Source organism: Triticum urartu, chromosome 3 (assembly GCF_003073215.2).
Source record: "Triticum urartu cultivar G1812 chromosome 3, Tu2.1, whole genome shotgun sequence".
Classification (NCBI taxonomy): Eukaryota; Viridiplantae; Streptophyta; class Magnoliopsida; order Poales; family Poaceae; genus Triticum; species Triticum urartu.
Genome location: NC_053024.1, coordinates 27,381,556 through 27,453,644, shown reverse-complemented (window position 1 = coordinate 27,453,644; position 72,089 = coordinate 27,381,556).

Below are 72,089 nucleotides of genomic sequence, written 5' to 3'. Positions count from 1 at the left end.
ACCTATCATTGGGTCATACGTTCTTTCTAGCCTATTTACAACAATTTAGATTAAAAAATTGAGTATAATTCAACAAATAATAAAACAAAGCATTAATCAAAACTACAAATAATACAAGTACAACAAATAATCTGAATGTAGCAAATAATATGATCGAATAACTTGTTTTGATGTGGAAATAAATGATTTTTGAAGCAATGTTAATCGCTTCTCCCGGCTAGCTGCCAATGATGGTCAATATGATCCTTCTTCAGCTGATGAGGAGAGGCCGTGTCTTTAATATTCTGTTACGCCTCATGAAATGATTGAATGCATTTGGGTTCCTACAAGGCATGACTGGCATGCCATTAGGTTCACAGTCAACGGGCCTGTCATTTCCCTCACATCCTCTATGATCATGTTGTGAAGGGTAACATAATATGTCATGATATTTGCCAAGACATACTTGCTCCAAAAATAAGCCGGGCCCGGGTCAATTGCAAACCTTGAATGAAATACTTCAAATGCCCCCTCAATGTCTTTCCTTTGAGCTTCTTGCACCTTGCATAATTGCTTATGTTTCCTACTCTTATGCTTAGAAAGTGTCAATGGATAGATGTCATCGGATAGATAATATCCCTAGTCATATTGATGGGCAATGACCTTAATGCCGCAAGGTGGAGAAGTATCTGGACCTAGCCTTGCAAATATATAATATATGCAAGATATTGATGTCATTGTGAGATCCAGACGACCCAATGTAGCAATGCAAAGATCCACAGATCTTCGGAGGCAACAACTTCCAAAATTATTGTTGGGTCATTCCAATGCCCGGTAAATTGGTTGTGCCAAGCTACAAGGCAATTCTTCCACTTCTATTGCATGTAGTCAGCATTCCCTAGCACCCCAAGCAAAGCTTTTGCTTCATGCATCTCTAGAAGCCTAGACGAGTCCTCGGCTTGGGTGCTTGCAGATACTGCTCTCCACAAGCCTTCATCATTGGCGAACACTTTCGTGCATTTGGTAATTCTATCTTCGACCATTCAAAGAGTGTCATCCATTGAATCAGCAAGGGAGGAATATGCAAGCATCCACGAGTTTCGCGGTTCCCTTTTAAAAATTGGAAAAACATAGAAGATCGGTGGCATTTGTCTCAACGGCTTCCATGTCATCGGCAATTCGATGGAACGGGCGTCCGGTCACGCGGAAGCATCGCCGGAACACATATGGCGGGAAGGTACAACGCGATGGAAAGTAGTCTCCCATTTGCCGATAATGGGCTCCGACTCTGTCCCGATGAAATTCCACAGAAACAACCTAAGATAATGTAAACTTCCTCTTCTTCCTGGTGGATACTATCCTTTCAGCTACCATCAATATCACCCCGTCTTCTTCCGCATCCGGGTATGACACCCCGGTTCACCTCTGGTCATTTTGGAGCGCACTCCAAAAGTTATGGCAACTCGGGGAGTTTGCTAGACCGGATCCGGGTATGACACCCTGGTTCAAGATGTTGGGCAATGTAATTGTATCCCACATTGTCGAGTTATTTGGCGTGGAGTGGTGTCTTCCGGTTTTCTAATACATGTTTTTGTCAGATCTTTATTGAATAATTTTACAAAGATGGTTGTGTGCATCTTTTCTTGCAGAGGCATATAAAAAATATGTCAACAGTTAATAAAGTCATATAAGCCCAAAGCTATGCATAGACGAAGAAAAAAGAAAAACCCAAAGCGATCAGGTCCACGATCGCCAAACTACAGAAATCACTATATCCGCACCAACAATGACCATAGTTCGCTCATCATAGATGAAATAGATTTACAAACAGATGAATGCTTGTGACTTTTCTTAGGTGATGTACAGTGTGACAGTGTTTTGATGAAGGTAGCAGAGCTGCTCTCAGTGATTAAGAGAGAACATGGTGTCAGTGTTCATTCACGATTTCATATATTCCCATCCTTTGATTCTTTATATTTCTGTAGTTGCTGTAAATAAATACGGAGTACAATAATTGGAGCAAACGTACTGTGCTCACGTAATGTGTGGCTATATAGACCCGACACATACCTACAACTCCATGCTGACAAGCAACGAAAATGAAACATAAGCAATATATGCAACCTACCTAGTTAGACCTCTGTTGAACTATTTGCTTTTTAATAATATTTGGCCGTATGCATCGATCTGATGCAGAGGCCGGGGAGTCCCCCTTTTTGAAAAAAAATACAACCTACCTAGTAAACAACCATTCCCCCTTGACATAGCAACCAACAAACAATGAAACAAACGACCATATCTCAATCCTATAGGAAAAGGAGGCACCGGGGAATGGGGAGAAACTTGATGTTTTTGAGATGCAAACACCGAAATCCAATGGCCCCACAGCAGCATGCACCTCCTCCCCGGTGAACATCTAGAAGCGCGTCGACAAAGAAAATCAAAGCATGATTATGACTAAGAAGAAGTTAAGCAAGGGAACAAATTTCTAAACAAAAATGACGATGGTCGACTCTGGATGGAGTGTAGACCTTGGAAAAAGCTAGCACTGCAATCTCACTCTACTAAGGTTGTGTTTGGTTGAGCTGCAGATTCTGAAAAAGCTGCTGTGGAAAAGTTGTTGCGAAAAAGCTGCTGTGGAAAAGCTGGAAGCTGAAAAGTTGAGGTACCCCCAGCTTTGAAATTAACACTACGGAGAAGCTACAGATTCTCAAAAGCTGCTTTGAACATTTACCCCTTTGGTTAGCTTTTGGCTTTTCAAAGCAGAAGTTGGTAAAAAAAGCTGAACCAAACACAGCCTAAGTGAGCGGAATCTCTACTAACCGGCGAGTAAATTATGTCACTTTGGGCCAAATACATGTGCAATGTAATCAAATATGCTTGGCTTTGTTGGAGCTGCTCCTAGCTCCTTTCTTTATACTAGCTACCTCTCACAACTCACTCACAAAACATCACTACCATCGGTCGTACGACACTTATTAGGTCGGTCATTACCTCCCAAGCAGTATTCTCCATCACGCCCCTCGTCGTGCCTCAGAGCTCTTTCCATAGCCTTAACAAAATTGAGAGAGCTCTCCTTTGGTCCGGCTCGGACAAGACAACGGGAGCCAAATGCAGGTTTGTAGACCAAATGAATATGGTGGCCTCGGGGTGCTTGACACTGACAAGTTTGCACGTGCTTTGAGGCTTCGATGGCTATGGTATGAATGGACTGAGCCCCGCAGATTATGGATTGGCCTTGGAAACCCATGCACGGAGGAGGACCTCGAGTTTTTCTATGCCTCTACTACTATCACTGCAGGGGATGGCGCCAAAACACCTTTTTGGGGCTCCCCGTGGCTTCTTGGTCGCAAACCCAAGGATATTGCGCCACTCTTGTTTGCGGCCTCAAGAAGAAAGAATTGGAAGGTCCGTGAGGCCCTCGCGGAAAATGCTTGGATCTTCAAGATCAATCATGGCACAGACACTGTTGTCTTCGCCGCCCACATTCAGGAGTTCTTCACTCTTTGGATGCTCCTTAATGACGTCCATCTTCATGAGCAAACCGAAGACGTCATCATTTGGAAGCATGCGAACGATGGGACCTACACGACAGCCACCGTGTACAAGGCTCAGTTCCTAGGCATGACTCTCTGCCCCGCATGGTCGAACCGGAAGACCAGAAGGAGTACCAGGTTGTGGCGTCCCAGGCTGTTGACATCACCATCGATGTCAAACTTGGCACCCCTGTACTTCCCATGCTCTCGTCTCTCGAGATACGACCCTGGCATTGCCAACAACTACGCCGACATTGCTGATGCGTCCCTGATTTCTTTGGTCACACGCCCGGCGCAATCGGTGCCTTCAGTTGCCCTCGTCCACGGCGACGACCGGGTGCAGCCAACTGCATGCACAAAGCATCGACCACATGGCGTTCATCTTGTTGTTGAGAGCAAAGGCTCGCTCCTGCCACCATTACGGAAGGAAACTGAACCACATCCATGGCCGCCTCCCATTCAAGTGCAAATTGCAGGGAACAATGATATTCAGGTACTTGGCGTAGCATGCTGGCTAGAGCTTTTTTATGGTACCCTATACTGCTAGGAGAAGGGGAGCAGTATATATCTAATCTCACCGTTGATTTCTTAAGGGTAGTTTAGACCCTAAGTTTTCACATTAAAACTCTGCCTCCCCCACACACCGCGGCCCCAAGCAGCCACGGTTCACCTCAATCCCAATGCGCCGTTCCCACAGACCCAGCCGGCTGTTCAACTCCCCTCGGTCCCTCTTGCCGCTGCCACTGCGTTAGTTGGCTCCGTCCAATCGCCATGCTCCTCTAGTAAACCTTGCAGGCTCGCACATCGGTGACCTTGCGGCAGGCCTCGAACATCTGCTACCTTCTTATGGATTAGAAGTTCAGTTATCCATGATTGGGTATATCCGTATATGTGGTATGATTTCATCGTAGAAACTGAGTGGCCTTAAAAATTTCTTGCAAGTGCTACTGCTAACTGCCGCTCCTTGGAAATAACCGAGCATCACTGCGATTGCCAACAGACTGAACTAATATATACTTTACAACTTAAAACCTGAATTTGTGTTGGACATGGACAACTATACGAAGGTGAATACCAATTACTAAACTATCCGTGAGCACCTGTCGCCTACGTATTGCTGCCTGGGAGCTGTGGCGGGGGATGATGTATTTCTGTATGGCATGGCCTTCTTTAATTTCGACGGCGGCGAGCTCGTCAGCGGCGTCCGGTGTTTTTGCCACCACCGTCATGAGTCAGGCCGCGATGAGCAGTTTAAGCCAGCGCCTCACATACGGCCTGGCGACGAAGAGCAGGACGGGTAGGGGACGTCAGGTGAAACCTGCTCCAAGCCACCGAGCACGGGCTGATCGAGGAAGGGACGGGACATGGGCATGCGGAGATTCATGCGGGCGGCGACAGAACAGATGAGAAAGAGAACGAGTGGGTCGCATCAATCCATCTGACGAGCTGAAAATATCTTCCCAAATTGCCCTCAAATCTTGTATACTGCTCACGTTAAACAAGCAGTGCACGCTGTACTGCTAACCCGATCCAAGCAGTATACATCCCTTTGAGGCGTTGGATCATCAGGAATGAACGGCCAATATTCATTCCAGGGTACCATAAAAGAGCTCGCTGGCTATGTGTGGTGGCCACCTGACTATCAACCAAGGTTATGGAGCGAATTGCAAAAAAGGCTACTTTCCATACTGAGATGTCCCAAGAATTTCATTACTCGTGCTGCTACTTGTTCGGCTAGCAGAAAGACAGGCTTGGAGTCCACCGGTTGTGCCATTTATTTGGAATCTCTGCTATCAACATCTCCTCTATTAGAGTGAATTGCATAAAACCACCACATTTCAACTTAGGTTTGCAGAAAACACTCTTCTACGTTTTTGCTGCAGAAAACACTGATTTTTTTTCTAATCTTTTGCAGAAAGCACCAAACCTTCTGTTCGGGCAATTTAAGCACTATTATGACAGGTGGGACCCTGTTTTGTCCACGTGGCGTCACGGCCGCGAGCTGACGCCGTGTAACGGCGCTATAGTGCCCACCGATGCCCCCGTTAGGTCAATAGACCAGATCGAATCGACACTTCTTCCTCATCTGGAAATTTCCCCACCATCCCGGCGACGGCGCGCTCTCCTCTCTCTCTTTGTCTCATTCATGGCAACGGCGAGCCCGGACGCCGGTGGCGGAGTGGATGGCGGAGGCGGCGACGGTGCAGGAGGGTTTCTTGGCGGCGGAAATCCAAAGCCACCCGAGGAGGTCTGCGGGAGCTCTAACCCTAGCCAGGCCCCGCGGAGCAGACCATCGTCCCCGTCGCTGGAGTACCGTGCCGCCGGCGCTCTGTCCCGTGCTGTGCAGGCTACTCCAACGGGGAGCCACCACTGGGCATCTGCATTCGGCAGTGTGGAGTAAGATATCTCCTCTGCCCCCCACCCCCCTCATTTTCTGTCGCTTCCATAGTTAGGGTTAGGTGTGTAAGTCAAAAATGATTCTTTTGCCTAGTACGAAGTGTTCATCTGCTCTGTAAATTAGATTGTAATGATATTAGTATGCTTTGTTTAGGAGACAATACAGTTACCATTTTTTAGTTCAGTAGAGAGTGCTATTCCCATGCTCTGTTTAGTAGACAAATAGCTATGCGCTTTTTTAGTATCCATGTAGAGTTGATTTTAATTGCTATGCACTGTTTATGTAGAAGACAGTGCTAATTTTAATTGTATGATTTAGTACAAAGTGTACTCATATTTTTAGTGTATTCAAATTGGCATTGATGATATTTGGGTTAGGATGCACTGTTTATTTAGTAGACATTAGGGTCACAGTTTGTTCTTATTTAAATTGGTATGCATTGTATATTTTGAATTGGTCACTTGTATTGTTTGTAGTTAGTACTCTACTGTTTAATTAATAAGTATAAGAATTGTTCCTTTTTGTAGCTTGTCTGATGATGTTTGGGAGGTTAGACTGTATTTTCATGATATGGATAACTTGGAAAGGACTATGTGTGTTTCAGACATCACTTTTTACAATCTGTTAACACTCATAGAGATAGCAGGATATGGAAGTAAAGACTATATGTATTATGTGAGGGATGCTGGGTTGGGAGTAGCTGGTTTGGAGGAGATATGTGATGATGGCAAGGTGGATGAGATGCTGGATCACATTGCCAATAAAGATCAGAACATAGTAAACCTGACAGTAGTTAGGGGTAGTGAGCCCAGACTTGCAGATATAAACAGAGGTTATGTTTGTGATCAGCAAGTGATGACCAACAAGTATAGGGGATCTATCGTAGTCCTTTCGATAAGTAAGAGTGTCGAACCCAACGAGGAGCAGATGGAAATGATAAACGGTTTTCAGCAAGGTATTCTCTGCAAGTACTGAAATAAGTGGTAACAGATAGTTTTGTGATAAGATAATTTGTAACGAGCAACAAGTAATAAAAGTAAATAAAGTGCAGCAAGGTGGCCCAGTCCTTTTTGTAGCAAAGGACAAGCCTGGACAAACTCTTATATAAGGAAAAGCGCTCCCGAGGACACATGGGAATATCGTCAAGCTAGTTTTCATCACGTTCATATGATTTGCGTTCGGTACTTTGCTAATTTGACATGTGGGTGGACCGGTGCTTGGGTGCTGTTCTTACTTGAACAAGCATCCCACTTATGATTAACCTCTATTGCAAGCATCCGCAACTATAACAAAAGTATTAAGGTACACCTAACCATAGCATGAAACATATGGATCCAAATCAGCCCCTTACGAAGCAACGCATAAACTAGGGTTTAAGCTTCTGTCACTCTAGCAACCCATCATCTACTTATTACTTTCCAATGCCTTCCTCTAGGTCCAAATAATGGTGAAGTGTTATGTAGTCGACGTTCACATAACACCACTAGAGGCTAGACAACATACATCTCATCAAAATATCGAACGAATACCAAATTAACATGACTACTAATAGCAAGACTTCTCCCTTGTCCTCGGGAACAAACATAACTACTCACAAAGCATAAACATGTTCATAATCAGAGGGGTATTAATATGCATAAAGGATCTGAACATATGATCTTCCACCAATTAAACCAACTAGCATCAACTACAAGGAGTAATTAACACTACTAGCAACCTACTGGCACCAATCCCGGACTTGGAGACAAGAATTGGATACAAGAGATGAACTAGGGTTTTGAGATGAGATGGTGCTGATGAAGATGTTGATGGAGATTGCCCTCTCCCGATGAGAGGAGCCTTGGTGATGACGATGGCGATGATTTCCCCCTCCGGGAGGGAAGTTCCCCGGCAGAACAGCTCTGCCAGAGCTCTAGATTGGATCCGCCAAGGTTCCGCCTCGTGGCGGCGGAGTTTCATCCCGAAAGGTTGCTTCTTCTTTTTTTCTGGACGAAAGACTTCATATAGGAGAAGATGGTCATCGGAGAGCCACCAGGGGGCCCAAGAGGTAGGGGGTGCACCCTAGGGGGGGGGCTCCCCCACCCTCGTGGGAAGGGTGTGGGCCCCCTGGTATTCATCTTTGGCGAGGATTTTTCATTATTTATTATAAGGTATTCCATGGAGTTTCAGTACTTTTGGAGTTGTGCAGAATAGGTCTCTAATATTTGCTCCTTTTCCAACCCAGAATTCCAGCTGCTGTCATTCTCACTCCTTATGCAAACCTTGTAAAATAAGAGAGAATAGCCATAAGTATTGTGCCATAATGTGAAATAACAGCCCATAATGCAATAAATATCGATATAAAAGCATGATGCAGAATGGACGTATCAACTCCCCCAAGCTTAGACCTCACTTGTCCTCAAGCGAAAGTCGATAACAATAAATATGTCCCCATGTTTAGAGGTAGAGGCATCGATAAAAATAAAATACGGACATGATGGCATCATGATTATTCTCATAACAGCAACATATATAGATATTGTCATATGATTACTTATGTTCAAGTGATGATCTATTCACAATGCAAAAGTATGAATCAGAAACCTTATTGAGAACCAACAAACTATAACCTCAATCATTGAAGCAATTGCAATTTATCATAACATCAGAAAGAGTCTATGTCAGAGCTAAAAAGCAAGTCCACATAGTCAACTATCATCTAGTCCTTCATAATTGCTAACACTCGCGCAATACTTGTGGTTACGGAGTTTTAATCAGACACAGAGAAAGATAGGGGCTTATAGTTTCGCCCCACAACCTTTTACCTATTGTAATGTCAACAATAATAACTCATGCCCCCCTACATCCAATTAGATATATATATATCGGGTTCTTTCCAACATGTTGGGCTTGCCAAAGGATAAAATGAAAAAGGGAGAGGTGAAGATCACCATGACACTTGCATAAGGTAGAAGATAATAATAAAAGATAGGCCCTTCGTAGATGGAAGCAGAGGTTGACATGCGCTTTTATGGTTGGATGCACAAAATGTTAATGCGAAAGAACATCACTTTATATTGCCCCTTGTGATATGAACCTTTATTATGCAGCCCGTCGCTTTTATTACTTCCACATCACAAGATCGTATAAAGCTTATTTCTCCCACACTAATCATATATATTTAGAGCAATTTTTATTGCTTGCACCGATGACAACTTACTTGAAGGATCTTACTCAATCCATAGGTAGATATGGTGGACTCTCATGGCAAAACTGGTTTAAGGGTATTTGGAAGCACAAGTAGTATCTCTACTTGGTGCTGAGAATTTGGCTAGCATGAGGGGGAAAGGCAAGCTCAACATGTTGGATGATCCACAACAACATACTTTATGTCACATATAAGAAAACATAACCCATTACGTTGTTTTCCTTGTCCAACATCAACTCTTTAGCATGTCATATTTTGATGAGTGCTCCCAATCATAAAAGATGTCAATAATAGTATATTTATATGTGAAACCTCTCTTTCCTTATTACATCCTATTAATTGCAACGATGACCAAAGCTATGTCTGCCAACTCCCAACAACTTTTAATCATCACACTCTTTATATGTGAAGTCATTACTATCAATAAGATCAATATGAACTTTTGTTTCTTTTTATTCTTTTTCTCTTTTCTTTTATTCACCCAGGATCATAGCAGGAAAATCAAGCCCTTAACTCAACACTAATCTTTATTATATAGCTCACGAACTCGATTACATAGAAGGATAATAAAGCAAAACTCACAACTAGATCATGCCATAAACTTTATTCTACTAGATCAAAATATTACTAATAGGATCGAACTAAGGAAAATGGTAAAGATAGGAGGTGTGATTGTGATACGATACCGGGGCACCTCCCCCAAGCTTGGCAGTTGCCAAGGGGAGTGCCCATACCTAGGTGATTATGTCTCCTTTGTTGGTGAAGAAGGTGGAGTTGTTGATGACGGATAGTCACACATCGAGCGTAGGGGGTCTTCTAACTTGCGGATAATGCCTTTGAGTGCGATGATATGCTCCTTCAACAAAATATTTTCACGTGTGAGATACTTATTTTGTATACGAGCCAACTCAATCATCTTGAAAGCTTTGATTTCTGTAGGGGTAATAAGATTATGATCCAGTTGAAGGGTGTCTTCTGTTGCTGGAACTTGGTCCTCCATGGCCTTCTTGATCCCTTCATCCTTGTTGATCTCCATAGGTTCTTCTCTCTTCAGCTCTATCTTCATTAGCCAAGCATCGTTGCCCTCATGGTTGGAGGAGGAGGGAGACGACATAGTGCCTGGCCTTGACAACCCTGACAGAAAACATCTCGAAACAAAGACAGGAGATTTTTGCGTGATACGGGAGTCAAAACCCCCGGGAGATTATATAATGAATTTTTACCGACCAAAATCGTGTAAGAAAACGGAGTCAGGGGGTAGGGGGCGCACGAGGAGCTCACGAGGTAGGGGGCGCACCCAGGGGGTAGGGCGCGCCCTCCACCCTGATGGGGCCCTCGTGTCCTTCCCGGACTGCTATTTAATTTTCTATTTTTCTAAATATTCCAAAACGGAGAAATATTGCCTTAAAAATTGTTTTGGAGTCGGTTTACTTACCGTACCACATACATATTCCTTTTCGAAGTCTAAAACGTTCTGGAAAGTGTCCCTTATGTATTCCTCCGGTGTTACGGTTTCAATAATATTGGTTTCAATATTTACGGGATTACCTGAGATATAATTTTTAATTCTTTGACCATTTACCACCTTCGGATTTGTGCCTTCGAAGTTTGTTGATTTTTATGGCACCGGAACGATAGACCTCCTCGATAACGTAGGGGCCTTCCCATTTAGAGAGATGTTTTCCTGCAAAAAATCTTAAACGAGAGTTGTATAGCAATACATAATTACCTACATTAAAATCACGCTTTTGTATCCTTTTGTCATGCCATCTTTTAACCTTTTATTTAAACAACTTGGCATTTTCATAAGCTTGGGTTCTCCATTCATCAAGTGAGCTAATATCAAATAACCTCTTTTCATCGGCAAGTTTAAAATCATAATTTAGTTCTTTAATAGCCCAATAAGCCTTGTGTTCTAGTTCGAGAGGTAAGTGACATGCTTTTCCATAGACCATTTTATACGGAGACATACCCATAGGATTTTTATATGCAGTTCTATAGGCCCATAATGCATCATCAAGTTTCTTGGACCAATTCTTTCTAGACCTATTGACAGTCTTTTGCAAAATTATTTTAAGTTCTCTATTACTCAATTCTACTTGACCACTAGACTGTGGGTGATACGGAGATGCAATTCTATGATTGACGTCATATTTAGCAAGCATTTTACGGAAAGCACCATGAATAAAATGTGAACCACCATCAGTCATTAAATATCTAGGGACTCCAAACCTCAGAAAAATAACTTCTTTAAGCATTTTAATAGAAGTGTTATGATCAGCACTACTAGTTGGAATAGCTTCTACCCACTTAGAAACGTAATCAACAGCAACTAAAATATGTGTATATCCATTAGAGGAAGGAAAAGGTCCCATATAGTCAAAGCCCCAAACATCAAATGGTTCAATAACAAGTGAATAATTCATAGGCATTTCTTGACGTCTACTAATATTACCAATTCTTTGACATTCATCACAAGATAGGACAAACTTACGGGCATCCTTGAAGAGAGTAGGCCAATAAAAACCGGATTGCAATACCTTATGTGCAGTTCTATCTCCCGCGTGCTGTCCTCCATAAGTTTCGGAGTGGCACTTGCGTAGGATCTGTTCGTGTTCATGCTTAGGTACACAATGTCTAATAACACCATCTACTCCTTCTTTATAAAGATGTGGGTCATCCCAAAAGTTTTGTCTCAAATCATAGAATAACTTTTTCTTTTGTTGGTATGTGAAGCTAGGTGGTATGAACTTAGCAACAATGTAATTAGCATAATCAGCATACCAAGGGGTACTACGAGAAGTACTTATGACATTTAATTGTTCATCAGGAAAGCTATCATCAATAGGTAGTGATTCATCAAGAACATTCTCTAACCTAGATAAGTTGTCTACAACGGGGTTCTCAGCTCCTTTTCTACCAACAATATGCATATCAAATTCTTGCAGCAAGAGAACCCATCTAATAAGTCTAGGTTTAGCATATTTCTTCTCCATAAGATATTTAATAGCATCATGATCACTGTGGATAGTTACTTTAGAATCAACAATATATGGTCTGAACTTATCACAAGCAAATACAACTGCTAAAAGTTCTTTTTCAGTAGTAGCATAATTTCTTTGAGCATTGTCTAGAGTCTTACTAGCATAATGGATAACATTTAATTTATTATCAACTCTTTGCCCTAGAATAGCACCTAGAGCATAATCGCTAGCATAACACATAATTTCAAATGGTAAATTCCAATCAGGTGGCTGAACAACAAGTGCAGAGACTAATGCTTTCTTAAGTATTTCAAATGCTTCTACACAATCTTCATCAAAGACAAATGGTATATCTTTTTGTAATAAATTAGTCAGAGGCCGAGAAATTTTTGAGAAGTCCTCAATGAACCTCCTATAAAATCCGGCGTGACCAAGGAAACTTCTTATACCTTTGATGTCCTTGGGACATGGAATCTTTTCAATAGCATCAACCTTGGATTTATCAACTTCAATACCTCTTTCAGAAATTTTATGCCCCAAGACAATACCTTCATTAAGCATAAAGTGGCACTTTTCCAAATTCAAGACAAGATTAGTTTCTTCACATCTCTGCAAAACTCGATCAAGATTGCTCAAGCAATCATCAAAAGAAGATCCATAGACGGAAAAGTCGTCCATGAAAACCTCACAAATCTTTTCACAAAGTCAGAGAATATAGCCATCATGCATCTTTGAAAGGTAGCAGCTGCATTACATAAACCACGAGGCATACGTCTATAAGCAAAAGTACCAAAAGGGCATGTAAAAGTAGTCTTTCATTGATCTTTAGCCGACACAAGTATTTGAGAGAAACCAGAATAACCATCCAGAAAGCAGTAATGTGTATGTTTGCATAATCTTTCTAGCATTTGATCGATAAAAGGTAAGGGGTAATGATCTTTCTTAGTAGCCTTATTTAATTTGCGGAAATCAATTACCATCCTATAACCTGTAATAATTCTTTGTGGAATCAATTCATCTTTATCATTAGGAACAACAGTAATACCTCCCTTCTTAGGGACACAATGAACAGGACTTACCCACTGACTATCAGCAACGGGGTAAATTATACCTGCCTCCAGAAGCTTTAGTATTTCTTTTCTTACCACTTCTCTCATTTTAAGATTCAGACGTCGTTGAGGATCACGAACTGGTTTGGCATCTGCTTCCAAATTTATTTTATTTTGACATAGAGTGGGACTAATGCCCTTAAGATCATCAAGAGTATATCCAATAGCAGCACGGTGCTTCTTCAGAGTTTTCAATAATCTTTTTTCTTCATGCTCTGAAAGGTTATGCATATTTAAGATTATCAGGCAACGGTTTAAGCTCAAACACGGGATCACCCTTAGGTGGAGGGGGATCCCCTAGGATTTCAACAGGCAAATTGTGTTTCAGCATAGTTTCTTGTTTAAAGAATACTTCATCTATTTCCCTTCTTTCATTCATAAACATATCATTCTCATGGTCTATCAAATATTGTTCTAAAGGATCACTAGGAGGTACGGAAATAGAAGCAAGACCAATAATTTCATCCTTACTAGGCAATTCTTCTTCACAGTGTTGTTTACTAAATTTAGAGAAATTAAATTCATGAGTCATATCATCCAAGCTAATAGTAACAACATTCTTTTCGCAGTCTATCCTAGCATTAACTGTATTCAAGAAGGGTCTACCAAATATAATGGGGCAAAAGCTATCTTGTGGGAAACTAAGAACAAGAAAATCAGCAGGATATTTAGTTTTCCCGCACAAGACTTCAACATCTCTAACAATTCCCATTGCTGAAATAGTATCTCTATTAGCAAGTTTAATTGTGACATCAATATCTTCTAAGTCAGCAGGTGCAATTTCATGCTTGATTTCTTTATACAAGTCATAAGGTATAACACTAGCACTAGCACCCATATCACATAAGCCATGATAACAATGTTCTCCTATTTTAATAGAAATAACAGACACACCTACTACAGGTCTATGTTTATCTTTAGCACAAGGTTTAGCAATTCTATCCGTTTCACCGCAGAACTGAATAACATGCCCATCAATATTATCAGACAAGAGCTCTTTAACAATAGCAATATTAGGTTCTACTTTAACTTGCTCAGGAGGTGTATATGTTTTAATATTGCTTTTACGAACCACGGTTGAAGCTTTAGCATGATCCTTTATCCTAACAGGGAAAGGTGGTTTCTCAACATAACAAGTAGGAACAATAGGATCATTATAAGTGACAGTCTTTTCTTCAACTTTAATAGGTGCAGCTACTTTTACTTCTATGGGAGGATGATATTTAAACCGCTTCTCCTTAGGGAAATCAACATAAGTAGCAAAAGATTCACAGAAAGAAGCTACTATCTCAGAATCAAGTCCATATTTAGTGCTAAACTAACGGAAAATATCAGTATCCATAAAAGACTTAACACAATCAAACTTAGGTGTCATACCTGACTCCTTACCATTGTCGAGGTCCCAATCTTCAGAGTTGCGTTTAATTCTATCCAGTAAATCCCATATAAATCCAATAGTCTTCATCATAAAAGAGCCAGCACAAGAAGTATCAAGCATGGTGCGATTGTTACCAGAAAGCCGAGCATAAAATTTTTGAATAACCATTTCTCTTGAGAGATCATGATTGGGGCATGAATATAACACTGACTTAAGCCTCCCCCAAGCTTGAGTGATGCTTTCTCCTTCATGAGGCCAAAAATTATATATATAATTGCGATCACGATGAACAATATGCATAGGATAAAACTTCTGATGAAATTCCAATTTCAATCATTTGTAATCCCAAGACCTCATATCATCACATAGCCTATACCATGTCGATGCATCTCCCCTCAAAGATAAGGGGAAGAACTTGTTCTTAACAACATCTCCGGGTACACCTGCAAGCTTAAATAATCCACAAACTTCATCCACATATATTAGATGTTCATCAGGATGTTTTGTTCCATCTCCTAAAAAAGGATTAGCTAGCAGTTTCTCTATTATACCCGAAGGAACTTCAAAGCAAGTATTTTTATTTTCATTTTCAGTAGGTTGGGGAGCAACTCTTTGCTCTACTGGTCGGGGTGAAGATACCCCGAACAAGCCCCTTAGAGGATTACTTTCCATAGTAACAAGTGACAGTAAATTTCAGCACACTATATAAATTTTTCCTTACCAAATTCCACCTACCAAAGGCGCTTCACTCCCCAGCAACGGCGCCAGAAAAGAGTCTTGATGACCCACAAGTATAGGGGATCTATCGTAGTCCTTTCGATAAGTAAGAGTGTCGAACCCAACGAGGAGCAGAAGGAAATGATAAACGGTTTTCAGCAAGGTATTCTCTGCAAATACTAAAATAAGTGGTAACAGATAATTTTGTGATAAGATAATTTGTAACGAGCAACAAGTAATAAAAGTAAATAAAGTGGAGCAAGGTGGCCCAATCCTTTTTGTAGCAAAGGACAAGCCTGGACAAACTCTTATATAAGGAAAAGCGCTCCCGGGGACACATGGGAATATCGTCAAGCTAGTTTTCATCACGTTCATATGATTCGCGTTCGGTACTTTGATAATATGACATGTGGGTGGACCGGTGCTTGGGTGCTGTTCTTACTTGAACAAGCATCCCACTTATGATTAACCTGTACTGCAAGCATCCGCAACTACAACAAAAGTATTAAGGTAAACCTAACCATAGCATGAAACATATGGATCCAAATCAGCCCCTTACAAAGCAACGCATAAACTAGGGTTTAAGCTTCTGTCACTCTAGCAACCCATCATCTACTTATTACTTTCCAATGCCTTCCTCTAGGCCCAAATAATGGTGAAGTGTTATGTAGTCGACGTTCACATAACACCACTAGAGGCTAGACAACATACATCTCATCAAAATATCGAACGAATACCAAATTCACATGACTACTAATAGCAAGACTTCTCCCTTGTCCTCAAGAACAAACATAACTACTCACAAAGCATAAACATGTTCATAATCAGAGGGGTATTAATATGCATAAAGGATCTGAACATATGATCTTCCACCAATTAAACCAACTAGCATCAACTACAAGGAGTAATTAACACTACTAGCACCAATCCCGGACTTGGAGACAAGAATTGGATACAAGAGATGAACTAGGGTTTTGAGATGAAATGGTGCTGATGAAGATGTTGATGGAGATTGCCCTCTCCCGATGAGAGGAGCCTTGGTGATGACGATGGCGATGATTTCCCCCTCAGGGAGGGAAGTTCCCCAGCAGAATAGCTCTGCTAGAGCTCTAGGTTGGATCCGCCAAGGTTCCGCCTCGTGGCGGTGGAGTTTCGTCCCGAAAGGTTGCTTCTTCTTTTTTTCTGGACGAAAGACTTCATATACACTAGTAGAAAAAGGGTCAAACGTGAAGCACATTAGTGCCGGTTTGTATTTGAGCCGGCACTAATGTATACATTAGTGCCGGTTCCAACGGCTAGCCGGGCCGCTTTCATTAGTACCGGTTCGTGGCGAACCTTTAGCACCGGTTCGTGCCACGAACCGGTACTAATGAGAGTGGTGGCAGGATGTTGTCAGAATGGGGCCCCTCCAGCCCCTTTAGTACCGGTTCTTGGCACAAACCGGTACTAAAGGTCGTCCTACATAAACCCTTCGTCCACCCGAGCTCGCTCTATTCTTCCCCTTTCCCCTCTCCTCTCTGTTCTTCCCCTCTTCCTCTCGAGCTCATCACACATTTTGCCCAAAATTTGTCAAGATTTGAAGGCCCCCATCCATTCAAATGATCACAAAGGTTAGCAACTTTGTCCTTTCATCTCTCATTGCTAGATTAGCTCTTGCAATGCTTTATATAGTGATTAATTTGTGAGTTTAGTAATTTGGCAGGATATATATATATATGTGCTAGTATTTGATTTATATGCAATTTGAGGTCAAAAATAACACTTAGTTTGCATATGTAGTTGTGGTTTACTTAGTGCCTTCTAAATCTCCATCGTAGCCACCGTCGATCGCCCGCACCGTCCCGTCGCCGGCACCACCTTGTGGTGAGCCTCTTGTTCATGAAATTTTATATAAAAATTGATGTTTGTGTGATTTGGATGTATAGTTACTCGTATAATTATCTTACCCGTACGTTGTTTGTTATACATATAGTGCCATGGTTTTGATATCCGTCCCCGTTGGCCCTAGTCCTTGTTATGATTCGGATGTGGTATGTATATTCTATTTTAAAACTAGTTGCATTTCGTGTTTATGACAAATTATGCCCATCAAGTTGACATAGAAATTTTTTCTAGGAGGTATGTGAACCGGAAATTCCAACCGACCCTATTGCCGAGAGGTTAAATTTAGTTGAAAGAGAAAACGAGTACTTGAAAGAAAAATTGAAAAGAATTGAGGGGGAAAAGATGGAATTGGAGTTGCATGTTGCCGATGTCGTCGATGATCACAAGATCAAGATGGAGAAAATGCGCTTGAAGATTAGAAAGATTAGAAAATATGCCATCGATAGTGAGGCTTGGTACCATTATGCTGTTGGATCCATTGTTACATTAGTTGCGATCTTGATCGTATTTGTTGTTGCATTTAAATTCTTTAGCTAGAGAGTTATTTGTTTGTTGCATTTAAGTGTTGTATGAACTTTATGTATGAACTTGTATTAATTTGGTCTATTCGGTGTTGTGTAATGAAGATGAGCCGGCAATGGATGTACAATGACCGATGCTCTCCCCAGTTCGTTGAGGGCGTGCATACTTTTCTGCTTGCGGCTGAGGCAAACAAGCGGGCGGATGGTTTTATGCCTTGTCCATGTGCTCGCTGTAAGAATGGTCACAATTACTCTACGTCAAGAACCATTCACGTCCACCTGTTTAAGTCCGGTTTCATGCCCCATTATAATGTTTGGACCAAGCACGGAGAAAGAGGGGTTATGATGGAAGACAATGAAGAAGAAGAGGACGACGACAACTATCCTGGCCATGGGTTCCCTGAATACGATGATACAACAATGGGGGAAGAAGCTGAGCCGGTAATGCGGGAAGAAGATGAGCCGGCAATGCGGGAAGAAGTTGAAGAAGAGGCATCAGATGAGCCCGTTGATGATCTAGGTCGGGCCATTGCCGATGCAAAGAGAAACTGCGCAAGTGATTTGGAGAAGAAGAAGTTGCAGCGCATGTTAGAGGATCACAAAAAATTGTTATACCCGAATTGCGTAGGTGACAAGAAAAAGCTGGGCACCACACTGGAATTGCTGCAATGGAAGGTAGAGAATGGTGTATTTGACAAGGGATTTGGAAAGTTGCTGGTAATGATAAAGGATATGCTTCCAAAGGACAACGAATTGCCCGAGAGTACGTACGAAGCAAAGAAGGATGTCTGCCCTCTAGGGTTAGAGGTGCAGAAGATACATGCATGCCCTAATGATTGCATCCTCTACCGCGGTGAGTAAGAGGATTTGAATGCTTGCCCGGTATGTGGTGCATTGCGCTATAAGATCAGCCGCGATGACCTTGGTGATGTCGAGGGCCGGCGCCCCAGGAAGAAGATTCCTGCCAAGGTGATGTGGTATGCTCCTATAATACCACGGTTGAAACGTTTGTTCCAAAACAAAGAGCATGCCAAGGCGATGCGATGGCACAGAGAAGACCGTAAGAAAGACGGAAAGTTGAGAGTACCCGCTGACGGGTCGCAGTGGAGAAAAATCGAAAGAAAGTACGGGAAGGAGTTTGCAGATGACGCAAGGAGCGTATGGTTTGGTCTAAGCGCAGATGGCATTAATCCTTTGGGGGAGCAGAGCAGCAACCATAGCACCTGGCCTGTGACTCTATGTTTGTATAACCTTCCTCCTTGGTTGTGCATGAAGCGGAAGTTCATTATGATGCCAGTGCTCATCCAAGGCCCTAAGCAACCCGGCAACGACATTGATGTGTACCTAAGGCCATTAGTTGAAGAACTCTTACAACTGTGGAATGGAACAGGTGTACGTGCGTGGGATGAGCACATGGGGGAAGAATTTAACCTAAAGGCGTTGCTGTTCGTGACCATCAATGATTGGCCTGCTCTCAGTAACCTTTTAGGACAGACAAACAAGGGATACCGCGCATGCACGCACTGTTTGGACGATACCGACAGTATATATTTGGCTAATAAGAATGTGTACCTGGGACATCATTGATTTCTTCCGACCAGGCATCCCGTAAGAAAGAAAGGCAAGCATTTCAAAGGTGAGGCGGATCACCGGACGAAGCCTCGCCACCGTACTGGTGCTGATGTACATGATATGGTCAAGGATTTGAAGGTGGTCTTTGGAAAGGGTCCTGGTGGACAACCTGTTCCGAATGACGCTGACGGACGCGCACCCATGTGGAAGAAGAAATCTATATTTTGGGACCTGCCCTATTGGAAAGACCTCGAGGTCCGCTCCGCAATCGACGTGATGCACGTGACGAAGAATCTTTGTGTGACCCTGCTTGGCTTCTTGGGCGTGTATGGGAAGACAAAAGATACACCTGAGGCACGGGAGGACCAGCAACGTATGCACGGAAAAGACGGCATACATCAGGGTCATGCAAGCTACGCTCTTACCAAAGAAGAGAAGGAAATCTTCTTTGAATGCCTGCTCAGTATTAAGGTACCGTCTGGCTTCTCGTCGAATATAAAGGGAATAATAAACATGGTAGAGAAAAAGTTCCAGAACCTAAAGTCTCATGACTGCCACGTGATTATGACGCAACTGCTTCCGGTTGCATTGAGGGGGCTTCTACCGGAAAACATTCGATTAGCCATTGTGAAGCTATGTGCATTTCTCAATGCAATCTCTCAAAAGGTAATCGATCCAGAAATCATACCAAGGTTACAGAATGATTTGGTGCAATGTCTTGTCAGTTTCGAGTTGGTGTTCCCACCATCCTTCTTCAACATCATGACGCACGTCCTAGTTCACCTATGCGAAGAGATTAACGTTTTGGGTCCTGTATTTCTACACAATATGTTCCCCTTTGAGAGGTTCATGGGAGTCTTAAAGAAATATGTTCATAACCGTGATAGGACAGAAGGAAGCATCTCCAAGGGCCGTCAAAATGAGGAGGTCATTGAGTTTTGTATTGACTTTATTCCTGACCTTAAGCCGATTGGTGTTCCTGAATTGCGGCATAAGGGCAGACTGGATGGAAAAGGCACACTAGGAGGGGAACAAATAATATGTATGGACGGACATTCTCTCACTGAAGCACACTACACAGTTCTACAGAATTCTGCCTTGGTGGCTTCGTATATGGATGAACACAAGAATTTGCTACGCTCCAAACACCCAGAGCGGTCTGATGACTGGATTACACGTGAACAAACCAGGAGTTTCGCCAGCTGGTTGCAAGTACGTACCATGCATGACACCTCTATTGAAGATGACCTGTACTTGCTGTCCTAGTTACCATCTTCGAATATAATGACTTTCAAAGGGTACGAGATAAATGGTAATACATTTTACACGATCGCCCAAGATAAGAAGAGCACCAACCAAAATAGTGGTATCCGCTTTGATGCAGAAACCAAGACGGGAAAGGAAACATATTATGGTTATATACAGGACATACGGGAACTTGACTATCGACGTGGTTTGAAGGTCCCTTTGTTTCGGTGCAAATGGGTCAATATGACACAAGGCGGGGTAACGGAAGACCCGCAGTACGGAATGACAACAGTGGATCTCAACAATCTTGCATATGCAGACGAACCATTCGTCCTAGACAATGATGTGGCACAGGTTTTCTATGTGAAGGACATGTCTACCAAGCCAAAAAAAGAAAAGATAACGAAGCGAATGCATCGTACGATGAGCCAAAGCGGCACATAGTTCTTTCTGGGAAGAGAAACATCGTGGGAGTGGATGACAAGACAAACAAGTCAGAAGATTATGAAAAGTTTGATGAAATTGCTCCATTCATAGTGAATATTGACCTGAGCATCCCGTTAAATGATGAAGATTTTCCATGGCTACGACGCAAAGGGACACACGCGAAGAAAAAGTTTCACACCCAAAGATCTGGGATGTGATCGGCTTAACTATCATCACTTTCTTCTATGTTTCACACCCAGGAGGGAATCTCTGTAATAGTTAGGGTAGCTAGTTATGTGTTTTGGCATTTGAAACGCGAAGAAATTTTATTTGCAAGCAAATTCTTTCATGCATTTACTGATTTTTTCAGCTAAATGACCCTGAAATTGAAAAGCATTTCAAATGAACTCAGAAAAGGATGAAAGTTGGCATGGCATCATAATTTCACCCACATAGCATGTGCAAAAAAGTAGAGAGGGTTACCGCAAAAACTGGATGCACTTCGTGTACAAAATGGACAATCTGTTTCGAAGTATCAGGGTTTCGGACGAAAACTCATCCGTTACAAAGGCATTTCATTTTTTTAAATAACTTAAGCATTACCAAATTGAATATAATGATAAAACACACTAATATTAATATAAGAAAAAAGAATCACTGAAAAATGTATTTTTAAAGTTAAGTTATTAACAAACTAGTGATTCACACAAATTTCAAATAATTCAAAATTTAAACTATTCAAATTTAAAAACTACCGGCACTAACTGAAAGTTTCTAAAAACTATCAAAAATATTCACAAAGAAACTCTAAATACAGCAAAAAAAACAACTAAAAATAAATAAAACAAAATAAATAAAGCAGAAAAGAAAAAACTAAATGAAAAAAGCCCACCTACCGGGCCACAGCGGCCTGCATACGACTAGAAACCCAACCTGTTGTTGGGCCAGGATGCAGGCCCGCAAGCCCAATAGGCCCCACAGGGCAGAGTAGCAGAGGTAGGCCCAGAAGGCCTGCTTTAGAGAGGAGCTCGAGACAGCAGTGGCGGCAGGGCTTATAAGCAGGTGTGAGCGCCCTTCAGCTAGCGAGGTGGGACTAAACTTCTGCGCCCCTCGCCTGTCAGCGCACCCCCTTTAGTACCGGTCGTGGCAACAACCGGTACTAAAGGGGGGGGTCTTTAGTACCGGTTGGAGCCACCACCCAGTACTAAAGGCCTGCCCTTCCCGCTGCTTGGCCTGGCCAAAACAGGCCTTTAGTACCGGTTGGTGGCTCCAACCGGTACTAAAGGTGCCTTCTATATATACAGCACTTCAAAAAATTTCATTCTCCCCCCTCTGTTTCTTCCCGATCGATCGATCGACTCCGTCGCCGCCCCCGTCCTACGCCGCCCCCGTCGTGCGCCGTTGCCGTCGCCGCCCCCATCCTCGTCGCCGCCCTCATCCCCGTCGCCGCCCCTGTCCCCGTCGCCGCCCCCGTCGCCGTCGCCGCCCCGGGCCCGTCCCCGTCGCGCCGTCCCCGCGTCGCCGCCCCGGCCCGTCGCCGCCCCGGCCCGTCGCCTCGCCATCGCCGTCGCCCCGCTGTGAGCTCTCCCCCTCTAACCCCTCTCCCTCGCCCCCGGTGGCCACCATGGGCGCCGATCAATACACACACACAAGCATGCATGATGAACACATGAACACACACACACGCACATTTCCTTAAGTTAATTAGTATATACATATTTTAATTTGTATGTTTAATTAGTTTAGATTTTTCAGATTATTATTTTTTCACTAGTATATATGTATGAATGCATGTTAGATGGATATAATTAGTGTTTAATTAGTATGGAATTTTTTTTATATAATGTTGTTTTTCTTTTTTTAATGGATGTATAGAAGTTGTTTTTTCTGTTTTTAGTGTTAGATGCTTAATTAGTATGAAATAGCATATAGAATTTTGACATATGCAATGATGATAGCATAATTAGTGTTACATTTGCATATAGTATTTGTTGTCGACGATGCCCGGCCCGCATCCTCGACGTCGACCCGTTCGCGACGACGTCCTGCTTCAGAGGACCCATGTCCGGGACCGGGCTCCGCCGGGCTGGCACTGGGAGGTGCTACCTTCAGGGGCGCGACGCTTGGTGAGGAACCCGGCCCCGGGTCCCGTCGTCGACCCTCATCTCCTTTGGTGGCATTCGCGTGGGCCACTTTCAGTGCGGAGGGAGCCGGCCCCGCCGGAGGTGGTACGTCGCCGTGTCAGGGAGGAGGACGAGCACGTCCATCGCTACATGGCTGCTATGGACGTCAGGTTCTCCAATACCTGGCAGGTTCTTTGGGGAGATCACCCGAGCTATGATCCAGTGATGGTTCCTTCACTTTGCTTGTCCACCGCTTAGATTACTCTCTAGTATTCGATCTTTATTTGCTAGCTAGCTAGCTAGTGATGTATTCGATATATAATATTCGATATGATTTATTCGAGATTATATATATTATTTGAGACGATGTATTCGAGATTATATCTATTATTCGAGACGACGTATTCGAGATTAAATCTATTATTCGAGACGATGTATTCAAGATTATATCTATTATTCGAGATGATGTATTCGAGATTATATCTATTATTCGAGACGTTGTATTCGAGATTATATCTATTATTCGAGATTATACTAAATTGTTTTATATTTCTTTTGGCATAGTTAAATAAAAGCTATGGCGGACAATACCGACAGAGAGAGAGAACAGACCATGTTCGATATCATACGCGGGCCAGATGATGATCAGAATGAAGAAGATTTTGACGGCTCCGAATTTCTAAACAACACCGGAGAGGGTGATATGATATTCGATCGCGACGACCGAGAAGATGAAGTCATGAACTACGACGAAGAACATGTTGATCCTGAAACAACAAACACCGGCGAGGTATATATATTTATATAAGCAGGAATCTGGTGATCATCGCATGCTTTAAATGAGTTGAAGATATATTAACGAATCGATCTTTCTTCTTTCAGCCATCCGGATCGAGCAAATCTTCAGGCACAAGGACGAAACGAGGCCCGAACAAAGAGTTGAAGGAGGGCGTAAAGTACAATATCGAGGCATTCAAACCTAATGGCGAACCATTAGCGCCTAAGAAGATTGCGGACAAGTTCGTTCGTCAGTGCGGAGTTCTTGTGAAGGACCAACTCCCGATCTCCCTTCAAGAATGGAGAAAGCCAGCAAAGCCACGTCCAGATGTTACTTTTGTCGACGAGAATCAAAAAAAACTGCTTTGGGATACTCTCATGGAACATTTCACCCTACCAGATAATATCACAGAAGCAGATGTGCGGAAAGTCAAGGACGCTGCTTTTAGGAAGATGGCGGTTGCATTCAAGAACCACAAGAGAATGACGTGGGATAAGTACGTCAAGGGAGGAAGGAAGACTCCAGTATTCGAGGGGATACTAGAGAATCAAAGTGCTCATTAGGACGATTTCGTGAAATTCAAGGATTCCGAATTAGCTAAGGAACGGTCGAGAATAAACAAGAAGAATGCCGAAAAAAAGGATAAGTTCCATAAGCTGGGGCCAGGTGGCTACGCGGTGGCAATGCCTAAGTGGGATAAGTCTGAGAAAGAGATGGAGGATGCAAGTGTCACTCAGGTTACCAAGAGCGGGCCCCCCAGGTGCAGGACTTGGTTCTATGCGCATGGGGGGAGTTGGACCCGAAGACAAGCAATGTTTCGACGAAGGCATGTCTGAACAGAGCCGACGATGCGCTACTTGTTGCAATAGAAGAGGCTCGATCGGGGGTGTTCCAGCCCAACAGAGAGAACGACGAGCTTACGCGTGCCTTGGGAAATCCTGAACACCCGGGAAGAACACGAGGCAAGGGCGCTCTTCCGTGGTATGAGGGGTTTTCGGACTGGAACACCGACTACAGAACCCGTGCGAGAAAGAAGATTGCGGAGGAGAAGAAGAGGAAGATGGAGGAGGAGCAGAGGAAGCGGGACTATGAACGCCTTCAAGGCCTAGAAGCAAGTCAAGCGGAATTGGCAGCTAAATTCCAGCGGCAGCAGGAGCAGATCGACTCACTTAGCCAGCAAAGGGGGTCTCAGCAGCTGCAGCAGCTAGCGGATGATCCAGCATTGGATACCACCGCCCCATCCATGCCGAGAAGCAGCGTGGGTTCCACCCCGGGCGACGCAGTAGTGCTGGATAGATACCCCGTGGATGACATCACGGAGAACACTAACTGCTAGCTACACTTCAAAATGAAGAACATATCCATGAAGGTGGCGGACGCCGTTGCTTTTTCAAATTCCCCCGAGGCAACCTTCCATTGCAACCCGATTCCAGCGGGCTATGCTCGTGTCTTGGTTGATGAGGTGGTGGACCCATATTCGGAGCTACAGCTTGACATTCCTAGAGGTGATGACGAGCACACATTGGGAGAGGCCATACATCGTGTCATCCTATGGAGAAAGGATTGCATCATCTTTCGAAGGCCACCGACACCGCGTCACCCGACTCCTCGTCGAAGTCCGCCACCGAGTCAGCAGACTCCCGCTCCTCCAAGTCCACCAACGCGTGAGGCCACTCCTCCTCCTCCAAGTCCGGCAAAGTGTCAGGCCACTCCTCCTCCAAGTCCGACGCAGCGTCAGACGTCCACTCCTCCTCCAAGTCCGGCACAACCTCAGGCCACTTCAAGTCCGGCACAGCTTCAGGCCCCTCCTCCTCGTCCAACTCAGCCCCGTCAGCCGTCTCCGCCGCCTCAGCAATCGCAGAAGAGACACCCCGCAGCTATGGTGCGTAGCGGTACGAGTCGAGGTCATAGTACAGGAAGTACAGGCGGAGGCAAACGATATAAATATGTTCCAAACCTCACTACTCCTCTTCCTGTGAGGGCTTACGACAGGACCGAGGAGCAAACCAATGCCATAGTGCAGGCAGAACTCGACGCCCATTTTGGACCAAAACTGCCACCGCCGCCAAGGGAGAAAGTGCCTGTGGAAGTAGTTGAGCACTTCATTCGTATGGCTGAACCACCAGCTCCTAAGCCTGTTGACACAGACTATGAGCGCCACATCAGGAAGTTACATCGACGACGTCTACAGAAGGAGGCGAGCCCGAGCTCGAGCAAACAACAAGCAGCTGTCAGAAAATGCGGGAAAACCGTTGCCCAGCTGGGAAAACAGGCGGCGCAATCGATCCCCCCGCTTGTTGTGCCGCCAACAACACATGACAGTACGCGCGCCCAATATTTATCGTGGCCAAACAGTTTACGTTCCCAAGGTGGGCGATGTGGTAATAACCCAGGAGCATATAATGCAGGCTGAAGAACTCAAGATCACTGTTGGACAACTCCTCGAGATCGAGGACATGCCTGGGATTACAGAGGAGGAAATAAAACGGAAATATATCCGGGGCCAACCTTTGGTCGAGCCAGAAGATGTCAACAAGCTCCCAACGAGAATGTATGAATTGCATCAATGTACATGGACATTACCAAGAGATCCAATCGAGAGTCCCTCATGGTGAATGTCAAGAAGGATGATTACTACCATGAGAAAGCTGTGGCCGTTGAGTATCCTGAACTGTTTCAGTTATACAATCAAGACGCACTCCATAAATCTATCGTCAGTTGCTATTGTCTGTAAGTGATTTCTTTCTGTAATTTAAGTCTCAAGCTAGCTGTAGTGATCCTTTTGATCAATAATTACCTGTAATTATCCTCACTATATTCTTTTCTGTGGTATTATGCAGGATGAAGATGTATGAAATGAGAAAAGGTGGACGCTATGGCATTGGGTTCATTGACCCAAACACCGTTAATGAATACACATGGAAAATGAACAAGCATCAAGAAAAAGAGGTAGGGGACAGCATGCTAGAGTTCTTGAAGCGCCTCAAATACCATGAAGATATACTACTTCCTTACAACTTCCAGTGAGTCACACTTTCTTGTACTACAAATTCTCTGTTTTTGCCTACTAGCTAGCTAGCTACATGTTTTTGCTTACATATGCCCGCTTAATTAAGACATGCAAACGTGTGTGCATGCAGATTTCACTGGATCTTGTGTATCATTAAAGTTGACGCCGGAACAGTTGAAATACTGGACTCGCTACTTAAAAACCAAAGTGACTATAACATTTTGTTTGGGATAGTCAACAGGTAATTTCAATCATTATTAACTATATATCTCGGCCTATTTAGTAATTCGTCATTTCATGATATGAACTATTTAATAACCCCTTTATTCATTTTCTTTGTCGGCGGGCAGGGCTTGGGCAAGGTTCATCAGCGTCACGGAAGGCGAATGGAAACCAAAGCTGAAATGGTTTCGATCCAAGGTAAGTAATTAAGTAGTACTAGCTAGCTAGCTAGCTTCCATCTCTTTAATTATCATGCTTGATTAATTATTATCTGATCAAATTAAATTCCATTCTCGTAATAAAGGCCCTGAAGCAGGCGCAGGGGACTGATCTATGTGCATTCTGCGTTTGCGAGAACATTCGCATGATGGCGTCCGAAAGGAGCAGATCTCAAAGACAGGAATGGGTACGCTTGTCAGAACACTATTCACAATTTTTACACCATTATCGATATCTAGTCACACAACTAATACACATGCATATTGATCTCCTTCTTAACAGTTCAAAGAGGTGCGGGACAAGCTCCTACCAACGGAGCGCGTAGAAGCACTTCAAGAGGAAATAGCGGGATTTTTGCTCGACCAGGTCATAAATCCGAAGGGAGAATACTATTACCTGCTACCGCCCCCATGAACCACTTCCAATTGTCATCGTGCTCCGAAGGCACCAATTAGGCTAATGCCACTGGCTCCGAAGGCAACATGCATATGTAGGAGAAATTGTATATAGCTATACATGTGTGTATGTGTAAATTAATATGGTTTGTGAGACATTGATGATATATATATGATTGGTTCTACTAGAAATTCTATTTATATATATATATGCATAACGTGTACAATGTGTAGTGCCGTAAAATACCAGCAAACGAAAAAGAATTAAAATGGAAAACACAAAATTAAATGAAAAAGAAATCATAAAACCAAAAAACCCACAACCACTTAGTACCGGTTGGTGTTACCAACCGGTACTAAAGGGCTCCCGGCCCCCGGAGCTGGCTTGTGCCACGTGGTTCCCCTTTAGCACCGGTTCGTGCTGAACCGGTACTAAAGGGGGGGCCTTTAGTGCCGAACCTTTAGTGCCGGTTCCTGAACCGGCACTAAAGGGCCTTACGAACCGGTGCTATTGCCCGGTTCTGCACTAGTGATAGGAGAAGATGGTCATCGAAGAGCCACCAGGGGGCCCAAGAGGTAGGGGGTGCGCCCTAGGGGGGGAGGCTCCCCCACCCTTGTGGGAAGGGTGTGGGCCCCCTGGTCTTCATCTTTGGCGAGGATTTTTCATTATTTATTATAAGGTATTCCATGGAGTTTCATTACTTTTGGAGTTGTGCAGAACAGGTCTCTAATATTTGCTCCTTTTACAACCCAGAATTCCAGCTGCTGTCATTCTCACTCCTTATGTAAACCTTGTAAAATAAGAGAGAATGGCCATAAGTATTGCGACATAATGTGAAATAACAACTCATAATGCAATAAATATTGATATAAAAGCATGATGCAAAATGGACGTATCAGCAAGTTCCTATAGCCAATGTTGGAGAGAGCATTGTATATGAGGTGAATGATGTTGGGGTGGTGTACAAGTCACCATCCAAAGTATCAAAAAGAGATGCAGTAGTTGAGGATCCTGAACCAATCCAATTTTTCTCCACATAGCAGAGCCACAATGTTGATATGGAGCAAAGAAATGTTGATATGGAGCAAGGCAATGAAGCAGATGTTGATATTGATCAAGGAAATGGAGATGATGTTGACATGGAGCAACAGGAGTTAGAAAGAAGTATGGAGCTTAGAAGGAGATCAAAAATTCGGAGATTTAAGCAGCATCAGAAGAATGTTAAGAGGGTGCAGCTAGTGAAAAGAAAACTTCCCGTGCTACTAACTGAAGATGACTCAGACTTGGAGGAACATGAGGATTTCATGGCTACGATGGCTGAGCTAAGGAGGCGGAGAGAGAGGACCCACTCTTACCCTTTGAAGGTGACACAAATGTAGATGAACCTTATGAGATACAAGAGGAAGTGCATGAGTGAAATGCAGAGAAAGAGGAGCATGGAGATCATGAGGAACTTGAAAAGGAGGTGCTACCATAGGGGCAAAAGAGAAAGAAGTTGAAAGTAAGAAAGGGGCCAACCACAAGATCACATGCTAGTTTGGAGCAACAGTTTGAGGATGTTTGGGCACCATCATCTAATGAGGATCCAGATCCTGGTGATTTGAAGGAAGAGCAAGATGATGGGGCTATACCCCTACCATTTGTGCTAGGCAGTAAGTCTAGGACTAAAAAACCCAAACTATGGGTATGGTATCGTGAGGATAGAGAGAGCCCAGAGCTGGAGTTTGCTAAGAAGTTATGCTTTGATAATGTGTACCAATTTAGAAGGGCACTTCTCACTTTCCACGTAGCACAGAACATAAACTATCAATTTCATAGGAACTGCAATGACATAATTATAGCTGTGTGCACACATGAAGACTTCCCTTTCTTCATTGCAGCTTCTGTGGTGGGAAAAGAGAAAACTTTCTGCATTAGGAAAACAAATTTGCTGCACACATGTCCAGCTGTAGCAGAGAGCACCAAGGTGATTACATAGTGGGTTACACATCAAGTTTTAGAAGCAATAAGAACAGACCTGAACACACCAATAAGTACAATAATGCAAAATTTGAAGAGCAAGTATGGAGTTGAGATTAGCACTCATATGGCGTACGGGGCTAAGAACAATGCTATTAAGGTGGTGCAAGGAGATCAAAGGGGGCAATACATCAGGATCAGGGATTACTTGCAGGCTGTGCTAGACACCAATCCAGGTAGTAGGTGCATTGTCACTACTAAGTTCCTAAAAGACCATCCAAGCATCAATCCAAGGTTCCATGGTTTGTTCATATGTTTGAATGTTTGCAAGGAAGGATTTTTGAATGGATGCAGACCATTCATAGGTGACTACAAAAACTGTGTTATATATGACATAAATGTGGTGCACCATACTTTGTTTATAACATATCTTGTGTGCCATTGCAGGTGTGGATGGATGTTTCATCAAGCTCACCACTGGCCAACAAATCCTTGCTGCCACAGGAAGGGATGGGAATAATAACATCTATATATCCCATTGACTTTGTAGTTGTGGACAAAGAAGACACAAAGAGTTGGACCTGGTTTCTCACAGAACTGAAGGCAGCTATTGGTTGAGAATCTGGGAGATTTGGTTTTTACACCATAATCTCTGATAGACAGAAGGTATTATAGAATTTTCTCATAGCATTTGCTTAGTATTAGTAGTGCATATTAATTGCTTACTAGTAGTTCATAGATTTTGATTAGTATTAGTTAATATTCATTGCTCAATACTAGTTGATATAAGTAGTTCATAGTAATTGCTAGAAGTAGTTAATATTCATTGCTTATTAGTAAGTTTGGTAATTTCTCCATATAGGGTCTTCTGAAAGCTGTGAGCCAAGTCTACCCCAATTGCCCCCAAAGATTCTCTCTTAGACACATCTACCAAAACTTCCAGACTGCTGGTTTTAGGGGGTCAGAATTAAAGTACATGGATAAGGCAAGTTACTCCTATACTGAACATGGCCATCTTGCTGCAATGGATGCTCTTAAAGTAGAGTGTAAGGCTGCCTGGAGTTGGTTAAATAAAATTCCTAGACATGCTTGGGCTAGATATGACATGGACTTCAATTGCAAAACTAACCTAGTTTTCAACAATATTAGTGAGGTGTTCAACAAGATGATCTTAGATGTGAGGGGTAAACCAATAAAGACCATGGTAGATGGAATCATGACTAAGTTGATGGTCAGGTTCAATACAAATAGGAGCAAGACACAGTTAGCCAAGTGGGAAATATGCCCAACATATGTTGAGTTACTTGAAGAAGCAAAGAAACACTCTAGGACCTGTCAAGCATTGATTATTTGGCCAAATATTTACCAAGTGACAAGCAATGAGAATACATATGCAGTTAACTTGCAGCACAGGACATGTGGGTGCAGAAAATGGGATATGACTGCAGTGCCGTGCAATCATGCAGTCTCTGCTATCACCAAAGCCAAATTAAGGCATGTAAATTATGTGCATGACTTCTTCAAAAAGCCTATGTATCTGGCAGCATACAGTCCCATCATATTTCCTGTACCTGGACCTGACCTTTGGCCTAAGACCAAAACTAGAGACATAGAACCCCCAGTTTTCAAGGATAAACCATGGAAGAAGCAAACCAAAAGGAGGAGGAGCTAGTTTGAGCAACCAGCACCTAAAGATGCATCTAGGATGGCATCAATTACATGCAGCAATTGCAATCTTGTGGGTCACATATACACATCTTGCCACAAAACCCTAAAGCCAGGTCTAGCAATGAGAAAGAACATGCTTGAATGTATTAACTTGCTACACTTGCTGCCATCTATTTCTGTTTTGCACCACTTGAATGTATTAACTTGCTACCATTTTCAAATGCAGTCAAACAGGACAGAGGAGGGTACCACATCTACTACTGCAGCTTCATCTGTTGCAGCTCCAGCAAGCAGGGCACCACTAGTGGCAAGCAGCTCAGCAGCTACAGCAAGCAGGCCAAGCAGCTCAGCAGCTCCAGCTAGGAGGCGAAGCAGCTCAACATCTCCAGCAAGCAGGCCAAGCAGCTCAGCAGCTCTAGCAAGCAGGCCAAGCAGCTCAGCTGCAGCAACAAGGACATCCTTCTTGCCATCAAGACATAGGAAGAAACCATCAAGGCTGAAGGATTACTTTTATGCTTCAGGGAACTAATGTGCTTTGGAAAAAAACTGTTAATGATGTGATCTATTTTGGGAACAACTCATGCTGGTTTGATGTTATGGTACTGTAATAACTACTATAGATGGTCTTGCTCTTATGAGAATTATGCACTATGATGTTGTTTTTGCTGTTATCATGTTCAATTTGATGATCCATATGATGGTCTTGCTGCTACCATGTTCAAATTGATCCATATGATGGTCTTGACGTAAGGAAAATTAAACACTTGTTGATGATGGTCTTGCTGTTTTGATATTTATACACTTGTTGATGAGGGTCAAGATACCCCTAGGGCCACTTTGTCGATGAATCGATGAAATGAGGGTCAAGGTACCCCTAGGGCCATTTTGTCGATGAATTGATGAAATGGTGGTCAAAGTACCCCTAGGGCCATTCTGCCGATGAATCGATGAAATGAGGGTGAAGGTTCCCCTAGGGCCATTCTGTCGATGAATCGATGAAATGAGGGTGAAGGTACCCCTAGGGCCGTTCTGTCAATGAATCGATGAAATGAGGGTGAAGGTACCCCTAGGGCCATTATGTTGATGAATCGATGAAATGAGGGTGAAGGTACCCCTAGGGCCATTTTGTCGATGAATCGATGAAATGGTGGTCAAAGTACCCCTAGGGCCATTCTGCGATGAATCGATGAAATGAGGGTCAAGGTACCCCTAGGGCCATTCTATCGATGAATCGATGAAATGAGGGTGAAGTTACCCCTAGGGCCATTCTATCGATGAATCAATGAAATGAGGGTGAAGGTACCCCTAGGGCCATTTTGTTGATGAATCGATGAAATGGTGGTCAAGGTACCCCTAGGGCCATTTTATCGATGAATCGATGAAATGAAGGGGAAGGTACCCCTAGGCCCATTTTGTTGATGAATGGATGAAATGAGGGTGAAGGTACCCCTAGGCCCATTTTGTCGATGAATCGATGAAATGAGGGTGAAGGTACCCCTAGGCCATTTTGTCGATGAATTGATGAAATGAGGGTGAAGGTACCCCTAGGCCCATTTTGTCGATGAATCAATGAAATGAGGGTGAAGGTACCCCTAGGCCCATTTTGTCGATTCATCGATGAAATGAGGGTGAAGGTACCCCTAGGGCCATTTTGTCGATTCATCGATGAAATGAGGGTCAAATTGGATCCAACACCATTGATAACAAAATATTAAGATAAATTACTTGGTTCATAGATTCATACTCAAATGCTGAATAGATGATAATCATCTACACCATATAAAACCAAATTGTACTAAGCACATAAACCATATAACATCAAATTAGACTCACATTCATAAAGGTTCATCAAGGTTGGATCCAACACAATGGATCACAACATACATGTTGGGGAACGTAGTAATTTCAAAAAAATTCCTACGCACACGCAAGATCATGGTGATGCATAGCAACGAGAGGGGAGAGTGTGATCTACGTACCCTTGTAGACCGACAGCGGAAGCGTTAGCACAACGCGGTTGATGTAGTCGTACGTCTTCACGGCCCGACCGATCAAGCACCGAAACTACGGCACCTCCGAGTTTTAGCACACGTTCAGCTCGATGACGATCCTCGGACTCCGATCCAGCAAAGTGTCGGGGAAGAGTTCCATCAGCATGACGGCGTGGTGACGATCTTGATGTACTACCGTCGCAGGGCTTCGCCTAAGCACCGCTACAATATTATCGAGGATTATGGTGGAAGGGAGCACCGCACACGGCTAAGAATATGATCACGTGGATCAACTTGTGTGTCTAGGGGTGCCCCCTACCTCCGTATATAAAGGATCAAAGGGGGGTGCGGCCGGCCATGAGGAGGGCGCGCCAGGAGGAGTCCTACTCCCACCGGGAGTAGGATTCCCCCCTTTCCTAGTTGGAATAGGATTCGGGAAGGGGGAAAGAGGAGAGAGAGAAGGAAGGGGGGGCGCCGCCCCCCTCTCCTTGTCCTATTCGGACTAGGGGGAGGGGCGCGCGGCCCAGCCCTGGCCACCTCTCCTCTCTTCCACTAAAGCCCACTAAGGCCCATATACCTCCCGGGGGGTTCCGGTAACCTCCCAGTACTCCGGTAAAATCCCGATTTCACCCGGAACACTTCCGATATCCAAATATAAGCTTCCAATATATCAATCTTTATGTCTCAGCCATTTCAAGACTCCTCGTCATGTCCATGATCACATCCGGGACTCCGAACAAACTTCGGTACATCAAAAAGCATAAACTCATAATATAACTGTCATCGAAACCTTAAGCGTGCGGACCCTACGGGTTCGAGAACAATGTAGACATGACCGAGACACGTCTCCGGTCAATAACCAATAGCGGAACCTGGATGCTCATATTGGCTCCTACATATTCTACGCAGATCTTTATCGGTCAGACCGCATAACAACATACTTTGTTCCCTTTGTCATCGGTATGTTACTTGCCCGAGATTCGATCATCGGTATCTCAATACCTAGTTCAATCTCGTTACCGGCAAGTCTCTTTACTCGTTTCGTAATACATCATCGCGCAACTAACTCATTAGTTGCAATGCTTGCAAGGCTTATGTGATGTGCATTACCGAGAGGGCCCAAAGATACCTCTCCGACAATCGGAGTGACAAATCCTAATCTCGAAATACGCCAACCCAACATTTACCTTTGGAGACACCTGTAGAGCTCCTTTATAATCACCCAGTTACGTTGTGACGTTTGGTAGCACACAAACTGTTCCTCCGGCAAATGGGAGTTGCATAATCTCATAGTCATAGGAACATGTATAAGTCATGAAGAAAGCAATAGCAACATACTAAACGATCGGGTGCTAAGCTAATGGAATGGGTCATGTCAATCACATCATTCTCCTAATGATGTGATCCCGTTAATCAAATGACAACACATGTCTATGGTTAGGAAACATAACCATCTTTGATTAACGAGCTAGTCAAGTAGAGGCATACTAGTGACACTTTGTTTGTCTATGTATTCACACATGTATTATGTTTTCGGTTAATACAATTTTAGCATGAATAATAAACATTTATCATGAAATAAGGAAATAAATAATAACTTTATTATTGCCTCTAGGGCATATTTCCTTTAGTCTCCCACTTGCACTAGAGTCAATAATCTAGTTCACATCGACATGTGATTTAACATCAATAATTCACATCAGCATGTGATTAACACCCATAGTTCACATCGTCATGTGACCAACACCCAAAGGGTTTACTAGAGTCAATAATCTAGTTCACATTGCTATGTGATTAACACCCAAAGAGTACTAAGGTGTGATCATGTTTTGCCTATGAGAGAGGTTTAGTCAACGGGTCTACCATATTCAGATCCGTATGTATTTTGCAAATTTCTATGTCAACAATGCTCTGCACGGAGCTACTCTAGCTAATTACTCCCACTTTCAATATGCATCCAGATTGAGACTTAGAATCATCTGGATCAGTGTCAAAGTTTGTATCGACGTAAACCTTTACGACGAACCTTTTGTCACCTCCATAATCGAGAAACATATCCTTATTCCAGTAAGGATAATTTTGACCGCTGTCCAGTGATCTACTCCTAGATCACTATTGTACCCCCTTGCCAACATCAGTGTAGGGTATACAATAGATCTGGTACACAGCATGACATACTTTATAGAACCTATGGCTGAGGCATAGGGAATGACTTTCATTATCTTTCTATCTTTTGCCGTGGTCGGGCTTTGAGTCTTACTCAATTTCACACCTTGTAACATAGGCAAGAACTCTTTCTTTAACTGTTCTATTTTGAACTACTTCAAAATCTTGTTAAGGTATGTACTCATTTAGAAAACTTATCAAGCGTCTTGATCTATCTCTATAGATCTTGATGCTTAATATGTAAGCAGCTTCGCCGAGGTCTTTCTTTGAAAAACTTCTTTCAAACACTCCTTTATGCTTTGCAGAATAATTCTACATTATTTCTGATCAATAATATGTCATTCACATATACTTGTCAGAAATGCTGTAGTGCTCCCACTCACTTTCTTGTAAATACAGGCTTCACCACAAGTCTGTATAAAACTATATACTTTGATCATCTCATCAAAGCGCATATTCCAACTCCGAGATGCTTGCACCAGTTCATAGATGGATCGCTGGAGCTTGTATATATTGTTAGCACCTTTAGGATTGACAAAACCTTCTGGTTGCATCATATACAACTCTTCTTTAAATCCATTAAGGAATGTAGTTTTTTTATCCATTTGCCAGATTTCATAAAAATGCGGCAATTGCTAACATGATTTGGACAGACTTAAGCATCGCTACAAGTGAGAAAATTTCATCGTAGTCAACACCTTGAACTTTGTCAAAAAACCTTTTTTGACAAGTCTAGCTTTGTAGATAGTAACACTACTATCAGCATTTGTCTTCCTCTTGAAGATCCATTTATTTTCTATGGCTTGCTGATCATCGGGCAAATCCATCAAAGTCCATACTTTGTGCTCATACATGGATCATATCTCAGATTTCATGGCTTCAAACCATTTCGCGGAATCTGGGCTCATCATCGCTTCCTCATAGTTCGCAAGTTTGTCATGGTCTAGTAACATGACTTCCAGAACAGGATTACCGTACCACTTTGGTTCGGATCTCACTCTGGTTTACCTACGAGATTCGGTAGTAACTTGATATGAAGTTACATGATCATCATCATTAGCTTCCTCACTAATTGGTGTAGTAGTCACAAGAACAGATTTCTGTGATGAACTACTTTCCAATAAGGGAGCAGGTACAGTTACCTCATCAAGTTCTACTTTCCTCCCACTCACTTCTTTCGAGAGAAACTCCTTCTTTAGAAAGGATCCATTCTTAGCAACGAATGTCTTGCCTTTGGATCTGTGATAGAAGGTGTACCCAACATTTTCTTTTGGGTATCCTATGAAGACGCACTTCTCCGATTTGGGTTTGAGCTTATCAGGTTGAAACTTTTTCACATAAGCATTGCAACCTCAAACTTTAAGAAACGACAGCTTAGGTTTCTTGCCAAACCATAGTTCATACGGTGTCATCTCAACGGATTTAGATGGTGCCCTATTTAACGTGAATGCAGCTGTCTCTAATGCATAACCCCAAAACGATAGTGGTAGATCGGTAAGAGACATCATAGATCGCACCATATCTAATAAAGTGCGGTTATGACGTTCGGACACACCATTACATTGTGGTGTTCCAGGTGGCGTGAGTAGTGAAACTATTTCAGATTGTTCTAATTGAAGACCAAACTCGTAACTCAAATATTTGTCTCCGCAATCAGATCGTAGAAACCTTATTTTCTTGTCACAATGATTTTCCACTTCACCCTGAAATTATTTGAACTTTTCAAATGTTTCAAACTTATGTTTCATCAAGTAGATATACTCATATCTGCTCAAATCATCTGTGAAGGTCAGAAAATAACGATACCAGCCGCAAGCCTCAACACTCATTGGACTGCATACATCAGTATGTATTATTTCCAATCAAGTTTGTTGCTCACTCCATTGTTCCGGAGAACGGAGTCTTAGTCATCTTGCCCATGAGGCATGGTTCGCAAGTACCAAGTGATTCATAATCAAGTGGTTCCAAAAGTCCATCAGGATGGAGTTTCTTCATGCGCTTTACACCGATATGACCTAAACGGCAGTGCCACAAATAAGTTGCACTATCATTATTAATTTTGCATCTTTTGGTTTCAATGTTATGAATATGTGTAACACTACGATCGAGATCCAACGAACTATTTTCATTGGGTGTATGACCATCGAAGGTATTATTCATGTAAACAGAACAACAATTATTCTCTGACTTTAATGAATAACCGTATTGCTATAAACATGATCAAATCATATTCATGCTCAACGCAAACACCAAATAACACTTATTTAGTTTCAACACTAATCCCGAAAGTATAGGGAGTGTGCGATGATGATCATATCAATCTTGGAACTACTTCCAACACACATCGTCACCTCACCCTTTACTAGTTTCTGTTTATTCTGCAACTCCTGTTTTGAGTTACTACTCTTAGCAACTGAACCAGTATCAAATGCCGAGGGGTTGCTATAAACACTCGTAAAGTACACATCAATAACACGTATATCCAATATACCTTTGTTTACCTTGCCATCCTTCTTATCCGCCAAATCCTTGGGGCAGTTCCACTTCTAGTGACCAGTCCCTTTGCAGTAGAAGCACTTAGTCTCAGGCTTAGGATCAGACTTGGGCTTCTTCACTTGAGCAGCAACTTGCTTGCCGTTCTTCTTGAAGTTCCCATTCTTCCCTTTGCCCTTTTTCTTCAAACTAGTGGTCTTGTCAACCATCAACACTTGTTGTTTTTCTTGATTTCTACCTTCGTTGATTTCAGCATCACGAAGAGCTTGGGAGTTGTTTCCGTTATCCCTTGCATATTATAGTTCATCACGAAGTTCTACTAACTTGGTGATGGTGACTAGAGAATTCTGTCAATCACTATCTTATCTGGAAGATTAACTCCCACTTGATTCAAGCGATTGTAGTACCCAGACAACCTGAGCACATGCTCACTAGTTGAGCGATTCTCCTCCATCTTTTAGCTATAGAACTTGTTGGAGACTTCATATCTCTCAACTCGGGTATTTGCTTGAAATATTAACTTCAACTCCTGGAACATCTCATATGGTCCATGACGTTCAAAACGTCTTTGAAGTCCCGATTCTAAGCCATTAAGCATGGTGCACTAAACTATCAAGTAGTCATCATATTGAGCTAGCCAAACGTTCATAACGTCTGCATCTGCTCCTGCAATAGGTCTGTCACCTAGCGGTGCATCAAGGACATAATTCTTCTGTGCAGCAATGAGGATAAACCTCAGATCACGGATCCAATCCGCATCATTGCTACTAACATCTTTCAACATAATTTTCTCTAGGAACATATCAAAATAAACACAAGGAAGCAACAACGCGAGCTATTGATCTACAACATAATTTGCAAAATACTACCAGGACTAAGTTCATGATAAATTTAAGTTCAATTAATCATATTACTTAAGAACTCCCACTTAGATAGACATCCCTCTAATCCTCTAAGTGATCACGTGATCCAAATCAACTAAACCATGTTCGATCATCACGTGAGATGGAGCAGTTTCATTGGTGAACATCACTATGTTGATCATATCTACTATATGATTCATGCTCGACCTTTTGGTCTCCGTGTTCCGAAGCCATATCTGTATATGCTTGGCTCGTCAAGTATAACCTGAGTATTCCGCGTGTGCAACTGTTTTGCACCCGTTGTATTTGAACGTAGAGCCTATCACACCCGATCATCACGTGGTGTCTCAGCACGAAGAACTTTCGCAACGGTGCGTACTCAGGGGGAACACTTATTGATAATTACTGAGAGATCATCTTAAAATGCTACCGTCAATCAAAGCAAGATAAGATGCATAAAAGATAAACATCACATGCAATCAATATGAGTGATATGATATGGCCATCATCATCTTGTGCTTGTGATCTCCATCTTCGAAGCACCGTCGTGATCACCATCGTCACCGGCGCGACACCTTGATCTCCATCGTAGCATCGTTGTCGTCTCGCCAATCTTATGCTTCCACGACTATCGCTACCGCTTAGTGATAAAGTAAAGCATTACAGCGCGATTGCATCGCATACAATAAAGCGACAACCATATGGCTCCTGCCAGTTGCCGATAACTCGGTTACAAAACATGATCATCTCATACAATAAAATTTAGCATCATGTCTTGACCATATCACATCACAACATGCCCTGCAAAAACAAGTTAGACGTCCTCTACTTTGTTGTTGCAAGTTTTACGTGGCTGCTACGGGCTTAAGCAAGAACCAATCTTACCTACGCATCAAAACCGCAACGATAGTTTGTCAAGTTGGTGTTGTTTTAACCTTCACAAGGACCGGGCGTAGCCACACTCGGTTCAACTAAAGTTGGAGAAACTGTCACCCGCAAGCCACCTATGTGCAAAGCACGTCGGGAGAACCGGTCTTTTGTAAGCGTACGCGTAATGTCGGTCCGGGCCTCTTCGTCCAACAATACCGCCGAACCAAAGTATGACATGCTGGTAAGCAGTATGACTTATATCGCCCACAACTCACTTGTGTTCTACTCGTGCATATAACATCAACACATAAAACCTAGGCTCGGATGCCACTGTTGGGGAACATAGTAATTTCAAAAAAATTCCTACGCACACGCAAGATCATGGTGATGCATAGCAACGAGAGGGGAGAGTGTGATCTACGTACCCTTGTAGACCGACAGCGGAAGCGTTAGCACAACGTGGTTGATGTAGTCGTACGTCTTCACGGCCCGACCGATCAAGCACCGAAACTACGGCACCTCCGAGTTTTAGCACACGTTCAGCTCGATGACGATCCCCGGACTCCGATCCAGCAAAGTGTCGGGGAATAGTTCCATCAGCACGACGGCATGGTGACGATCTTGATGTACTACCGTCGCAGGGCTTCGCCTAAGCACCGCTACAATATTATCGAGGATTATGGTGGAAGGGGGCACCGCACACGGCTAAGAATATGATCACGTGGATCAACTTGTGTGTCTAGGGGTGCCCCCTACCTCCGTATATAAAGGATCAAAGGGGGGGTGCGGCCGGCCATGAGGAGGGCGCGCCAGGAGGAGTCCTACTCCCACCGGGAGTAGGATTCCCCCCCTTTCCTAGTTGGAATAGGATTCGGGAAGGGGGAAAGAGGAGAGAGAGAAGGAAGGGGGGCGCCGCCCCCCTCTCGTTGTCCTATTCGGACTAGGGGGGAGGGGCGCGCGGCCCAGCCCTGGCCACCACTCCTCTCTTCCACTAAAGCCCACTAAGGCCCATATACCTCCCGGGGGTTCCGGTAACCTCCCGGTACTCCGGTAAAATCCCGATTTCACCCGGAACACTTCCGATATCCAAATATAAGCTTCCAATATATCAATCTTTATGTCTCGGCCATTTCGAGACTCCTCGTCATGTCCATGTTCACATCCGGGACTCCGAACAAACTTCGGTACATCAAAAAGCATAAACTCATAATATAACTGTCATCGAAACCTTAAGCGTGCGGACCCTACGGGTTCGAGAACAACGTAGACATGACCGAGACACGTCTCCGGTCAATAACCAATAGCGGAACCTGGATTCTCATATTGGCTCCTACATATTCTACGAAGATCTTTATCGGTCAGACCGCATAACAACATACTTTGTTCCCTTTGTCATCGATATGTTACTTGCCTGAGATTCGATCGTCGGTATCTCAATACCTAGTTCAATCTCGTTACCGGCAAGTCTCTTTAATCGTTTCGTAATACATCATCGCGCAACTAACTCATTAGTTGCAATGCTTGCAAGGCTTATGTGATGTGCATTACCGAGAGGGCCCAGAGATACCTCTCCGACAATCGGAGTGACATTCCTAATCTCGAAATATGCCAACCCAACATTTACCTTTGGAGACACCTGTAGAGCTCCTTTATAATCACCCAGTTACGTTGTGACGTTTGGTAGCACACAAAGTGTTCCTTCGGCAAACGGGAGTTGCATAATCTCATAGTCATAGGAACATGTATAAGTCATGAAGAAAGCAATAGCAACATACTAAACGATCGGGTGCTAAGCTAATGGAATGGGTCATGTCAATCACATCATTCTCCTAATGATGTGATCCCGTTAATCAAATGACAACACACGTCTATGGTTAGGAAACATAACCATCTTTGATTAACGAGCTAGTCAAGTAGAGGCATACTAGTGACACTTTGTTTGTCTATGTATTCACACATGTATTATGTTTCCGGTTAATACAATTTTAGCATGAATAATAAACATTTATCATGAAATAAGGAAATAAATAATAACTTTATTATTGCCTCTAGGGCATATTTCCTTCAATACATACTTAAATTATTGGGTTCACAAATTCAAACTAAAGTACTAAATAGATTATTATCATCTACATTACAACACTGCTCGATCCAACACCATGGATCACAAAATACATAGTTAGAGTAGTTGAGGACCAAGTTCATACTAAAGTTTTGCATAGAAGACTATCATCTACATATAGATAGATGATTAACATACTAGAAGACACCCCTACTCATGTAAGATGGCCTGCACCCCCCTGAAGCTTCTGCTTTATCTTCTCCTCAGACTTTTGAAGCTCAGAAATGTGATGCTGCAATTTAGGCCTCTCTTCTGTCAGCCTTTCCTTCTCCTTCAAATGATTGAACTTCAAGTTCCTAATCACATTGGCTTGTGCACCTGTCAGGTTCACTAGAGTATCATACTTTTGCATCAGCTTCTTCTTCTCCTCCTCTTTCTTTGACAGCTCTGCCTTCAAGTTGCCCACTACAGTTTCTAGCTCAGCAATCTTCACATCAACATATTCCTTTTGCTCCTTCTGATTGTTTAACTCCACACCCTTCTGCTGCTGGACATCCAAGAGAGCATTCACATCAGCATACAAACTGTCATAGTCCTCCTGTACTTTCTTCTTCTCATCCTCTTTCTTTGCCAGCTCTTCCTTCAAGTTGCCCACTACAGTTTCTAACTCTGCAATCTTCTCATCAAGACATTGCTTTTGCTGCTTTTTATTGTTCAACTCCAGACCCCTCTGTTGCTGGGCATCCAAGAGAGCATTGACATTAGCATACAAACTGTCATAATTCTCCTATAGTTTCTTCTTCTCTTCTATCAGGTTGTGAATTGCAAATGAACTCTCTAGATTGTCATTGGTCCTAGCTGACTTAATCTCCTCATACATATCCCATAACTTGGCCAATGCCTTCTCCATTGAGTCTGACCATTCAAAATCAATCCATTGGACTACTCCATAGTTTATGCCTTCCTAAGCAATAAAACAATAAAGAATCATCTAAGTGAGTAGGATGAAGACCACTGTTAATTAAGTGCCATACTCCATAAGCAAACATGTTCAGGGTTCTAATATGTGCAGCAAACATATCACACAGCAAACAAATAAACAATGAGCACTGTTAAACAAGTAATTAAGCACTGACCATAATAAACAATGGCTACAATCCACTCACTGGATAAAACAAGTTAAACAAAGACTAAGCACTTAACCTAGCTTAACAACTTGAAAAACAAGGCAGTAATCACTAACCACAATAAACAATGTGTACCATCTGATGACAAGGCATGTCAGATTTAGATAAACAAAGACCAAACTAAACAAAGCTTAACAACTACGTAAACAAACATTAAGCAATGAACAACTTCCTTTATAAATGATCATACCTTCTTAGCACATCCTAGAAACCTTCTGTCGGTGTGCATCCCTTCAAATGCAACAAAGCGCTCGGCCGGCTCGCCGTGTTCGCACAAAACATTCACATCTGTGTCAGTGCCATTGAAATTCGGATCGTGCATCGTAGCTGGAAGGTGCGGGAGCAAGCAAAGATAAACCTAGGTTCAGCTCGAGCTCATTCACAAAATCCCCAATTCACTAAACCTAACCCTAACCCTAGATGTAGCAAACTGACCTTGATGATGCCATCGCAGGAGGAGGAGATGCTCATGACTGAATCCTCACTAGTCTCGTCGCTCCACGACACCATGGCCACGAGGGAGCAGCAGAACAGCGGTCGGCGGTGTGGCGGCATCGGGGGAGAAGAACTGAGTGAGGAGAGGAGAACAGAGTGACGAGAGGAATGGGCGAGGCAGAGGAGAGAGCTGGGTCGAGCCGGTTTCTATTGACCTAACGGGGGCGTCGTTGGGCACTGTAGCGCCGTTACACGGCGTCAGCTCGCGACCGTGACGCCACGTCGACAAGACAGGGTCCCACCTCTCATAATAGTGCTTAAACTGCCCCAACAGGAGGTTTGGTGCTTTCTGCAAAAGATTAGAAAAAAATCGGTGTTTTCTGCAGCAAAAACGTAGAAAAGTGTTTTCTGCAAACCTAAGCTGAAATGTGGTGGTTTTCTGCAATTCACTCCCTATATTATCACTCATATTGGATATTTCTCCACGAGTGCAGTTGTTACAACTCTGGAGCTACGGTTAAAGGGTCAGGTGCTACGCCCAATGTTGTGTCCGTCGTTCGAGTGTCATTTGGAATCAGCCTATTTACGAGCTGCTTTGGCAAACTTCTGGTTCGCGTTCTGTCCTACTGGGAAATCTTGGAGTTGTTGGCAAAATGGACATATACAGCAGTGGCGTCCACCTGATGAAGCAGAGCTTAGGAGCATGATTCTAAGTTTGTTGTTTCCTATGGATGTGTCTCATATGCAGAGCAGTTGGTTCCATAACAATCTCCTTATTCTCTTCAACTTGGGAAGTTACAGAAATTCAGACATCATGTGACCTGAAGCCATGGCCTTCCTTTGTAGTACGTCCAGATGGATGGCCGTTTAGACTTACATGGTCATCAACTCAAGATCTTATGCCCATGGAATAATTCTTTTACACTCGTTATGAATCCTCAGTGGACCATTGCATGACCTCTCAATTCTCATTTCCCTATATCAAGTCTTCAACCTCAGTCAACATGTGTCAGTTTATTCGTGCACCAGTTGGGTGACATTGGAAGCCTCTTATCCAAAGTGGCATTCCCAACTACCAACATGGTGTTTCTGCCAGGGGACTCGACAGTGCAGCTCAGGCAATCTCCAAGTGGTAAGCTGGCACATGCCGAATGCGTATCTGATTATATGGCGAGCACTCGCTCAATGGCCCAGTTTCAATATCGCTCTAGCTCGGTATTGCTAATTTTTGAGCAATTTGACTGGCAAATTGCGTGGCTGCCATTCCCTCGAGTTGGGTTTCTCAAGTTTGGGCACTTTAGCAGGGCTTGTAAGTTGCAGCGAACATTCTTACCGTCACCGACAATATGGAATATTACTGTTCTTGGTAGTTCTTAGGATACACATATAGTTACACGTCATCTGCTCTTGTTTCCTTGGGATCCTGGTAACAATCTACAATTTGTTGGTATGAGTCACCTATTCATACACGAACACGTCACCATGTACCCTCGACGCCGGGGGTGATGCATCACAGCTCACGTCGAAGGAGACCCGCCGAAAGCGCTGTACGCAAGACAATCCGGCGGGCGCTTTTGTATACCCAAAACCTCACACGCCCAGGAGGGACCCGTCAGGGCGCGCGGCGGCTATGGGCTGCCCTAGGTCGACCTGATCGCCCTAGGGTCTCGTGGATCGCGCCCTGCAACTAGAAGAACAGACGAAGGACGAGGAAGAAGAACAAGGGAGAGAAATAAAGGTAAAGATAAAAGATGATAGATTGATATGTCGATTGTGTGTTCTTATTCAATCGGCCGTCACCTCTTACATATATATGAGGCGGCTGGACTTTCCGTACAAGAAAGGGCTCAAATCCCGTCCAAAACATTAAAAGATAACCTAACTCAGACCACGAGGGCCGGAACTTCCGGTCAGCCCGGAACTTCCGGTCAGCCCGGAACTTCCGGGCTAAAATTATACCAAGTAGCCCTGTTGCACAGCTCCTGCAGGTCGCATATGGCTTCGGATCGTGATGGTTCCAAAAGCAAAGTTGTAGATCTTGCAATGGGGAAAAAGTCCTTAGTTGATCACTTTTTCATCCGAGGTCATCTTGATGTCGAAATCGTTCCCGCAAATCTGCAAATAATGTTAAAATTCCAGTCTCCGAGGCGCACCGCATGCAAAGTCTTCGAGGCGCCCGGAACCTCCCCGGAAGTTTTGTCCGGAACTTCTGGGGCAAACTTATGCAGCACATAGTTTTGGCTCTAATTTTTGCATACGAACTCCGATTTAGACGTTCTTTATATCAAAGCGATCGTTTCGACAAGGCGAAGACAATCTGTGTACAAACGTTTCCCATATGAGGCCGTATTGGGGGCGTAATCAGCCGAATAGTGTTCTGAATACAAAATCTGAGTACTTCGAACACAACTTCGGCCTTAGAGATGAGACCGGATGACTATGGCCCAAATATCAAAGTTTTTCCTTTTGACGATACAGAACTTTCTCACTTTGAGCACTTCTCCATTTGAGTCCATCTTAATTAAGTTCTTGGCCGTGCCAAAATCTGGTGTCAACACATACCCCATGTTTTTCGGCAAACTTGTCTACCGAAAAATAACTTGCACGATGCTTTTCCTAAGGACGATGTCAACACTCCATCGGTCATTTTATGTGCTTAGGATGATAAGTATATATCTGCCATTTGGATTAGCAACAAAAGTAAAGCTAATCAAACATATGACGATTTGGTAATACCCTTTCATGATGTAAGAAATTATATTGTATCCATGGTTTAAAATAAGCCCATTGAGGGTAACCAATCATACCTGATGAGAAATTCCATGGCATAGGCATCAACGACATTGTTGAAGAAAATGGATAATGTGTGGGCCGAAGATGTTGAAACCTTCGGCTTGGTCCTTCATAGTTTTCACTCTTTTCCTTCTTCATATTTGTTGCACTCCTTGTAAAGGAAGCTTGCACATAATTCTTGTTTTGAATACTTCCTTTGGGAACCCATGCCATATTCCTTTCTTCAAGTTCTTGTGCACCAAGTTATTGTAATTTCTTCTTTTGCCAATATGATAAGCCGAGTGGGCACCCTGGCTGTGATTTTGTTTGAAGCAATGGCAATTCTTGTTTTACCATGTGCACTCTCAACTTCTTCTTTTCAGATTTGGTACTTGATTGACTTGCCTCATCGCCATTAGTAGCCAATGTCAATACTTGAATTGGCTCCTTCTCATTTGAGATCAAATCTGATGTAGCACTCTTACAGCCGTCCTTTTTAACACGATAAATTTATTTGACCACATCTTTCTTGTTCCTTGAGCTCCGGACCGATTCCTGATGATTGAAATGGTCTTTGACATGTGATTGTTCAAATGTTGATATTTTTGGAGCTGCATAATGTTTGTGAGATGGTCTAAAATAAGATGAAGAATGCGCCCTTGTATCATACTTGTCCCATGATGGATATGTCCCATGATGGATATGGATTTACATGATCATAGGAAGGTATCCATGGCATTGGCATTGGCATTGGCGGCACAAAATATGGATATGAATATACTGCATTAGAATTCTCATTTTGCCAATATCAATCCTCGGGTTTGCGCCTAGGGGGTGATCTTGATGCTTTTCCATTAGTTGGCCGATAAGCACTTTTCTCTTCACTCTTCTTTTGATATTTATCTAATAATTGTGCAAAAGTGACCTTGGATTTCTTGCACTTGTGCTTATTGCGGCCTTTATCTCCTTTGTCTTGACTTGCATCGATCTTTGGATTTTCTTGTTGCCCCCCAGTCCCTGGCGTCTTCATTGTATCTTCGATAGAACTCATGCCTTCAAGAATATTTTCATTGTGCTCTTGAACAACTTTTTTACTTGAAAGCTTGATCCCATCACCTGTAGTTTTTACCTTCTCGTCTTTAAAAGAATCGTCTTGAAGCAGACGATTCAAAAACCTTTTTCCATTAGGACCAATCAGAATAGACTGGTCATCCCTTGGTGTTTCAACAAATTTTAATCGTCCTTTATCAATGGCTGATTTAACTATTTGACGAAACATGTTGCAATCCTCAAAATTATGCTTGGGCGAATCATGCAACTTGCAATACATTCGTCCTTGGATTGATGGCTTCACATGGTGATCAAGAACTCTAATGTAATTATTTTTCAGCAAAAAATCAAATATTTGATCACACATGCTTGAATTGAAGGTATACTTCTTATTTTCTAGCCGATCTTGGTGTGCAAACGGTTTTGGAGTTGAGCAAACGAATGGTTCAGATTTAGAATCTCCCCCATTCGGCTATGCATTGTGTTTTACACCCTATCTCCGATGTATTTGGATAAGATATTATATTAGCATCGGATTTTTCAAAAGAATTTGACCTTGGCTTTAAATTTCTGAAATGAAAATAGTTAGAATACACATGTCTCAATTGAGACCAAGTGCAAGCCAAGTAAGAAACAAGCAAAGCTACCCAATTAGAAATGAAATTTTGATAAAGCAATGGGAAAAACTTTGGCTGCAATAATAGGTCACTATCGGTCTTTATAAATGGCACAATAGACTGACCGATAAGTTCTATAACAGTTTTATTACTAACAAGTAAATTTCCCTTCGTCATTGATCTTTCAAAATTACTTATGAGAACTTCTCTTATAGAAGCATCAAGAATAAAGCTGCGACCAAATCGGAAGATAGGTAAATCACTTGCTAGACATACCTTTTCAAACACGTTGGGAGAGCATGATGGTTGCGTTACTTGAATGATAGGTTGTTCCTCTTTCGAATAGCTCCCCAATACCTTGTCATCCTATTTTCCTAGAATAGATTCGGCATATGTAATATTTGATTCGGTCTTTCAATAGCCAAATTAACTTTATTATCCGAATCACCATCTTTTTTGATAATTCTATCCACACCCAATGCTTTCTCTTTTTGGCATAATCTAGCTTGGACTGCAGTAGAATTAATAGGATTTCCCTCTTTTATTAATTCATGTAGAACAACATTGCATTCATCCCAAAAAGACGTAAGATTTTTCTTAATGACCCAATCTGGATAGAATTGCCCCTCGACACTTTTAGACTCTTTCGGTAACGATATGTCACCGAAATTCTGTAATTGTGTTGGGGGGACATGATATGCCACGGTAGTAGGTGAAGGCATTTGTGCTCCTGTAGAAGTTTCACTAATTCGTCCATGACCATGAAGGTGGGGAGCCGAATTATGGACATCAACAGTTGCGTATGGTGTCAGAAAATTAGTAGTATGAGGTGTAGCATATGATGTTTGAGGGTAATTGGCCGAATAACTAGTAGTAGTGTTGGGGATATACCCCGCGGTATGACCCGGCCGGAAGTATGACCCGGTCAGACTTGGCGATTCACCGGTGACCCACCCTGATTTGGCGACTCACTAAGTGACCCACCCGGATCTCTCCACTCACTGATGACCCGGCCGAACCAGGTGACTCATTGGTGACCCGGCCGGTGGAGCAGAGGAGTAACAAGACCCGGTGGCCCAAGCAGACGGTTCATTGAAGGCCGGCTCGTATTATGGTGGGCCGGCTTAAGAGGAAAGCATACGGAATATTTAGGAAGCAAGACTAGGACTCCACTTGTAATAGAGTAATCCTAATCCTAATAGGACTAGTCATGTAAACCGCCCCTTCAACATATATAAGGAGGGGCAGGGTACCCCAAAAGGGACAGATTTGACAAGTTAGGTTTAGACAGACAAGTCAATAGCTCTCGAAATAGAGCACCCCTTTAATCGTGATCATCATCATCAATATCAATGAAGCAGGATGTAGGCTTTTACCTCCACCGTGAGGGGCCGAACCTGGATAAAACCTCGCGTCTCTCGTCCCACTCAACCCCTCTCAAGCTACCACATAGATGTGCTGGCCTCACGACTAAGTCCACTCACTAGGATATCTGCCGTGACAATTCCACGACAGTTGGCGCCCACCGTGGGACCTGCGCACGATGGTGATGAGTTCTTAGAGGGATCTCTCCTAGGGTTTGAGAAGCTCGCGATTTCATCGGATGAGAAAGAGCCGACAAATTTGTTCTTTTTGGTGCCGGCGTAAACAAGATTGAGATCAAAGAAATTAGGGTTGCGATTGCGCACCCGCCGCCGCAGTTTGCAATACATGGAGACAAAGAGCAAATCGATGTTCACTGCTGCACCAATCCATCAAATCGTCGGGTCACCGATGGCACAGACATGGACGCGTAATCATCCGGGTGTTCATACGTATGGCCGTATACACGTGCATCAAGTCTCGAGGCATATCAGTCCGGCGGGCGGTTGTAATTTGTTTAATCCGAAAAAAAAAAAAGGGAACCACGACCCGGAGAGGGACGTGGACGTGGGCACGTTTTCTATCCAAAATTCCCGAGTCGTCCACGCATCTCCTTCCTACGGAAAAAAATTCTGTGCGTACCGGCTGTAAACTGCTCTCCCTGCGTACCCTGTGTGAGATGACGCCACGTGGTCCACCTTGCCATCCGACGATCCCCTCTGATCCGCTCCCATGCGCAGGCTTCCTCAGCTCGAGCGCCCCTTCTCGGCTCCAGGAAACAAGCCCGCAACCTCTCAAACTTCGGCTCGGCTGGACTGCCCCATCTGGACTAGAGTCAGATTCAGGCGACCAAGCATCTCTTGGCTAAGTCGCCGCCGCCGCTGCTGCATCCCTTGCCGCCGCCGCCGCCGCCGCAGTTGTCTCCGTCGTTCGCCACCAGCTGATCATTCGCTTCCACCGTCATCTGCTTCGTCCCCCGCCCGCCCTCATCCGACACTGGTAGAGGGAGTGCTTTGATAATCTAAGATCACTTGGGATCTATACAAGCAGCCAGAAGGGCAAATGGAAATAGCATCAGATTGCTTGTCGCTGATCAACAGGATGAAGAGCGCAGAGCAAGACCGATCCCATACTAGCTAGCATCAAAAATGATGATATCATATATTCATATGTAAAACCGTGAAATTTGTTCTGTAGCTGTCGTCATGTAAATATGTCTTGTACTGAAGGAGCTCATGTTTTGGCAAAATGAACCAAACATGATGCAGCTTCCTGCTTGTATAATGAGTCTCCTGATATTGTGAGGACCAATTCATGTAAACAATAGAATTTCAAATATCTATCTGACTTCTTGCCAAAAATCTGCATGTGTTATCTGATTTCGCCATAAATCTATAATTAACTTTTTTTATTGTTTCTCTAGCTTCTCTGATTTGCTATTCAACTGTAGCAGAGATGCTACCCACAACCGGCTGGCTAAAAAATAGATAGGAAATCTAAGTGCCTATCCTATTACATGACCGTCATTCAAACCGGTTGAAAATATCCCGAGCTACCATCTCCCAGCGGAAAGACCCAGTAACCAAATGCTCCCTGGCCTCCGTCTGGGTGAGTAGCGACCACGAACGGATCAGTGCCGTAGTTCGGAATATGACCTGCAAAAAATGTATACATGATATTCTGTTAAAAACCAAATCATTTCTGCAAGTCCAGATAGTCCACAACAAAGCACAAACTCCAACCCGAATATGTCTCGCTAAGTTAGGTTCAATCCCATTAAGTCATGTCCCAAATAACGCATAAACAGAATTCGGTAGATTGATACTAAAAGCAATGCGGACCGTCTGCCAAAGTACCTTGGCTAACGGGCAATCAAAAAAGAGATGTTTGATAGTCTCATCCCGATCACAGAAACTACACCTAGTAGGTCCTGTCCAATTACGCTTCATGGGGTTGTCCTTAGTTAAAATAACTTGTTTATGGACAAACCAGATAAACACTTTTATTTTCAAAGGAACTTTGACATCCCAAACATGCTTGGACGTAGGAATGGAGTTTGAGTTAATAACATCAATATACATTGATTTAACCGTAAATACTCCAGATTTAGTCAGTTTCCAGCGTAATTCATCGGGTTGTTGTGAAAGCTGGACTTCCATCAGTCTCCTAACTAGATGGAGCCATTGTTCCCAACGATTGCCCGCTAGCGTTCGTCGGAACTGAATATTAAGGGGGGTCGATTGAAAGACCGATGCAACGAACACCTCACGTCGTTGCGCAATACGGTATAAAGACGGATATTGGATGGCCAAGGGTGTCTCGCCAAGCCAAGTATCCTTCCAGAGACGTGTACTCGTGCCGTTTCCAATAACAAACTTCGTCCTATTAAACAACGACTGTTTGACTTTCATCAAGCCTTTCCAGAAAGGCGAATAGGTCGGCCTGACAGTAACCTGGGACAAAGTTTTTGTTTGGGGGTACTTGCTGCGAAGGATTTGAACCCACATAGCATCATTCTCCAATGAGAGCTTCCACAGCCACTTGCTAAGAAGGCATTTATTCTTAACTTCAAGATTCTCAATACCTAGACCCCCTTGGTCTTTCGGTCTACAGATGATGTCCCATTTAGCAAGCCGATATTTTCTTTTAAGCTCATCACCCTGCCAAAAGAAACGCGATCGATAGAAGTCCAGTCTCTTCCTAACCCCAACTGGGACCTCAAAGAACGATAGGAGAAACATTGGCATACTCGTAAGCACCGAGTTAATCAGGATTAATCGGCCTCCGTATAACATGAGCTTACCCTTCCAACAACTCATTTTTTTTCTCAAACCGATCCTCGATGCACTTCCACTCTCTGTTAGTCAGCCTACGATGGTGGATTGGAATCCCCAGGTAAGAGAAGGGTAACTCGCCCAACTCACACCCAAACAATTGCCTATAAGCCTCCTGTTCATCTTTGGCCCTACCAAAGCAGAACAGCTCGCTCTTATGAAAGTTAATCTTTAACCCGGTCAATTGTTCACATAGGCATAACACCAGCTTCATATTTCTCGCCTTGGCCAAGTCATGCTCCATAAAGATGATTGTATCATCAGCGTACTGAAGGATGGATACACCTCCATCAATTAGATGAGGTACCAATCCACCTACTTGACCATTTTCCTTAGCCCTTCCTATCAAAATTGCTAACATGTCCACCACAATGTTAAACAAGATAGGGGACATCGGATCTCCTTGTCTTAGGCCTTTATGTGTCTGGAAGTAATGACCTATGTCATCATTAACTTTAATTCCCACACTACCTTTTTGCGTAAATGATTCAACCTGTCGGCGCCAGGCTTCATCAAAACCTTTCATACGCAATGACTGTTGGAGGAATGGCCATTTGACCTTATCATACGCTTTCTCGAAATCCACCTTAAAAATTACTCCATCTAATTTTTTGGAATGGATTTCATGGAGTGTTTCATGCAGGATGACCACCCCTTCAAGGATATTTCTGTCCGGCATGAAAACAGTTTGAGACTGCTGCACCACAGAATGCGCAATCTGTGTGAGTCTAGCCAGCCGGTTGTGGCGTCTTTTCTCGGCTAGTTGGTGTTTCTAGCCCCTTTTTGGCTCTGTGTGAGCTGTCTGTGTTTTTTATTATTTGGAGACCTTTGGAACCATGTTGACACTACTTTATTTTGGTTAATAAGAGGGCCGTATGCATCTTTCTGATGCAGAGGCCGGGGAATCACCCCTTTTCCAAAAAAAAAAAAGCAGAGATGCTACCCTTTTTTGTGTAGGCCTAAACTTCATATGAAGTCAGCAGGGGCGGACACATGATTTGGCTAAGCCCCCGGCCCTAGGCTAGCTACAGTACGTCTATAGTGCTTCTACAGTATCCATGATGATGTACTTAGTGCAATTTTGTTTCTTCACGTCCAGGGCCCAGGCCCCCCCGGCCTGGGTCCTGGATCCGCCACTGGAAGTCAGGCTAATCTTTTACTATGAAATCTGGGAAATTTTTTAGCACAGGCAATTTGGAAAATACTTATATTGCAAATGAATCAGCAATCCCAAAAATTTGATACTTTACAACAGTTTTGCCTTTGAATAGCTACAACTTTATAGTTGATGATTTTTGCAGGGAAAAACATATAGCTCATGAAAACCTTTGCAACAGGGAGGCTACTCAATCTTTCTGCGCGCAGTATGTTCAGTAGCACTAAATTCCTGGTAGAAATCTTTGTCGTCCTTGGAGGCGACCGTCCGCCATGTGGCGTCATCTCACGGAGGGTGTGCACGGGGGGAGATTTACAGCCCGTACGCACGGAACTTTTTTCCCCTTCCTACGGCGGTATCTGCTTGCCTCAGCTACCGTTGCCGGTTCGCCCGCGGCGCCCTTCAGTCTCGTTTCTGTATCGCTTCTTCCAAGCACTAAGCGCTGGATCAACGAGCGCTGCCTCCGCCGTAGTTTGCATCAGCGCCTGCTCCGACCCGCGGTTACCACACTGCGCCCAAGCCTCGGATCGCCTCCACTGTGGAAGAACCGCTGTAGCGGTCTCCGTTTCTGTCCGGGGAGTTTACAATATTGATGCGGTCAGAGTTGGGAGAGAGATTGATGCGGTCAGATTGCCCCAACGAAATTACTGGTGTTACAACTACTACCATCAATACTGCTGCTATGTGCAAAGCTCCAGGCACGGTTTCCAAAACTTGATTGATGCTATTTTGACTCCCACGTGAAGGCTAAGGAATTTACAAGCTCACCGTAAAGCGCTACTCCAGTGCATCCAGACGTAGCGTCCGTAGTTCATATGATCTGATCATCGCTACAGCCGTCATCCAACGTATTTCTGGTCTGCTGTGGTTGACACCCTGTCCGCCACAGAACAGCTCCAACCTGATGGTCCTGCAGTTTATTCACGATCAAGCAACCTGATGGTCCTGCAATTTACTCACGCCCAGCGCCACTGAGCCGTCAGGCGCCCCTCTGTCCCGAGTCGCTCTCGCTGCAAGGCGCCGTGCCCCTGCTTATGAGTCGCCTTGGCCGACCGCGAGCCAGCGGCCGCCTTCGTCGCCGACCGTAAGCTCCGCTTCCGCCTTAAAGCGCCCTCACTTCCTCTTGCTCTGCGTGCTCGCGCTGAACCGGCCATGGCCGCACCTCTCCAACTCGCCGCTGCCGCGGACGCACCTCGTCGACCCGCCGGATTGAACCGGCCCTGTCGCCGCGAGCCGCCGCCGTCCTCAGGCTGCCCCTCACTCAGCTTTGTGCCCTCGCGCCTGCCTGAAGCCGCTTGTCGCGCCGCCTTGTTAAAACGTCGTGGGGCGCTCTGACTCACCATTGCCGCGGCCTCGTCTGCACGGTTTTTTAAGGAATTACTAATTTGAAGGATTAGTATTACTACTTCCAGATGTGAAGGCGGAAGTGATGCATCTGTTGATCCATCAGCACGAGGAGATGGTAGTACAATAATGATCCATCAGCACAAAGAGAAAAGTCAAAACCAACGACAACTCGGAGGAGGATTTGGTCATGGGTGCACGAAGACTCCGAGCCGTTTCCAGTCAAGCGCTGATCGGACCCGCTCCGCTATCGTGGTCTGCCTCGTTCCATCAGCCGCCGTGGTCTGAAGGCCGCTGCTGGCTCTCGTCTTTCTGCTTCGGCCTAAACCGGCGAGACAGTAACCAGCCGGCCTACAACTACAGAGCCGCCGCCCCTATTGCCATGCTTTGAACCGTCTTTGCTGTATCCGCGGGGGCACGTTGAGCCGGCCTACTGATTTTTTCGACACTACAGCGGTACAGCCGTTGACAAGCCTCTACAATTGTTGGAGGTGTTTAAAGCACCGTATGACATGACTACGTGCAAGGCCTTTCAGTTTTTGCAAGCAGTACGGAAATCCGTCGAGTTATCGTAGGTTGTGTGAGATGATCAGAAAAGGAGTGCAGCTTGTGTATGGTCAACCTTCTCAAATTCTCCTTTGACTCCAAGTATGAGAACAGAGAAGAGGTTTCAAGACTTTCAACTGCACCTTCAGAAATTCAGTTATCAAAGTACAATGATCAAAATTCTCAAAGGTTATCTCCTGACACTACTTATGGATCATCGGTCGTGTGGATAAATCAGGTGATATTCATCTAAGTATATTTTCTCGACACATTGTTTTTATCAAAGAACAATTACTTTGGTCCGTAATGTATTTTGTGCAGGACGATGATTCATGATAAAGATGGTGCCAGGCTATGCCTATGGAGTATGTATTAGCATCATCATGCGCTAGCATCCGCACCCACTTGTTGTTATACGGGTGTGCGTGAGCCGCCGCCCGTGTAGCTTAATCTACATCAACTCACTAGAATTACGCCTGCGATTGACTTGCCCGCGTCCGTGCCGTTTCAAAACGCCGTGGCCAACTCTCTCGTCTGCACCGGCTTACAACGCCGCTGCCGACTTGCCCGCGTCTGTGTCATTTCCAACGCCTCGGCCGACTCTCTCGTCTGCACCGGCTTACAACGCCGCTGCCGACTTGCCCGCGTCTGTGTCATTTCCAACGCCTCGGCCGACTCTCTCGTCTGCACCGGCTTACAACGCCGCTGCCGACTTGCCCGCGTCTGTGTCATTTCCAACGCCTCGGCCGACTCTCTCGTCTGCACCGGCTTACAACGCCGCTGCCGACTTGCCCGCGTCTGTGTCATTTCCAACGCCTCGGCCGACTCTCTCGTCTGCACCGGCTTACAACGCCGCTGCCGACTTGCCCGCGTCTGTGTCATTTCCAACGCCTCGGCCGACTCTCTCGTCTGCACCGGCTTACAACGCCGCTGCCGACTTGCCCGCGTCTGTGTCATTTCCAACGCCTCGGCCGACTCTCTCGTCCACACTGGCTTACAACGCCGCTGCCGACTCTCCCCATCCGCACCGGCTTACAACACCGTGGCCGACTCGGCCATGGTTAATTTCAGCTTCACCGTGGTGATCATCAACTCCGCGGTGAATAATTTCTGGTCTAACATATCAGGTGAAATCCATCCAATATATTTTTATTACATATTGCGTTCTTTAAAAAGAGAAATTACTCTGGCTTGCAAGTTTTTAATGCAGGACAAGATGTTTACTACAAAAGGGACTATTATATCACTGAGCTGTTGAATAACTCATACCGGTTTATACCACGGTTAAATATGAAGAATCTCAAGCCAACTCCTCGAGTTGTCTTAAGACTCGGGGGCTACAATGGCATGACTCGGCAAAATTGGCCAGTATCAATAATCCAGAACTCCGGGTCATTGGAGGGAAGATAACCCGGTCCCGGAGGCTGGTAAAAATTTAAAGGCCGTCAGAAAATTTCCGGCTCACGATGATGCTTTGGTTTCCAATCCGGCTCAAGGTAAACATGTCTCCCACAAAGCTTTGAACCTCTAAATATCCGGTTTGAAATTCCGGTTTAAAAAGAATTCATCTCTCGCAAGTTCGAGTTTTCAGAAAAAGTTACAGGGACCAAAGAGAGTTTGTTGCACAACACAACTCAAACATAGGCACCCGGCGAGCACAGCTCAGAAATATATCACATGGGGGCTTCCGTCTTATTGAGCTAAGCTATGATTACCCTTTGATCCGGCTCATAGCCATATTTACAGGTCATTTGGGGGCTTCCTGTTCAAACATAGGTCGTATTCGAACCAAAGAGAACATAGCTGTCGGTACCCTGTTGATCGGCGTAATGCCAAACTCACTAGGGGGCTTCTTGATCGTATTCGAATCATAGCTTAACTCCTTTTGGGTCCGACTTGGATCGTATTCGAATCAGGGTCGTTAAAACCTCTCAAGGTCATTTGGGGTCTTCCTGTTCAAACATAGGTCGTATTCGAACCAAAGAGAACATAGCTGTCGGTACCCTCTTGATCGGCGCAACGCCAAAGCCACTGGGGGCTACATGATCGTATTCGAATTCTAGATTAACCCCTTTGGTCCGGTTTACTGATCGTATTCGAATCAGGAGCCTCAAATTCTTCTTCCTATTTTTCTTAATTTTTTTGAAAACAGTCTTTTGGGTTTGTCTTGAGACTTTTTGTTCATATCTGAAGCATATAATGTGGTTTCGATTAACCCGGCTTGACTTTGGATGATAAGTCGCCACATATGACAATCATAAACATTTGGAAGTTTTTGGCTTCTAAAGATTGGGTTATCACCCTTACTGCACAGGTATCCTAAACCGGCAGTACGATTCAATATCACAGGAATCGGTTTTTCAAACCGGGTTATATTATTCAAATCTTTAATAGCCAACATGGCTGGATTTTTATTATGGTTATCAATAGCCAATATTACGATTGAGGTTTTCAAAGTCGCTTCAGCGCAATGGATATTATTTTATCAATGGATATAATTTATTCTACAATGGAAGGAATAGTCCCGAGTCGCTGCAGGGTTACGACCCGACACTTGGGGGCTACATTATTCAAGTTGAGATTACATCAAATATGCAAGTCCCATGTCACTGCCAGCATGCACCATGGCACTTGGGGGCTAATGCAAAGTCATTTTTACTGGCCTTATTGAAGATCCAACTCATCACACAGTAATGAGCCGGCCCTTGGGGGCTACCAATTGCTCCTGTCAACAATTCAAGGTACACAAGTTTAATCCATGATATTGAAAGGTCCACTACTCAGTTGGAAGAGTACAAAGCTCTTAACCTTATGGACGTGGGTTCGAGCCCCATGGAGAGGATTACAACATATGGTATTCTTTTCAAGGAAATATATATAAAGTCCCATCTCAATACTATCTTACTGAGCCGGCCCTTGGGGGCTACATGTTGCTCCTCAAGTCTACATCTACAAAGTCCCCGCTCATTATTACATAATGACCCGACCCTTGGAGGCTACACTGGTTGAAGTTTTTGTGAGCATAAGACAATTACAAGTCCCAGGTTGATGCAAGCAAGACAACCCGGCACTTGGGGGCTACAGGTAACACGGATATAAGGAGAAATACTTTCGAATTCTCAGTTTTGAGCAAATCAGATTGACCCGCGTCCCCAATCATTATGACCCGGTGTCTGCAACAATCATAGCCCGGCGTCATCAATAATTATAACCCGGCATCGGCAACAATTATGACACGGTGCCATCAATATTTGTAAACCGGCAAATTTGATAATGATAAACCGGCAAGTTTTACATCTTCAAGTCGGCTGAAAGTCAGATGAGTATTTCAAGACTAGTATTTTTTAAATCGGCGCTTTAGCTGATTCAAGTGGATTATTTCTTACAATATTTCTCTACAAGAGACCAATGTCAGCAAATTGACTCTGAAGCTGGCCTATTGACCCAGATTTCTCAAAAGAAGTATCTCGATTTTTTGCATTCACAAAGTTTGAACATATCTACTAAAGAAGATTTGCTATGAGTTCATGGGCATGTATCAAGAAGGAAATGACAAGGACTTAAAGATGATCAGGTGCCGGCTTACAAGAAATTTTAACCCGGATCACAACCTGTCAAATTTGTTCTTGTGTTTATTTTGCAGGATCAGTTTAACATGGATAAATCCAAATTAAACTGGGGGCTAATGTTGGGGATATACCCGCGGTATGACCCGGCCGGAAGTATGACCCGGTCGGACTTGGCGATTCACCGGTGACCCACCCTGACTTGGCGACTCACTAAGTGACCCACCCGGATCTCTCCACTCACTGATGACCCGGCCGAACCAGGTTACTCATTGGTGACCCGGCCAGTGGAGCAGAGGAGTAACAAGACCCGGTGGCCCAAGAAGACGGTTCATTGAAGGTCAGCTCGTATTATGGTGGGCCGGCTTAAGAGGAAAGCATACGGAATATTCAGGAAGCAAGACTAGGACTCCACTTGTAATAGAGTAATCCTAATCCTAATAGGACTAGTCATGTAAACCTCCCCTTCAACATATATAAGGAGGGGCAGGGTACCCCAAGAGGGACAGATTTGACAAGTTAGGTTTAGACAGACAAGTCAATAGCTCTCGAAATAGAGCACCCCTGTAATCGTGATCATCATCATCAATATCAATGAAGCAGGATGTAGGCTTTTACCTCCACCGTGAGGGGCCGAACCTGGGTAAAACCTCGCGTCTCTCGTCCCACTCAACCCCTCTCAAGCTACCACATAGATGCGCTAGCCTCACGACTAAGTCCTCTCACTAGGACATCTGCCGTGACAATTCCACGACAAGTGGCATGGCCAATTCCCCTATCCACCGGCATGTTTAGATTAACAAACTGCAAGTTATTTGCCAATGAATAAAAAGTTGAAACACTTTGTTGCATCCTATTGGAAGTTCCTACATGGGGTATCTCAACTTGATTAACCGAACTCATCATGTTGTTCATCGGCATATAGATTTGTGGGGTTGCCGATGCATGGGAGTTGGGATACATATGTTGCATGTTGCTAAAATTATATGAAGTTGAAGCATGAAGATTATTCTGAATCGGCTGTTGCACATAATTAGATACATTATTGATAAAACTAGGGCTAGCCGATACATTATGCTCATTAGACGATCTAGCAACAACATATGCATTATTTGCATCTACATAAGTGAAGTGGGTATTCATATTACCTTTGTAGATGTCAAACCCTAGATGACAATCTCTTCGTAGCAAGAACGGGCCGGAGACCGTTCAACACTTCGTCCCCAGCGGAGTCGCCAAAAAGGAACACGTCATCGTGTACCCTCGACGCCGGGGGTGATGCACCGCAGCTCACGTCGAAGGAGACCCGCCGAAAATGCGGTACGCAAGACAATCCGGCAGGCGCTTTTGTATACCCGAAACCTCACACGCCCGGGAGGGACCCCGTCAGGGCGCACGACGGCTATGGGCTGCCCTAGGTCGACCTGATCACCCCTAGGGCCTCGTGGATCGCCGCCCTGCAACTAGAAGAACATACGAAGGACGAGGAAGAAGAATAAGGGAGAGAAATAAAAGTAAAGATAAAAGATGATAGATTGATATGTCGATTGTGTGTTGTTATTCAATCGGACGTCACCTCTTACATATATATGAGGCGGCTGGACTTTCCGTACAAGAAAATGCCTCAAATCCCATCCAAAACATCAGAAGATAACCTAACTCGGACCACGAGGGCCGGAACTTCCGATCAGCCCGGAACTTCCGGGCTTAAATTACACCAGGTAGCCCTGTTGCACAGCTCCTGTAGGTCGCATATGGCTTCGGATCGCGATGGTTCCAAAAGCAAAGTTGTAGATCTTCCAATGGAGAAAAATTCCTTAGTTGATCACTTTTTCATCCGAGATCATCTTGATGTCGAAATCGGCCCCGCAAATCTAAAAATAATGTTAAAATTCCAGTCTTCGGGGTGCACCGCGTGCAAAGTTTCCGTTTAGCCCGGAACCTCCCCGGAAGTTTTGTCCGGAACTTCCGGGGAAGACTTATGCAGCACATATTTTTGGCTCTAGCTTTTGCATACGAACTCCGATTTAGACGTTCTTTATATCAAAATCAATCGTTTCGACGAGGCGAAGACAATCCTTGTAGAAACTTTTCCCATGTGAGGCCATCTTGGGGGCGTAATCAGCCGAATAGTGTTCTGAATACAAAATCTGAGTACTTGGAACACAACTTCGGCCTTAGAGATGAGGCCGGATGACTATGGCCCAAATATCAAAGTTTTTTCTTTTGACGATACGGAACTTTCTCACTTTGGGCACTTCTCCATTTGAGACCATCTTAATTAAGTTCTTCGCCGTGCCAAAATCTGGTGTCAACATCACCTTGCGACAAGCAGAGCCACCTTCTGTATACTGCTGTTGCTGCCATGGGATGCCGGCAATGACACATGTTGTTCGTTTGATGGTGCTACACTTTGTTTGGCGTATTGCCTGGGACCTGGGTGACCTACCAGTTCTGATCGATGCTCTACGAATACTGCAAAAAATTCCTCGTTCTAAAACTACCGAGAGCTTTTGGATGTACCTAGTTGTTCAGCAAATAGTGTTGATATCAGGGGATCTAGGTGATATGATTCTTGTGTTGGTCCAGTTTGTTGTACATAGTTGGTGCTTCCTCAGCTTACTTCTCCCAGATTCGTTGAGGTATGGGATTAGCATCATAAAACTGAACAAAGTCTGGGATCTTGGTAGCTTGGGACTGCAGCCGTCTGAGGTGATATTTTTATGCGGCTTATGATGCCATGAAATTTTAGAAGTTCTGCTACCTATGGCTGGCATGCAATGAACTATAGTCCTGAAGATGGTCCTCAAGCCCTTATCGTGAGGCGAAAAATCAGTTATGGACTACTCACACTTGATGACTTGTATCTAGTGGTGGATTAATGAGCTGCTCGGCTCGTTAAGCTCAGGCTCGTTAAGGCTCGGCTCATTAAGCTTGTTAAGATTAATGAGCAGAAAACTTTGCTCGGCTCTGCTCGTTTGAAGCTTGTTAAGCTTGTGAGCGCTCGTTAACAGATTCTAATGTGTTAAGGCCTACATGATGAGTGCGTAGATGTGGTTTTAAAGAATTAAGACGGTGACTGCAAAAGGAAATGCACTAGTTTGTTGCCTCCTATGTAGATTATATTGAATAGATGGGTTGAGATGCTATGAAAACTTTGTCATGTAAAATGAAAATATGTGTTGTGTTACTAACGAGCTTAACGAGCTACTCGTGAAACTTGATAGCTTATTCGTTAAGCTTAACGAGCTGAAATTGATGATTGGCTCTGTTCATTAAGAAGCGAGCGACGAGCTTAATGAGCCGAACTATCGAGCGCTCATTAAGCTCATGAGCTATGCGCTTTTGGTCCAGCCGTACTTGTTTCTATCCGTGCTTCTACGAGGATTCGGCCTCCGGCGCCGGCAGCGACCGGGATGAACGTGGCGGGTCGTGGTGGCGCGATGCCACGGCCGACTGCGCCTGGGCTCTTGAACGTGCAGCATCCAAGGCCGGCCCCTCCGCCTCACGTCGTCGCGAAGCCCCGGCAGAACAGAGTCAGGCCGGTGCAGTTGCAGCAACCGCCGCCGCCTCCGGCTTCTGCCGCGCCCAAGGGACAGTGGGGTGATGATGGGTTCGATGCGTACGGAGCTGGTCTGCACCGTGGGTCCTCGACGACGGGCGGTGGTCGGGGCTACGCTTGGCAGAGCGATGGCTCGGGGGAGCGTCCCTTCATGGGGCCCCCAGGAGGTTTTGTTGAGGGGGCGTCTGGCCCGGGCTACCGACAACGGGGTGGATTCCGCGGTCATCGTGGTCGCCGTGGGGGTCGAGGTGGCCGATACTGTCCACGACTGCCACCGCATGTTGTGGTTGACCAGATGGTGGTTGACGGGACCGTTGACGAGAAGGTTATGTCAGGACAAGCTATGGAGGTGGTCTCGGCACTTGCCACTGCTGAGATTCCCGGATCTGAGCCCAGGTCGACTGAGATAGTAGAGGTGACTGACAGGTCTGACTCTGAGAGGGCGGCCAAGTGGGCGTGTAAGAAAGAAAAAATGTTGTGCTATAGATGTGGTGGAAAGGGACACTTTATTGCTGAGTGTGTTACTGAGCTGTGTGGCACTTGTGGCAAACCAGCACACGATTCGGGGGACTGCCCGTTTTTGAGAGATCAGGCACCAGCACTCATGATGTATGGAGTGTACTGTGCTGAGCTTACCTTCTTTGAATCTCCAGCGGAGATGGAGGTTCCTGACGAGACTTTGAGTTTGACGACTGGGTTAGTCAAAGTTTCCAGAGGAGACGTCTCGGAGGCACAGATTGTTCAGAGGCTCAAGGAGTTAGCTCCTGGGGATTTCCAGTGGGAACTTGTTAGTATCGAGGACAAACTGTTTCGGGTTGAGTTCCCATCAGTTGAGGATCTTCAGAGACTTCTGAGCTTCGGGATGTGCAAGGTGCCGGGTACTGATGGTGTGCTTGAGTTTCACGAGTGGAAGAGGATTGAGCCTATGGGCAAGCCTCTGACTCAGGTTTGGTTGCGGTTCTCTGGGCTCCCTCCAAGCCGATGCAGGATGCCCGGGTCGTGGCCAGTTTGGGTATCATGGTGGGCAGACCAGAGCGAGTGGATATGGACTTCACCAGAGCCCACGGGATTGCCCGTCTACTGGTCAGTGTGCTAAACATCGAGTATGTGCCTGGGGTGGTAAAGTGGACATATCGAGGCCACATCTATAACCTAGTCATTGAGTTCGAGGATGAGAGTCTGTTCGCCGAGGCGGCCAACGGGACGGATACAGATATGCACGAGGGTGATGATGGTTCGGCTCTAAAGGAGGCACCAGCAGCTGACAGTGGGCGAGAGTTGTCCACTGCGCCGGGTGCTGACTCTCAGATGTCTGCCGATGGTACGGCACCACCTTCTACGGTGCCTACGACTGCTCTTAGATTCGGGTCTTTCGAGTCGGCATCTGCACCTCCGAGGCTTTGGAGTGATCGGGTGGAATCTGATGAGGTGTTCGAGCACACGCTACCGGTTCTGGAGTCTGTGGAGTCTGTGGTTCCTCTTCTTGGGGCGTCGCCGAACTCGGTCAGGGCTGAGGCGGAGGAGGCCGTTCTCGCTGGCGGGGGTCCGGAGATGGTGATTTCGGATTCCTCCACTTCGGTCGTGGTACCTCAGGTACAGTAGGCGGTGCCTTCTGTTGATGGGGGCGTGGGGCAGGTGGCCTCGGTGCTCTCATCGGGGCTTGCGGAGGTCGAGTTCCAGACGGTGCAGCTTGACTCTTCGGGAGGGGGGCCGAGGCTGCTAGCCACGGCTCCTTCCTCCCCTTTTGTCGGGCCGGTTTCGCTGGCGCCGGCGTCGCTTTCCGGAGAGGGCTCGGGGCAGGTGGCCTCGGGGTTCTCTTCTTCAGGGGCGCCTAGGGAGGCCTGCTTGCCTTCGGCGCCGATGACGCTGGCTGGCCGTTGGGCCGGGGTGGATGGGGAGCTCGGGCAGGAGGCCCTGGTTCCACCTTCCCCCGGCTTGGTGTTCTCGAGTGCAGCTACTTGTGAGGAGGTGATTGCGTTCGGTGGTATTCCGGATCCGGTCTCTGAGGGGCGACGGTTGAGTAGCTGTCTCTAGGACCATCCGGAAGTGGACGACATTCAGCAGCGGTGCGCTATGAGGGCGGCCAAGCTTCGTGACGTGGAGGTCACTACTGGTATGTCGGTCAATACCTCTAGTTCTATTTTGCATTTTTCCAATGATGAGATTATCAATAATGCAAATCAGCCAGGAATTTCACTAGGTAGTAATGATAGTGAAATCTCAACCACGGTTAATGATATGCTGGATTTAGAGGCCGAACGGGCGCTTGAGATGATTCGTAACTTAGCTACGGTAAAACCCATGAATGATTCCGATATCGATGCTTTAGGGGTCAGGGTGCTCGATAATCTTTGTGCGGATCTGGCTCAACCGTCTCCTGAGCCTGAGGAGGAGGATGAGCGAGTGGACAATGTGGAAATGCGCACCTCTGCGACTGGTTGTGAGGACCAGCTGGAGAGTTTCAATGCTCCTAAACGCAAATGGAAGCGGAAAATCTACCCAGTTTCCGCAGTGCGTCGGAGCGCTCGGATACGAACAGCTAAAAAATTCCATGACAAGATATGAAAGGAATCTTTTGGAATAGCAGAGGTCTGAAAGACTTGGCTGAAAGAAGGTTTCTTGCTAAGGCTTCTATTAAGCATAAGTTGGAATTTATCGCTTTGTCGGAAACGGGTAGAGCCAACTTCTCGCCACAATTTCTAAATACTCTTTCGGGGGGTATTGATTTCGATTGGCATTGTCTACCTCCGCGAGGAAGATCGGGTGGGATTTTACTCGAAGTTAGATGTGATTCGTTAGAAGTCCGAAGCGTGGTCATGGGAGATTTCGTTGTTAAGTTTAGGGTGCGGTCGAAGACAGATGGGTTTAACTGGGCTTTGGTGGCGGTATATGGTGCCGCACAGCCCAAGCTCAAACCGAATTTCTTGGCTGATCTGGTTAGGATTTGTGGTTCTGAACAACTTCCTATCCTGGTGGGGGTGATTTTAATATCATCAGAAGCGCATGATGAGAAGAATAATGATAATTTTGACGGCTGATGGTCGTTCATGTTTAACACAATCATTGAAAGCCTGGATCTGCGTGAGATAGAGCTTTTGGGCCGAAAGTTTACCTGGGCTAACGCCTTGCCAAATCCGACGTTTGAAAAGCTGGATCAAGTCCTGGCTAGCGTCGAATGGGAGCAGAAATTCCCATATGTTACAGTCCAGGCGCTTAGTCGTGGTATTTCTGATCACACGCCATTATTCCTTGACTCTGTGGAGGCCACCCACTTGGGAAATAAAAATGTTTTTCTTTCGAGCTTGCTTGGTTTGAGAGAGAAGGTTTCTTGGATCTCGTAGCCAGAGAATGGGCTAAGGATGCAGGAGGTCGGTCTGCGCTCGAGCGCTGGCAGAATAAAATTAGGCATTTGAGAAGTTTCCTACGTGGGTGGGCTAAGCATCTCAGTGGGATTTATAAGGTTGAAAAGTAACAGCTCCTTATGCTTATTCAGTCCCTTGATGTAAAGGCCGAAACCATGATTCTGCCAGCCTTGGAGCTTAATGCCAAGCTTGATGCGGAAATGAGGCTGAAAGAGCTCCTTCGTGAGGAAGAACTAAAGTGGGCGCTTCGGGCTAAGGTCAGTACAGTCGTCCAGGGGGACGCGAACACACAATTTTTTCACTTGATCGCCAATGGTAAGCATAGAAAGAAGAGGATCTTTTAGCTTGAACAAGACGAGGGAACGATTCTTGGTCAGGAAAACTTAAAGCACTATATTACTGAGTATTACAAGCAGCTGTTTGGGCCTCCATAGGACAACTGTGTGTCGCTGGATGAGTCTAGGATTGAGGATGTGCCTCAACTTACGGCTGTTGAGAATGATATTTTAGTTGCTCCTTTATCTGAGAAAGAGGTGTTTGAGGCCATTTCCCAGATGAAGAATAATAAGGCTCCTGGCCCGGATGGTTTCCCGGTAGAGTTCTACAAGAAGTGTTGGCATATTATTAAAGGCGATCTCTTGCCGTTGTTCAATGATTTATTCTCTGGCCAGCTTCACCTTTTTCAGCTGAATTTTGGAACGATAACCTTACTTCCCAAGAAGACAGAGGCAGTGCGGATTGAGCAATTCCAGCCTATCTGTCTTCTCAATGTTAGTTTCAAAAATTTTACCAAGGTCGGGACGAATAGGCTCACACAGATTGCGCATACTGTGGTGCAGCCTACTCAATCTGCTTTCATGCCGGACAGGAACATCCTCGAAGGGGTTGTGGTCCTGCATGAAACGCTCCATGAGATTAACACGAAAAAACTTGATGACGTTGTTTTCAAGGTGGATTCCGAGAAAGTGTACGACAAAGTCAAATGGCCTTTCCTTCAAAAGGCACTATGCATGAATGGTTTTAATGAAGCTTGGTGTAAGGTCATATTTATCCCTAAGTGTATTGGTGATTGATGACAACGCTTTTGCGGACTAATCGTGTGCCATGAGCTTTCCAGACTCTTCTCTGCTAGGCACAAGACGATTGGGTGCCCCTCGAAGACTGACGAAGACGGCGTCTTTTCTACGTTTCCTTTTGGTGGATTTGAGTCGTAGGAAAGCCGTACTATTAAGAGGGGGTCCGCGTTGGAAAGGTTTGGGTATAATCGTCACGTACACGTCTCCTTTTATCCCCTCCTTCTTCCTTGGAGCTTCCTCCGTTTTCCTGCCATAGTTGACTGGCTACTTGTGTGGTTGCGGTAGTACCGCTCCAGGATCAACGGTAGTACCATGGGCATCCATGGTAGTACCGCGCAGTGGCACGGTAGTACCGCTGGTGCTCACGGTAGTACCGCTCCCCTAGAGCCGTACTACCGCTGCCCACCAGGCTAGTGCCGCCCGGTTGCGGTAGTAGGAGTGGATGTAATTTTTTACATCCGCACCTGCCGCGGTAGTACCGCTTTCGCCGTGCGGTAGTACCGCGCTAGGCGGTCAGGCAGTAGTACCGCCCCTCGGCAGTACTACTGTGTCGAGTTTTTGCTACTTCTGTTCTTTTGCGGAAGTATGCACGGAAGTTCCCCTTCCCCCTATCGGGACTTTTTGCCTCACGGTAGTACCGCGCTGAGGGCGCGGTAGTACCGCGCGTGCGGAAGTACCGCCCCAGCTTGCGTCTGTTGCCCTGGCTGGGGGTCGCGGCAGTACCATAGGGTGGTACGGTAGTACCGCACTACCGTGCGGCGGTAGTAACGCTTGGTTGCAAGCAGTACTACCGCGCGGCCTTGCGGTAGTACCGCTGGCCGCGGGCTGGTAGGTGGGTAACGGTTGGATCTTTTCCACACACTATATAAAGGGTCTCCTTCTTCCCCGTTGACTCACCTCTTCCACCATTAAAGCTCCATTATTGCTCCAAGCTCCATTTTCGCCCGATCTCACTCCCTAGCCAACCAAACTTGTTGATTTGCTCGGGAGTGGTTGAGAAGGCCCCGATCTACACTTCCACCGAGAGATATTTGATTCCCCCTACTAATCCCTTGCGGATCTTGTTACTCTTGGGTGTTTGAGCATCCTAGACGGTTGAGGTCACCGCAAAGCCATAGTCCATTGTGGTGAAGCTTCGTGGTGTCGTTGGGAGCCTCCAATTGAGTTGTGGAGATTGCCCCAACCTCGTTTGTAAAGGTTCGGTCGCCGCCTCCAAGGGCACCAATAGTGGAATCACGGCATCTCGCATTGTGTGAGGGCGTGAGGAGATTACGGTGGCCCTAGTGGCTTCTTGGGGAGCATTGTGCCTCCACACCGCTCCAACGGAGACGTACTTCCTCTCAAAGGGAAGGAACTTCGGCAACACATCCTCGTATCCACCATCTCCACTTTTGGTTATCTCGTGCCTTTACTTGTGTAGCTTATTTGTTTCATATATCTTGCTTGCTTGTGTTCCTATTCGTGTTGCATCATATAGATTGCTCATCCAGTTGCATATCTAGACAACCTATTTTGATGCAAAGTTTAAATTGCTAAAGAAAAGCTAAAAATTGTTAGTTGCCTATTCACCCCCCCCCCTCTAGTCAACCATATCGATCCTTTCAATTGGTATCAGAGCCTCGTCTCTTTATTAAGGACTTTACCGTCCGAAGAGTATGGTTGATACCATAGACGGAGCGGAGGAACACTCCAGTGTGAATCCTATCTCGTCTACGGGCGATGGGGGAACTTCGGTCTCTCGTGAGGAGTTCAATGTAGCCTTGGAGACATTGAAAACCTCCATGACGACCGAAGTTGAAAGCATGTTTACTAAATTTCTTGAGGGGCTTAAACTATCCACCGCACCGTTGAAAGTGGGGGATCCCGCCAACAAGGTGTCGGATGCTATCCCCGACAAGGGGGAAGCTAGTAGTGAAAAGGCTCCTTCGAGTGGCAAGAATGGCACCGGCATCTTTGCCCATGTGGAACCACCACTTGTTTATGGTGGACCGGTTCCTTCTACTCATTTGAATCATGCTGGTCCTCCTCCTAAGATTGTGAAAAATGAGGATTTTGATTCTTGGATTTACCGCTTTAAATTTCATTTAAATCATGTGAACACTAACCTTTGGAGAATCATTGAAGAAGGTTTCTATCCACATGATCCAAGAAACTTCACTCCTCGAGAAGCCGCGGACAATCAATTCAATGAGAATGCTCTCTTCATCATTCAAGATGCAATTCCACCCGAAGACCTACCTCATCTTCGTCCCTTCGCCTTGGCCAAAGATGCATGGCATTGTGTCGTGTCTCTCTACCGGGGAAGCGCAAGCATTCAACGCTCCAACTATGAAGTGGTACAAGATGAGGCCAATGAGTTTGCAATGAAGGAAGATGAAGAACCTCGTGAGCTTTATCGGAGAGTCACCAAACTCGCGGTCTCACTACGAGATCACGGGAGCAAGGACACGGATGACAATTGGATCTTCCTCAAGGTAATCATGCCCTACCACAAGGCCATGTCCTCCGTCATTCGCCAAAGACCGGACTTCCACACTTTTACCTCAAGCGAAGTGTTGGATGAGTTTGTGGCCATGAACATTTTGGACAAGACCGCCGACAATGCGGTGCTTCGTTCTCAACGGGCAAAGAAGCCTAACCTTGCATTGAAGGCCAAGCTCACCGTGGAAGAAGAAGAAGAGGAAGAAGAGGAGAGCAACCCCGAAGATACAAAGTATGCATATCATGAACATATGGCACTTGCTTCAAGGCAATTTTGGAGCAAGAAAAACTCGAGGCCCAACTTTAGCAAAAACAACTCGAGTGGCACAAGGGGCAAGCAACGTGTAAGGACTTGCTACAATTGCGGCAACGTGAGTCATTTCGTTGCGGAATGCCCGTATGAGAAGAGGGAAGACAATGGTGGCAAACTCATCCGAAAGGACAAGGCCAAGTCGTTCCCCAACAAGAACAACTTCACCAAGAAGACTCCTCCCAAGGCCTTGGTTGTGCAAGAAGAGTACAATGAGGATGATGACGATGATGAAGATGATGAGTTGGTTGCCATGGCCTCCGTTGCCATTGCAACAACGTCACGAGTGTCTCTCTTCGACTCACCCAACGAGAGCATCACCGCCAAGTGCCTCATGGCTAAAGCCACCAACAAGGTAACCTCCAACATCAAAACTACCATCATTAATCATCCTTCCCCATCGGATAGCATTAATGAAGTTGAGGGAGCTAATGTGGAGGCTAATGAGTTTGAGGCCTTTATGGGCAAACTCAAGGGAAAATCCAAGAAGCACTTTGTTGCTCTCTTGGAACAACTTGGTGAGGCCAATGACATGATCGAGGCTCACGAAGACACCATCTCGAAGATGGAAGGGCATAGTCGTGACTATGCCGATGAGATTTCGGATCTTTCCAATGCTCTTGAGGAAGAGCGTGGTCTTCGTTTGGCTCTTGAGGAGTCACACAACGTTGATCATGCTAAGTTAGAGAAAGATTATGATCATGCCCTCGTTGTCTCTCATGTGCTAAATTCCGAGAAGGCCAAACTCGGGGTTGATCTTGCTAGACTCAAAGAGGAGTTTGATACACTTGACAAGGCCCACAAGGCCTTGAAGGGTATTCACGCTAGTCTCAAGGAGTCTCATGATCAACTCCAAGTGAAGCTAACTAAGGAGAAAGCAACTTTTCCTCATATGGTTTTAATTGATAATGCAAATGCTACTAACCCGTGTTGTGAGCATATGCATCTTGTTGAGGAAAATGCTAAGTTGAAGGCGCAACTTGAGAGAGGTCTTGCGACTTGCATACAAGGAAAGAAGAACCTCAACGATCTATTGATCAACCAAAAGGGAGGTGTGGCGAAGGAAGGGGTTGGGTACGTCCCCGACTCCAAGAACAAGAAGAAGAATGACAAGACCAAACGACCTCCTCCCCTCATGAAAACCTTTGTGAGGGCGGGAGAGAGTGTCCCCGAGGATAAGAAGAAGAACAAAGTCAAGAAGGACAATGTCACCTCTCCCAACAAAGCCGGTGATTTTAATCCTTCTTATGTGTTGTGCCATGCTAGTGATGGGCATGTTTATGCCAAATTTGTTGGTTCTCTTCATGAGTACATTGAATGGTCTATTTGGGTTCCTAAGACCCTTGTTACTAACATTAAAGGACCCATTACAAAATGGGTACCTAAAACCAAGCATTGATCTCTTGTAGGTGTTTGCTTCTGGTGGTGGATCATGGTTGCTCGATAGCGGAGCTACAAATCATATGACCGGAAGCAAGGACTTGGTGGTGGACGTGCACAAGGCTCCATCTATGCCCACCAATGTCGAGTGGGGTGACGCCTCATCTTCTAAGGTATTGGGACTTGGCAAGGTTGTCATCTCTCATGATCTCACGATCGAGAAGGTCATGCTTGTTGAGTCCCTTGCATACAATTTACTTTCCGTTCGTCAACTTGCAATCATGGGCTTTGCCACTTTCTTTGATATCGATACCGTGGCCCTCTTGTGGAGCAAGACTCTTAAAGTAGCCTTTGTTGGGCATGTCGAGAACGGTCTATATGTGATTAACTTCTCGGAGCAACTCACTAAGACCGCGACATGCCTAATGGCTAAAGTTGATGTGGGATAGCTTTGGCATCGCCGTTTAGCCCATGTCAATATGAGATCTTTGCAAAGTCTCCTAAAGGGGGACCATGTCCGTGGACTATCGAATGTTAGTTTTGCTAAAGATCGTGCTTGCAGTGCCTGTATCGAAGGAAAGCTACATGAGAAGGCTCACCCTCCCACGACTATCATTTATTCAAAGAGGCCTTTGGAGCTCCTTCACATGGATCTCTTTGGGCCTCCATCCTTTTATAGTCTTGGAGGTAGGAAGTATTGCTTGGTGATTGTGGATGACTACTCAAGGTACACGTGGGTGTATTTCTTCAAGAGGAAGAGCGAGACCCAACAAACCGTCATCGACTTTGCAAATGAAGCACAACGTCAACACAATGCAAAGATCTTGACAATAAGAAGTGACAACGGCACCGAGTTCAAGAACTACACCTTGGATGAATTTCTTAGTGATGAGGGAATCAAGCATCAATATTCCGCACCATACACCCCTCAACAAAACGGTGTTGCGGAGAGGAAGAACCGGACGTTGATGGATGCGGCAAGGACCATGATGGCGGAGTTCAAGTCTCCGTACAACTTTTGGGCCGAAGCCATCAACACCGCGTGTCATGCATCCAATCGGCTCTACCTCCGCAAGGGCTTGAACAAGACTCCATATGAGATACTCACCGGTAACAAGCCCAACCTCAAGTACTTCCGGGTATTCGGGTGTAAGTGTTTCATTCTCAAGAAAGGTGTTCGGTTGTCTAAATTTGAGGCTAGAGCTTATGAGGGCATATTTGTTGGCTATGCTACAAACTCTCGTGCTTACCGTGTCCTCAATAAATCCACGGGACTTATTGAGGAGACGT